Source organism: Euphorbia lathyris, chromosome 8 (genome assembly GCF_963576675.1).
Source record: "Euphorbia lathyris chromosome 8, ddEupLath1.1, whole genome shotgun sequence".
Classification (NCBI taxonomy): Eukaryota; Viridiplantae; Streptophyta; class Magnoliopsida; order Malpighiales; family Euphorbiaceae; genus Euphorbia; species Euphorbia lathyris.
In genome coordinates, this window is record NC_088917.1 from 8,014,623 (window position 1) to 8,086,711 (window position 72,089).

Below are 72,089 nucleotides of genomic sequence, written 5' to 3' on the forward strand. Positions count from 1 at the left end.
GAGCGGACGAAGTCCCGATTCAAAAAAAATTGTTCATCAAATGAGTGCAGCTCAAGCAAAGTCTTGTGCTATTTTTGCAACAATTAAAGAAAAATACCTTGAGGATTGCCAATCCAAAGAGATGTGTATAATTACAGGAAAAAAATAAGGACTGAGAGTTTTGAGGGTCGGGATGTAATCAATCATTTTTATCGGTTTGCCATAGATATGGAGTACATACATTGGACACAAGCGGTGCCGGGAAGCAATGTTGTGAATCACCTCTTTATGGCACATCCTACTTCGATCACTCTGTTCTGATCCTACTACTTATTTGTTGGTATGGATTCAACATATAAAACAAACAAGTATAAAATGCCATTTTTTGAGATCATTGGAATGACGCCTTCAAATAAGAACTTCTTGATTGCCTATGCAATTATGAAGGATGGGACTGAGGGTAGCTATATGTGGGTTTTAGGAAAATTGAGGCTTTTGCTTGGAGCTGATCTGCATCCGACAACCATTGCTACTGACCGGGAGTTAGGCTTGATGAGACCGGTTAGAGAGGTTTTTCCTGAAACTCATCATTTGTTCTATACATGGCATATTAATAAAGACGTGGAGGATAGAGTAGGCAAGTTGCGTGGATTCAAGGATTTTGGAGTTATTTTTAAGAATACCAAATGGAAAAATATAATTGAAGCCCCGACAGTAGTCAAATATGAGGAGGCAGTGATAAGCATGAAGAATACTTCTGCCAAATGGCCTCGTGTGATACAGTATGTGGAGACCACATGGCTAGTGTATAAGGAGAAGTTCTGTCGAGCGTGGATGAACAACATGTTGCATTTAGGAAACACAACAACTTGTCGAGTGGAGAGTTCACATGCACAGTTGAAGCACTGGTTGAATTCATGACTCATGGTATTCCTTGTGCATGTGAAATTAAAAAATATATTGAGTCGAATATGTTGGTTAGTGTGGAGAGCTCTTGCATTTGATGGTTTGAGTGACATACCAGTTACTGCTCCCGTATATGGTGACGGGTCCGAGGATCACCGGTTTTTCACTCTCTTGTGGAAAAGGTTGACAAATTAGATCCTGCAATGGTGCGTAGCATATCTGTCTACATCTATGATCAAATTAAACCGGATCAAAGTAGTTACAAAGAACCCGAGGTCAAAGACACAGTTAAAGGTCGACCAAAGGGGAATTCATCTACGAAGCGGAATCCGAGTGCATGGGAGTACAGTCAGGATGCACGTGGTCATGCTCGGTCTTCTACTTCGAGGAGTAGTCGTAGTCGAGGCCGAAGCTCATCTTTCTCTGTACATAACAGCGAGATGCCTGGTATATTTTATTTTCATAATAAATAAGTTCATATTAAAGTAAATATATTATCACTGACGAACTTCATATGTTTATATTTGCAGCCGGATTTGATGCGGATATCAGCGGATACCAACATTTACATAGGGTTCAAGGACTAATCATACCATATATTATTGGATACCTAGATGTTGTATCAGATGGTAACTACGGATTTCGTGTTTTAGCCGACGACATCACAAATAATCAAGAGGTGTGGAAGCTGTTGAGAGTGCTTATAGAAAATGAGGTGCCGGCCCACCGTGATCTATATGCGCCAGTGTTCTAGAACCGAGTAGATGATGCCCTCACGCGTATTAGATGGACATGAGCGGGGTGTGGTCAATCTCACTAGATGGTGAGTCCTGATGACTTATATACTGCTGCATCTGTGTTGAATGCAGTGATATTCCTTTTTACTACGCCACAGTTAGGATGTTGTACTATACTGCCGATGCGTTCAAACGATGGCAGACCACCGGAGCGAGAGATTGTCATTTGTCATTTGTGGAGTTATGAACACTACATACGTCTTTATTTAAGACCTGGATTTCTAGTGCCTCCCATTGCCACCCAATGGCATAGATTTCGTGATCCGAGTGTTCGTCATTTGGACAATATATATGACATGAGAGGGGCTTGGACTAGATTACATTGATTGATGTATATGAATTTATGTTTTTTCATTAATAATATTTATTCATGAACTGGTATTATGGTTACGAGTTTTAATTAAAATTGTATGGTATTTACAGGTTTTAAGTAAAATTATGCAGTGTTAACAGGTATTTACGGGTTTAATCGAATAACGGGCTAATTTTTTTTGCCATCCCCATGCCCCACCGTGCGGTCGGGCGTGATAGCCTCACGCCTCACCATATGGTCGAGCATGTGGCTATCACGTCCGACCACACGGTGAGGCGTGTGGCTATCACGTCCTACCGCAAGGTGGGGCGTGATAGCCACACGTCCGCGTGTCGGGAAGGCAAAAAAAGCCTTCTCCCACCCAAAACCCCTGAAAGGGTATTTTCATCTTTTCACGGAGCTAGGGGTGGGAATTCAGGACTGGGTATAACAACACCCGTCCCTTTTCATACCTTTAAAAAAACAAGTGTTAGAATAAATCCGGTATACAAGCAGTAGTTTTCATCTAGTCAGTGATAGTAAGATTTAGTTGGTGGATTTGGTGTTGGCAGTGTATGCGGGGTTTCGAACGTGAAGGGGAAATTTGCACGGATAAAACTGGTTTCCTACAAGTTCAGATCGACGGGTTCCACGCGACACTAAAGGCTGACCAGGCAATGGGATTAGTAAGGAGAGCCGAGGTAATGGTTGGTCCGCAACCCCTGGGAAACGGATGGTTGAAGGTTAATAGTGATGGAGCGAGCAAAGGGTAATCCCGACCCCACAACTGCTGGTGGTATTCTCCGGAATGGAACTGGAGGATGGGTTGGCGGTTATGCGGTTAATTTATGCATATGTACAACGTTTTTGGCAGAGTTATGGGGAGCGTATTTTGGTTTAATGACTGCTTGGGAGAAAGGGTATCAACGTGTTATTTTTGAGCCAGATTCTTTAAGTGTCATCAAGTTGCTACATAAAGAGGGTTTAGTCGTCACAGATTTTATTGGCTTATTGAGAAGTGTCGTGTGATGGTTAAACGAGATTAGGAGGTCAGACTGGTCCATATTTTTTGTAAAGGAAATAGGACAGCAGATTGGATGACAAACTACAGAGGACGATTGCCTTTGGATCTTCACGAGTGTAATGAGTCTCCTACATGCATCCAAAATATTTTATTTTCTAACATCAATGGCTTGTGTCTTCCCAAAATGACATGAAACCCGTTGTAAGGCTTTTTACCTCCTTGTTATAAAAAAAATACTTATCATTTAAAATCACCTTAAGATTCCATAAAAAAAAACTACCTTTAAATTAAAACTATATCATCATTTATTGACCGGCTAAAAATAACTGATATATGAGTTCCAAAACTTCTCTAAAGTGGAGTCATGAATCCATACATAATGATTTCAATCAATTGTCTAAAGTTCGGTTTATGAAAATAGATTAAAACTTCTTTCCTTTAATGTGTTGAATTAAAAGTGTATAATATAAAATTAGTAAATTTTTTATAAATTTAATCGTAAAAACCGAATTGAAATTAAGAATGGAAATCGAACTGTGCCGTGGCGGAGGCCACTGCCTTGAAAGCGATTTCGGCAGACGGAGGTGCAATCTGTAACTCCGGTCGCTCCCCAAAGTCAACACAGAAACCTTCGAACCTGTGCACTCAAAGTCGAAGATTGTAGAACAGCAAAAGAGTATTTTAATTGCCCAGAAAAACGATTGGAAGAAAAACTGTGTTTCCGAAGCTGGAAACTGGTTGTATTTATAGCCTTCAGAAATATGAACGTTAGAACGTTCATATACACGTTAGAACGTGGAGTAAGACCAGGAGAAAAATAAGGTTCGGTTTTTTGACTAAATAAAAGGTTGAAGAAAAATTAAAAGAAGTTAAAACGGATAAAAAGAAAAATAAAATTCAGGGCCAGTCGGGTCGGGTGTCGCGCGAACGAATGAGCGAGCGCACGCGTGTGGTATATTTGCTAAAAACCATTTAACACAATTTAAAGGCTTCTAAAGCCCAACTCTATATATACCCACTCAAACCTTTGTAAGTTTCCTATGTGGGATTGTGAAAGTGCTCTTGAAAGCAAAGTCCTTAAAGACAAATATACCCCCCACTTCAAATCCATTTTATTCAATCACCAAAGCTTAAAGCCATTTATTCTAACAATCCCCCACAAATGGCTTTATAAAAAACATTTTTTAAAACAGTATAAAGAAAATGATTTTCTGGGCAAATAAAAGTAGTAGGATAAGGTTATGAAGAACTTAAGTATCAATGTCTTTCGATTGAATTGATACGTAGTGAGATGAGGCAACAGGATGACGTTTTAGAAGTGAATTGCTCTTGAACTTCTAAAACTTCATCTGAGACCCCCACAACACGTAAATAACCTTAAAAACTTTTGCTGTTCCGCGATAGTACATTATAACGCTTTTGAAGGCCATGCGTACACCTTGGGTCTCATGAGTGCTCTAGAAAGACTGCCTGAGTCTTTCATAGAAGGCGGCCCACCTCCACACTCAAGTAGGTGATCTCAAAATGAGATCATTAAGAGTTTCTCGTAGCTCAACCTTTAAAACACATCCATCAAATCCATGATCATGAACCGCCACTTAATCGGGCTATGGATTGCACACGCACTATTATTTGCCATAGGAATAGGAGTAGTATAATGCATAACAAGGACAATATGGCTTTGTTTGACCACGAATGGTTTCCACCATATTTCCTTTATTCAACAGGCTTTAGTCCCATTCCCCTCGACGACTCAAGTACAACTCTTCTAGGTAACCCTTTGGTAAAAGGATCTGCTAGATTCTTTTCCGACCTCACATAGTCTAGGGTAATTACTCCATTCTTCAAGAGTTGTTTCAAAATTCCATGTCTAATGCGAATAGGTCTTCTCTTTCCATTGTAGACACTATTCTTTGCAGTACCGATAGCTGCCTGTGAATCACAATGCATTGAAATGGGTGCAGAAGAATTCCCCCATAACGGAACATCTGCTACTAGAGCCCTCAACCATTCTGCTTCTTGACTAGCCAGTTCAAGAGCTATAAATTCAGATTCCATGGTTGATCGAGCAATACAGGTTTGCTTGGATGATTTCCAAGACACTGCACCACCACCTAGAACAAAAACATAGCCACTGGTGGAACTCACCTTATCATTGTTAGATACCCAATTTGCATCAGTATATCCTTCTAAAACAGCAGAAAATTTAGCAAAGTGCAAACAATAATTCATGGTACCTCTTAAGTATTTCAATAAGCGATAAAGTGCACTCCAGTGTTCATTATTTGGACAGTGAGTATATCTACTCAATCTACTAACAACATATGCTATGTCCGGTCTAGTATGATTCATTAGGAACATTACACTACCTATGATCTTAGCATATTCCTCTTGGGAGACACTATTTCCTCCCTTATTACTTGTTAAATTTACACTAGGATCATAAGGAGTTCTGGCTGGAACTACATCAAAACTGTTAAACCTTTTCAACAATTTTTCAACATAATATGACTGTCCTAATGAGAACCCATTTTCTGTCTTAGTAATTTTGATGCCGAGAATTACATCCGCTTCTCCCATGTCTTTCATGTCAAAGTGAGAAGAGAGAAAGGATTTTGTGTCATTAACCATATCTAGGCTTGTCCCTAAGATAAGCATGTCATCCACATATAGGCATATCATCACATAATTCGAATCACAAGACTTAGAATAGACACATGTATCCGATCCATTAACCACATACCCATTGGAAAGTAAAACACTGTTAAATTTTTCATACCATTGCTTGGGTGCTTGTTTCAACCCATAGAGTGATTTTTTCAATTTGCACACTTTGTTCTCGTGTCCAGGTATGACATGTCCTTCTGGTTGCTGTACATAGATCTCCTCTTCTAAATCCCCATTTAGAAAAGCCGTCTTTACATCCATTTGATGTATCACCAAGTTATGAATTGCTGCAATTGCAATAAGAACTCTAATAGTAGAGATTTTAGTAACAGGAGAATAAGTATCAAAATAGTCAATTCCTTTCTTTTGACTATAACCCACTACAACTAATCTAGCCTTAAATTTTTCAATGGATCCATTAGGCCTCAATTTTCGTTTAAATATCCATTTACACCTTATAGGTCTAGAGCCTTTTGGCAGATCAACTAATTCCCATGTACGGTTGGCCATAATGGAATCTATTTCACTCTTAATAGCTTCTTTCCAAAAATCAGCATCTATAGAAGTAACATCTTCTTTATATGTTTTTGGGTCTTCTTCTATTAGATAGGCAGACATAATTTCATCAGTAATGTTATCTGGGTTTTCTAATAGAAAGGCTGAAATGAAGTCTGGTCCAAAGCTATTTTCTATTCTTCTTCTTTTTCTTCTCCTAGGTTCTAAAGCAACATCATTTTCATTCTCATCCTGAGGTAGAGATGAAGCAGGCACAGTTGGAGTAGAAATAGGTAATGAAGCAGAAGCACTAGTTGCATCACACTGTTTGTCTTTCCTTAGGGGAAAGGTGTTTTCAAAAAACACTACATCTCTAGATTCACATATGCTATAGTCATTCAGATTCATGAACCTATAAGCGGCACTATTTGAGGCATAACCAATGAAAGCACAATCAAAGGTCTTGGGTCCTATGTTTGTTTTTTTAAAGGATGGAAAAGCAACTTTAGCAAGACAACCCCAAACTCTTAAAAAATTCAAATTGGGTGCAAACCCCTTCCACAATTCATAAGGAGTTTTATCTAATTTTTTTATGAGGAACCCTATTCAGAATATAACATGCAGATAAGACAGCTTCCCCCCCACATGTTATCAGATAACCCAGAACTAATTAACATGACATTCATCATCTCTTTGAGAGTTCTATTTTTCCTTTCATCTATACCGTTTTGTTGAGGTGTATACGGTGCACTAGTCTCATGTATAATGCCATTATTCTCACAAAAGGACTTAAGGAAAAAAGTTCCATACTCTCCTCCCTTATCGGACCTAAGCCTCTTTATTTTCTTGTCTAATTGATTCTCTACCTCTGATTTAAATTTAATAAACATATGCTCAGCCTCATCTTTTGATTTTAATAAATATACTTTGGTATATCTAGAGAAGTCATCAACAAAAGTAATGTAATATCTTTTGCCACCTTTGCTAACAGAGTTTTTAAAATCAGCCAAATCAGAGTGAATCAAACCAAGCAGTTCTGTACTTCTACTCTCAACAGGTAAGAAAGGTTTCTTTGCAAATTTTGCTTCCACACATATAGAGCATTTGGAATTAATCTCAAAATTAGTGACATTTATAACATGCATATTTCCCATTTTTTTAATGGAAGCAAAATTTACATGTCCTAATCTACCATGCCACAAATTGATGGATTCACTCAAGTAAACAGAAGCAGATGTAGTTGCATTAATTCCAACAGAATTCACATGGACAGTGTTCAAAATAAAGAGGCCATCAACTAGGTACCCTTTTCCCACAAAAGTCCCATTCCTAGTGAGAATAACCTTATCAGCCTCAAAAATAATTTTTAAACCAGCCTTATTTAGCAAGCTACCAGAAATAAGATTCCTACGAAGAGCAGGCACATACAACACATTATTTAAAGACAAGCTTTTTCTAGAAGTTAACTTAATTAAAACTGTTCCTTTACCGACAACACCAGCAGTGGTGGTGTTTCCCATGTAGACGCATTCCCCATCGGTAGCGTCCTCAAAGTGATTAAATAGGTCCTTGTTTGAGCATAAGTGCCTTATAGCTCCAGTATCTAGAACCCAGTCCATTTTGTTTTCCACCAGATTAGCTTCAACCACAACAGCAGCAATAATTTCTTCATTTTCCACCAGATTGGATTGTGGAGCAGCTCTGTTGTTTGGATTATGATTGGTGTTCTGTTGGTTCTTCCTTTGGTAGCACTGAAATGCCTTGTGGCCAGGTTTACCACACACAAAGCATTCCACTACTTTCCTCTTCTGAATTCTTCCATTCTTCTTGAAAGGCTTGTTCTGGTTTGAGCCCTTTTGGAATTTGGTTGAAGGTCCTTTGTTCCTGTCTTTTGGCACCACAACAGATTCAACAATATTAGCATTAATTGAAACAGACTTAGAGGAAAGTTGCTTATCTTTCATTCGATTTGCTTCTTCGGTTCTCATGTGGCTGACTAGCTCCTGGAGACTGAAGTCTTTTTTCTTATGTTTCAGATGGTTTCTGAAATCACTCCAGGAGGGTGGGAATTTTTCCAAGAGGACATTTGCTTGCAGCAGATCAGACATTGTCATGCCTTCACCCAGAACTTCAGCAACTAGATTCTCATATTCATGAATCTGGTCAATGATTGGTTTTTCATCAACCATTTGATAATTGAGCCATCTTCCAACCACGTATTTACGTTTACCTGCATCATCAGACCCGTATTTTTCTTTGAGAGTATCCCAAATTTCTTTGGCAGACCTTTTATTGACAAAAATATCGAACAGTGGGTTCGACATATGATTTAGGAGATGACCCCTAACTGTTTTGTTGTCTTTTTCGTATTTGCAGAACGAGTGTCATACTGCTAAACAATCAGAGACATGGCAGGACCATTTGGGTCAGAGGGTGGATCCTGGACAATAACATAGTCCAGTTCGAGTTGTTCAAAGAAAATCAGAATTTTCTGCGACCATCTTTTGTAATTAAGACCGTCCAGAGGTTCAAGTTTGGAGAGGTCAGGAAGGGATTTCGCAATTAAAGCAGACATGATTGCGAAACAGAAAATCGCTTTCAAATTGTACGAAATAAACGAGGGTTACAGAAAAAACCGAATTGAAATTAAGAACGGAAATCGAACTGTGCCGTGGCGGAGGCCACTGCCTTGAAAGCGATTTCGGCAGACGGAGGTGCAATCTGTAACTCCGGTCGCTCCCCAAGGTTAACACAGAAACCTTCGAACCTGTGCACTCAAAGTCGAAGATTGTAGAACAGCAAAAGAGTATTTTAATTGTCTAGAAAAACGATTGGAAGAAAAACTGTGTTTCCAAAGCTGGAAACTGGTTGTATTTATAGCCTTCAGAAATATGAACGTTAGAACGTTCATATACACGTTAGAACGTGGAGTAAGACCAGGAGAAAAATAAGGTTCGGTTTTTTTGACTAAATAAAAGGTTGAAGAAAAATTAAAAGAAGTTAAAACGGATAAAAAGAAAAATAAAATTCGGGCCCAGTCCGGTCGGGCGGGCGTCGCGCGAACGAGCGAGCACGCGCGTGTGGTATATTTGCTAAAAACCACTTAACACAATTTAAAGGCTTCTAAAGCCCAACTCTATATATACCCACTCAAACCTTTGTAAGTTTCCTATGTGTGATTGTGAAAGTGCTCTTGAAAGCAAAGTCCTTAAAGACAAATATACCCCCCACTTCAAATCCATTTTATTCAATCACCAAAGCTTAAAGCCATTTATTCTAACAATTTTAATTTAAAAATTAAGTTTTTTTTAACTAAAAATTCAAATTGATTAAAAAAAATTCATTAAAAATAATTAATAATAGTAACATAATAAAAAGTCATTAAAAAATAATTAATGATATTAACATAGTTATTTAAAAAATAAAATTTAAATAATTAAAGTTTTATAAAAAGAGTTTTTATATTAAAATATACATATTATATCAATTAAATCAATTTACCATATTGAGATAATATTACAAATATATTAATATAAACCAATATAAAAAGATTATCACGGGACTACACCACTCCTATTTAAAGGTGGAGCCGGCAGCCGAGCCCCTTGAGCCTTGAATTGGTTACGCTTCTATTTATGGTTAACCGATACTGAGAGAATTTTTCTCCTATGAACATTCCGTCAATTCTTATTTTTGAGAGTATTGGCTGCACTTAAGCCAATAGCCATTATCTACTTCTGAACACCGTCTCGCAAGAATCTCTCCCTCAATCTTCCTAAGAGCGTGCACTCTGGATCTGATGGCGCATAATGTCCATAGGCTTCTTCATATAGAGATATCTTTCTCTTTTTTCTTAGGTCTGATATCGCCTTTGAATTCACGATGGATTAGAGTAGATCACTTAAATCTAGTGTCGGTTCACTAGCCTAAAGGTGGAGGGAGATCTTACGTGGAATAGTCCGTGTGGCGTGGACTTTAAGGTCCACGTGAAAGGTATGGAAGGTGGGACACAATTTTAAAAATTGGGTCACATACATGAATATCATAATTAAGTATAAAATTACAATTAAGGCCCTGTTCTTTTTTACTTAAATTCAGCATAAGTAAGTTCAGTTCAGTTCAGTACCATTCAATTCAGTTCAGTTCAGTTAATTTAATTTCAGTAATTCTCATTATTTATTATAATTATTTATATATAATTTATTATTATAATTATAATTATTATTTATATATAATTTATAATTAATATTATTTATATACAATTCATCATTATTTATTATAATTATAACTATTTATTATTATTTATTATAATTTATAATTTAGTATTATTTATATTCATCATTATTTGTTATAATTATAATTATTTATATATAATTTATAATTTAGTATTATTTTTATATAATTTATCATTATTTATTATAATTATAATTATTTATATATAAATTATTATAAATTATTATAAATTATATATAATTAATAATTTAGTATTATTTATATATAATTCATCATTATTTATTATTATTATAATTATTTATATATAATTTCTTATAATTTATATATAATTTATAATTTAGTATTATTTATATATAAATTTATCATGATTTTTTTTTTTGGTAGGAATAAATTTATCATTATTTATTATAATTATAATTACTTATATATAATTTACAATTTATTATATATATAATTTACAATTTTTATTATATTTTTTTATATATAATATATCATTTATCATTATATATATAATATATCATTATTTATTATAATTATTTATATATAAAATATATCATTATATATATAATTTATTATAATTATAATTATAATTATTTTGTACAATTCAATTAAGTTCAGTTCAATAGCATTCAGTTTAGTTCAGTTAATTTAATTTAATTTAATTTTGTCAAAAAGAACAGGGCCTAAGTCATATCACCAAACTTAATTTTTTAATATGTCATTATTTTCTATATAATTATGATTTTACATCCCAATTTAAAAATTCTAAATTTCAATTCATAAATCCTAAATCCTAAACAATATATTCTAGACTCTTAATATATAAACTTATTTTTAAAATAGATTAAAAATAGTGATTTTATTAGTTTGACATAATTCAAAATTATGTATAAATAGTTTTTAAAATATAAATTTGTGTGTAATTTTATCAAGAATAATGTTGGATTTTTAGCTTACTGATTTTGGGGTTAGAAAGTGTCTTTGGTTTGGGCTTTAGGTTTTATTAATGGGCTTTTATGGTATTAGTATGGACAAGTAAAATATTTGAAAATCTACCCTACAAAAGTAAAACATCAAACATATTACAAAAATAAATTAATTGAGTTTGATTAATTAATAAAATAAGGGAAAATACGTCAATTAAATTATGTGGTTTTACTTTTATCTTTTTTTCCCTTTCTCTTTTCTACATTATTAGTCATTGTACCCTTTTTTTGTTTACTAAAAGTTGTTAGTCATTACATCTTGTAGGTGTATAAGGGTATTTCCAACATCCTTTTAAGTTGGTTCTTAAATTAAAATTTGAGAAGAAAGAGTTCCAACAGCCTCTTAACGGTCCTCAAATCACTAAGAGTCTCTCAATCATATCTATTAATAGAGAGTCTTTTTCCACCTCTTAGAGCATCTCTCCAATAGAGGTTGCTCCAAAGAGTGCAAAAAATTAACACATTATACTAAAATATAATATTTTATTAATTTAGTAAACCATATCATTCTTGACAACTTTTATTTAAAAATGCTCTAATAGTAAATCAACTTTAAAAGTTGCCACAATGACTACACAAATCATTACTTAATATATAATTTATTTAATTATAAATAAGGTTAATTACAAATAACTACCATGTGGTTTCGCCGATTTGCGATGTGGTACCTGCGGTTTTTTTTTTTACAAACAGGTACCCGTGGTTGACACCATTACCAAAATCGCGGAAACGGTAGAATTGCCGTAAAGGGTGATGACGTGGCCGAGGGTACTTTTGTCATTAAAAAAAATCGTCCATATAAAAAGACACCGTTCGCTTTAAAACCCATTAAACACCCTGACCTTTGATATTCTAAATCTCCTTCATCTTCTCCACAAAACCAGCAAACATTACGAACTTAAGCCCTAGTACAGACATGAATCACAACTCGTTTCTCACTTAAAATACTATGAACGAGTAATAGAGCATCAAGTCGAAGGATTTACACCGTAATTTCATGTTAAAGGGCATGGTTGTTACTTCGTTTCTGCATCGCAAGTAGGGAAGTTGAGCGGGCAAACTTGGGTTGACGTGTCAGACAAGGTATGAAAATTCTCCCACCTTCAACTTATCGTTCTTGCTTTCATTGTTTGATTTAGGGTTTTTGTTTGTGTTGGATGATAAAGTTATCGTATTTGTTGATTTGTTGAGCAGCCTTTTGTTTTTTTTCCTCCCTTTTAGTTGTTTGCATGTCATGTATTGAATGTGTGTACATTATTAGTATGATTACTGAATGTGTGTACATGTTATTTGTATCAGATTATGACGGATTTTATAACCCTGGTACTTCATTATGGAGGGAAATGGTCATCGTATGACGATTCTATGGAGTATATTGGAGGGGATGTGTCAGAGGTTGATGTGGATAAAGATTTGTTGTCGTTTTTCAGCTTTTAGGGTATTATAGTGACTTGGGGTTTAGAGGTGGATGTCGCATATGGTATCATGTTATTGGTTTAACTGGTGAGGTCTCATATGAAGAGATAGTTGATGATAAGAACGTAACCTTCATGTGTATAGAAAACAAGGATTATCCAGAATGGGATATATATTTTGAAGCCCTTAGCCCACCACTTAATGTGGATATGACTGATGCGGCACCACATGTTGTGGAAAGGGCTAATGAGGAAGGGGCTGGTGAAGAAGTGGCTAGTGAGGAAGGGGCTGGTGAAAGGGATGATGAGGGATGGAATGAGATGATGCAGGGTAATGTAGGGGCTGATATAGGAGGGGCTGGTGAAGGGGATGATGAGGAATGGGCTGAGATGATGCAGGGTAATGTAGGGGCTGATATAGGAGTTGCTGGTGAAAGGGATGATGAGGAATGGGCTGAGATGATGCAGGGTAATGTATGTTGAAACACCTTTCCACAAGATTTTGATTTGACAAAATCATCCATGATTAAGAGACAATTAAATTTATGTGCTTTATTTTAATTGTACTAATCAGTTTGTTCAATGTTGAGTATAAGTATAAATAAAAGATAAATATAAAAAGTAAGACATGAAGAGGTCAACATAGAAGCCTAAAGTATCAAGCTGAGTGGAATCAAACTTAGCATCAAAAGACAAAGACATACACGCCCACAGCAACTGTCCCACGAAGCTGAGCTGACTAAACTTACACTCAGATTGGAAATTGAAAATGACAAAGTTTTACGAAGTAGAAGCTGAGTGATTCTTTAGGACAGCATGAAAGAGTCGTTTGTTAAAGGACAATGATTACCGCCCCTCTGTACCAATAATTGAAATCTTGGAAATATACAGAAGACAGATTCCGAGATGTATGGGTCAATGGATTATTGGTAAAAGACAACTGGCACAAAAAGACAAGTCTGACGCAAGAAGACAAAGCCTGACGCCTGAAGAAAACAGAGGAAGGGAATGGCCTGAACAGTCTGAAGCTGACCAGAAGATGTTCCCTAAAAGAGCCGTTATGGTGTTAACGGCTAAAACAATTCAAATGATCCGATCCCAGTTTTTCTCCTATATAAGGACAATCAAAATCCTTGGATCATTGGCGCATAACAAAAAGAAAAACACAAGAGAGAAAGAAACAATTTCAAAGCACTCAAATACAAGAAAGATCTTACACCAAACTTTCTATTCCCTGTGTAAATGCTAGAGTGATTCTTTGTAATCTTCTAAAGTGTTCTTTACTGAAAAGAGAACAAGTGTTTATCAATTATAATATTGAGAGTGTCGTGCTGAGTGCTTGGTTGTAAGCATTCAGTGGTAGAGAAATCTAGGTGCTGGGTTGTAGCACTTAGTAGGAGTTGAGTAGACGAATAGAGGAAGGTACTCTTGCATATTCAACTGCCTTGTAATCGGTTTGTGCTCTACCGTTAAAGAGCTCAGTATTGGATTCAAAAAGCCCGGAGGACTCTGGGGACTGGATGTAGGCAGAGAGGTCGAACTAGGATAAGTGATACTGAGTAATCTCTAAACTCTCTCTTAATATATATATAAATTGCATGTGTTGTTTGTTTTATTTACTCAGCATATAAATTGCCTAAGCTGACCCTGAGTAAATAAGTGGTGCTGAGTTAGAAGCTGACCTCCAAGAGTGTCAATTCCTAACTTACAAGAAAACAACCTTAGTCAACATCTGACTAAAGCTGTCTTGAAACATATCTCACAAAGCTGACCAAAAGCTGAGTTCACTAACTCATAAAAATTTATAAGTCAGCTTATCAAATTAAACACGAAAAAGTTATATTAGTTCCTAACCCCCCCTTGGAACTAATCACACGGGACCAACATTGTAGGGGCTGATATGATGCAGGACAATGGTTCTGTTAGTGATGCTTATGAAGATGAATACGTTAGTGGTGATATGTATATAGGGACAACAATGGATTTTGGAGAAGATGTTGAGGATGACAATGACAGTGATTATATGGAGGGTTCAGAGAATGATGTTGTTAGTCTAGGTGATGATGTTTCACTTGAATTTGAGGATTGCTCGTTGTTTGTTGATGAGCCACAATCTGTGCAACGAACTGATGAGTCACAACCTGCACCAATGAGTGAGCCACAACCTGCAAATGTGCCACAACCTCCACCTAGAACTGAGTCATAACCTGCACCAATGAATGAGCCACAACCTCCACCTAGCACCGAGTCACAACCTGCACCAATGAATGAGCCACAACCTCCACCTACAACTGAGTCACAACCTGCACCAACGAGTGAGCCACAATCTACAGCAGGAGAAGAGCTGGATGAAGAGCATCTAAGAGAATTTAATGAATCCTGATTTGGACGATGAATTGGAAAGTCTTCATGGCTCAGACAATGAGAGGCCTGAGCCAAATGCTCAATTCAGGGAGAACATGAATATTGAGTTAAGTCTTGGTATGAGGTTTGTTTCTGCTGACCAGTTCAGGAAAGCTTTAAGATCATGGGCTGTTATTAAAGGGTATTCATATTACTACAAGACGAATTGCAAGGAATTTATGGTAGTTGGATGTACGTTCCCAGCTTGTGAATTTCACATAAGGGCATCTAAGGTTGGTGATAGCCTTACCTTTAGGATAAAATCATTTAAACCAATTCACAGTTGTCCGAGGGAGTACGATAACCACTTGATCACAAGCAAATTCATTGCTGAGAAGTACCTAGAAGATTTTAGGGATGATGAAGAATGGAAAGTTCAGGTTGTTCAGAGGAAGATTAAAAGAGACCTGGGTTTCAATGTGACCATGGCCAAGTGTTACAGAGCAAAGAAGATTGCAAGTGATATTATCCAGGGTGAGGTCAAAGAACAATATCGTCGTCTATACGATTATGCACAGACAATCAAAACATCCAACCCAAACAACAAGGTGGTACTGAGGACAGACTTGACACTAGTTCAAGATGAGAATACAGACTCACATGATATCAGAAGCACGCCTAGAGAGGTAGTGGTGTTCAAGTACATATACTACAGGCTGACTGCACAAAAGCAAGGGTACTTCGCAGGCCTTAGACCATTGATTTGCTTGGATGGTTGCCACTTAAAGAGTTGTATGGGAGGCCACATACTATCTGCAATTGCAAGGGATGGGAATGAAAACATGTTCCCTCTTGCAATTGCTGTGGTTGACTCAGAATGCAAGGAATCATGGTCGTGGTTTTTACAAGCATTACAAGATGATTTTGGGACTGTGACAGAAACTGGATGGGTGTTTATGTCTGATCAGCAAAAGGTTAGTTCACTTGATTCTGTTATTTATGTTTGTGGTTGATGCATTTGTAGGTTTGTGGTTAATGCTAGTGGGTTTTTATAGTTGTTTGTGGTTAATGCATTTGTAGGGACTTGTTGAAGCATTCAAAGAGCTTATGCCAAATGTGGAGCATAGGTTCTGCCTCAAACATATGCATGAAAACAAGAAAATGCGCTTCAAAGGGGTAGAGTACAAAGATATGCTATGGGAGGCTGCTGGGGCTGGCACAGTTAAGCTGTGGGAATATCACATGAAGAAGCTGAAGGACTTTGATGAGAATGCGTATAACTGGGTGATGGGACATGATCCAAAAACGTGGGCTAGGTGCCATTTCAGCATAAGAACCAAGTCTGATATCCTTCAAAACAACATGGCTGAATCATTCAATGCATTTGTCAAAGAAGTTAGGTGTTTGCCAATAGTCTCATGTTTGGAAACCATTAGGAAAGAATGTATGAAGAGACATTACATCAAATTGTGTGGAATGCTGAAATATAAGGGGGACATTTGTCCAAAGTATCAAGAGCACTTGGAGAAACCGAAAGTTGCAAGTAGGAATTGCTTCTGCACTACTGCTGGGGATAAACTGTATGAGGTGACCACTTTTGATAGGACAGTTGCTGTTGATCTGAATCTTCGTACATGTACTTGTAGAAGATGGGAATTGTCTGGTGTTCGATGTCAGCATGCTATTGCTGCCATTTACATGCACATGGAGCAACCAGAAAAATATGTTGACAAATATTTCTTGAAGTCAACATATATAGCAGTGTATAGTCATCCATTCAGGCCAGTTCCATCATACGAAGAATGGGATAGGACCAATTACCCTGATATCCATCCATGGATAGTGCAAAACCCCCCTGGCAGGCCTAGAAAGAGAAGAATTAGAGGGGTTAATGAGACAAGAAATCCATTTAAGGTGTCTAGAGCTGGAGGTGTTGTTAAGTGTGGTAAATGTAACCAAGTTGGGCACAATGCTATAGGTTGTAAAGCGAGTGTAACTGTTGAGAGTCCATGGCAGAGAAGGATCCGAAGAGAGAATGCTAGAAGAACTGGAGCACATGTAATTGTTGTATTCTGATTTCTTATGTTTCCCAATTAATTTTGTTTACTTATATGCATTGCCTGTTACAGTTGAGTCCAGATAGGAGTGGCAGACAGAGGATGGCACAGGGTGGAAGTGCTAGTCAACCAACCCCACATCAGTAGGTGGATTCAAATGCAGGAGCAAGAACTGCACAAAGTCAACCGACATCAAGCAGAGGCAGGGGCAGGGGACGAGGTACAAGTAGGGGTCGTGGTAGAGGAAGGCCAAACCATGTCCAAGTTGGTACCCCATCAGTGCCTTCATATCAATTTAGACCACCAAGAAGTAATGATTCTGAACAGGCAGGGACAAGCAGGAGTATGCGCTCTAGGAGGACATCATGCCTAGAAGGAATGGCAACAAGATTGGGTGCGGGGGCACCCGTTAATGACAAGTGACATGTTTTTTGTGTCATGTTTTTGATCTTGTCAACTTTGGACATGTTTTTTGTGATTATCAAAGTTGGACATGTTTTTGTGTCATGTATATGGCTAATAGGTTTTTGTGTCCTTCAAACTTTGGACATGTTTTTTGTGATTATCAAAGTTGGACATGTTTTTGTGTCATGTATATGGCTAATAGGTTTTTGTGTCCTTCAAACTTTGGACATGTTTTTGTGTCATGTAAATGTCTACTAGGTTTATGTGTCCTTCAATGTTGGACATGTTTTTGTGTATTTTGGACAAGATCTTTGTGTATTTATCAGGTACATGAATGACAAAATGGTTTACACATATTATTGACTTTTGATAGGATCACATCTGTGGCAGTTTTTTATTATTACATCTATGGCAAATACAATCCACAAAATGCTTCACAATTACCACAAACTGATCAGTGGCAATTAACTCAAAATGACCATCTGGTAATGAACACAAAATGACCATCTGTTAATGAACACGAAACAATTACACATGACTTTATCATATTGAAACAACAATTACACAAGAATTATAACCTAAAATGATCAAAATCAAGTGACAATTAACACACGATGAACACAAAAAACACCATTTTCATTCATTCAATCAACAATTACATTAAGGCATCAAGCCAATTTTTGCTAACTCATCCTTTTCCCTAACATTTGTCAAACTAAACCACAACAAAGTAACAAAACACAATATCACAACTACTACCCAACCCTTTGTGAAGTGGTATTTTGAGTTCTTGTACTGGTCCAAAATGCTTTGCAGGTAGACCATTTCTGCATTTTTGCAAGCATTAAGCTCCTCTAACTCCCTATTCTTCTCTGATAATTTTCTAATTTCGTATTGCAGTTCAACCTCACGACCATGGCATTGCTCGATTTCATCTTCGTATTTTTTGATTGTCAGTTGCATATCTTTCACAACGTCTCTTCCTCTAGGACATACAGGTGGATCAATCTAGTCGAAAAAACGACACGCATCTTTACTGGGGTATCTAGAACAACCTATGTACCTCCGACCCATGTTAATCGAAGACAAAGCCGTTCTTGTCCGAGCTCTATGCCCGCAAAAACAGTGAACTCCATTCCAGTGCGTGTTTGGTGCGTTTAAGCTCGACGAAGAAGATGATGAGCTCATGGCGATGAAGAATTACCTTGTTTTCCTGAACTTCCGAGGGTCGCTTTTTCTTCTTGCGAACGAAAATGAAGAATTATATCTGCGATTGACGATTTAGGTTTTAGAATTTTGGGGATTTCCTGGATATGGGAGTTTTAAAGCGAACAGTGTCTTTTTATATGGACGATTTTTTTAATGACAAAAGTACCATCGGCCACGTCAGCACCCTTGACGGCAATTCTACCGTTTCCGCGATTTTGGTAACGGTGTCAACCACGGGTACCTGTTTGCAAAAAAAAAAAAAAACCACAGGTACCACATCGCAAATCGGCGAAACCACAAGATAGTTATTTGTAATTAACCCTTATAAATATTGTCAACCAACAGTGAAATGAGAGAGAAAGTCATAAAAAAAGGTGAACCAATAGTATTGAAGTAAATCAAATTCTTTATATTAAAAAATGTTTGGCAACCTTTTAGAAACTTTTTTGGCACCCATTATCACTACAATTAATTAGTATTTTTATCCAATAAAACAAATAGGGTTTTATTGGATAAAAATACTAATTAATTGTATTATAATAAATAAGAATATAGAACTAAATAAAAAGATAACATATCAAGTTAATAGGAAAAGAATATAATATGATTAATTGTGACGTTTAGTTTAAATTGGATATATTTTATAGGAAAAAGTACAAAAATAAACCTTGTGGTTACACTCATTTTCGAACAACACCCATGTGGTTTAAAAGTTTGCAAAGTGGTACCATGTACTTCATTCCGTTAGCAAACACATACCAAATTGACTAACGGTGTTAAAAGTCAAAGGGAAAAGAGTTAATTTGATCCTTCTATTTATTTATTTTTATAAATTGACCCTTTTATTATCTAATTATCACAAACAAACCCAAAAATAAAAAATAAAAATCAAATATACCATTATCTATCTCTCTTTAATTTCTTTTTTTTTTCTTGCTCTCTCCTCTTTGTTAATTTCTCTCTTTAAAATCAATTGAATTTTCATGTTTTCAATTTAATGACACTTATACTCTCTCTTATTCTGTCTCTAGCCTAACCATTTTGATGATGAAAGGAAGGATTTTTCTCAAGATTGGACTCTGCTGGTAGTCGAGAGAGCAGCAATCATCTAACAGTGACGTCAATGGTAGTGAAAGTAACCAAATCCAGTCAAATAATTTTCAACCAGTTGTAGATGAAATTCAAGAGCAAACTGAGTCAAATGTCCAGGAAAGTAATATCCATCGGCTATCTGATGGTAGAACTGATATAGGAAGTGACATTGTTGAGGATAGAAGTTTGTAGGAACCTGTTTCTAGATCAGAAGCAGATTCAGGCCAACTTTCACAGAATGAGATCAGAGGCACTCAACAGTCTGCAAATGTTGAATTTGTTCAAAGCAAAGATAGTACTGGAGAACATGTGAATGTTAACAGGAGCAGAAGCATCAATGCTAATGAAGCTGGAGAGGATATCCCTCTGCTATCTACTCAACTATCAGAGCCGACTGAGGATAGTTCTGCCTCTGTCTTATCCAATCATGTGGATGAGTTAGAAAGTGATGCCGTTGTAAATGTAGATCGGCATCAAACTGCTTCACAAGTAGAGGAATGGCAGAGTGAAGTTGTGGAAAGTGACGATATTGGCTTAGTTGAAGATGGTCTTCGAACTAGCAATTGGAGAGATGATAGTCAAGATAATGTAGTTGGGCGTGAACATGAAGCCATTGCTAAGAGGCACGTCAATTCACTTGGGCAAAGGGGTTTTCATCTGGGGGTAAAAGATTGAAGCCATTCTCGAAATTGACAGAACTTGATCCATGTCTTTGGAGACGTAGCGTGATCCAAATTAAGACCTGGATTCTTTTTCAATGTTATAATGCAATCTACAACATTTAAAATAAGACACAAAGAATCCAGATCTTGTTCATCTTCAAAACAGTTTGGCCCTGTTTTTTATTACTTAATTTCAGTAATAATCAGTTCAGTTTAGTTCAGTTCAGTTCAGTTTAGTAGTAATCAGTTCAGTTCAGTATTCAGTTTCAGTTTCAGTATTCAGTTTCAATATTTAATAATTTATCATTATTTATTATAATTATTATATATTATTATTATTTATATATAATTTATTATTATTATCATTATTTATTTATAATTTCAGCAATTTATTATAATTATTATAATTTATTATATATTAATTTATCTATTTTCATTATAATTATATTTATATATAATTTATGCTTTGTCATTATATATATATTATCATTATTTATTATAATTATAATTATTTGGTGTAACTTATTTGCAAATTTTACGAAAAGTAAATAAATATTATATTAATACGTTTACATTATAATGCTCTAAAAAATTAACTGGCTCAACTACCTTAATATCTCAAATAGTGCAATTTTATCCCTAATATTAAAAGCCAATAGCAATTTTACCCTTAACATTGATAAATTGAGTCAAGATTTTGTATTCATATGAAAATTCATATTTAGACGTTAGGAGTAAAATAACCCCGGACCCAAAACGTTAAAGGTATTTTTGTACCTTAATACTTAATTGTAATAAAAAGTTAAGAGTGCGCATTCATATAAAAATTTGTATTTAATTTCATAGACTTTAAATTATATATAAATTTGTGTTTGTATGTAATTTATATTTTTAATTTAAATTAGACTCATTTTTATTTAATGTCATATGATTTTATCGAGCCTAGATTTTATTTGATATTTAATTTAGTTTAATCTTTAATAATATGTTTATTTATTATTGATATTATTTTTTTGGTAGAAATATTATTATTATTATTATTATTATTATTATTATTATTATTATTATAAGCTTATTAATGTCCAATATTATCATTAAATTATTTTAAAGTCTAATATCATCATTATTGTTACGTTCGATTAAATTCGGTTAAGTTCGGTATCATTCAGTTAAGTTCAGTAGCATTCAGTTAAATTCAGTTCAGTTCAGTATTCAGTATCATTCAGTTCAGTTCAGTTCAGTAGCATTCAGTTCAGTTCAGTTCAGTTCAGTTCAGTTCAGTTCAGTTTTTTTCAGTAATAAAGAACAGAGCCTTAGGCTAGAGAGAGAAGGAGAGAGTATAAATGTCATTAAATTGAAAACATGGAAATTCAATTGATTTTAGAGAGAAAAATTAACAAAGATGAGAGAGAAAGGAGAGAGCAAGAAAAAAAAAAGAAATTAAAAAGAGATAGAGAAGATGGTATATTTGATTTTTATTTTTTGTTTTTGGGTTTGTTTGTGATAATTAGATAACAAATGGATCAATTGATAAAAATAAATAAATAGAAGGACCAAATTTATTCTTTTCCCTTTGACTTTTAACACCGTTAGTCAATTTGGTATGTGTTTGCTAACGGAATGAAGTGCATGGTACCACTTTGCAAACTTTTAAACCACATGGGTGTTGTTCGAAAATGAGTGTAACCACAAGGTTTATTTTTGTAATTTTCCCTATTTTATAAACGTTAAGCTTAAATTCATATTATTTTGTAAACGTTAAGCTTATATTGGTATTATTTTGTACGTAAGGTCTAAATTGATGCTTTCTACAAACTCTAAACCTATTTTGGAATGGAATCAAGGCAGTACCATAGAGTGATTGAAAAAAAATTTAATTATAAAGAAGATATTAGGTGTTGGGATATGATGTTTATTATAGTTATAATAAATGATGTTGTGAACCATTTTAACATTAATGTATAACTTTATACTTAAATTAGTTATTTGTACTTTGCCATTTAAAAAGGCTGGCTGGAAAATAAAATTATCTTCTGTCAAGTTCCAAGTAAGAGTTTTATTTCAAAATTGTTATACATCTCCTGTCAAATTCTAATGGAAATTTAAATGCCAAAATTAACAAAAATGTTATACAACTACTGTCAATTCTAATATGCAGAAAAAAGATAAGAAAAATCATGCAAGCAATGCTAAGAGATTATATGGTCTGGCCAACTTAGAGATGCATCTCCATACACTAAAAAACTTACAAGTCACAAGTTATCACAGTTGAAGAGATTAGGCCTGCATCACATATAGAATTGTTGGTTCTGCTACCATATTTCCTCTGACCAACTTAGAAATGCATCTCCATGCACTAAAAAACTTACAAGTCACAAGTTATCATGGTTGAAGAGATTATAAGGCCTACATCACAGATAGAACTGCTGCTCCTGCTACAATATTTCCTATGTTGGAATGCATAGAAGGATTTGCCAAATTTAATTAGTTTCTACTCTGGAATTGATTATGTGGAATGTCCTTGCTTGAAAGAGATCACTATAATTGCTAGCTGGCCACAACTAAATATCACCAATATAATCACTAAGTCAAATGCCAGTCATTATAAGATACACAATGCAAAATGTCAGATATTGAAGCTCATACCAGAAAAAAAACAGAAGTTAAATCTGAACAGAAGACTGAATGTGAACTCATTCAAACAGTTAATAACCATAAACATTTGTAACTTCTAGTATCCATTTCGTTTGAGCATAAACATTCAATAAACATTCAACAAAATAGTATCAGCATTTAAAATACTATCCAACAAACTTAACATTCAACTAACATAAAAAAAAAAACTATTTAGAGCTTAAACATTCAACAAAACAGAAACAACATTTAAAATACTATCCAAAAAACTTAACATTCAACTAACATCCAAAAAAACTAATTATCCAAGGCGGATTTCTTTGTCTTTCATCTTCTTGCCTATGCGGAGTTCTTTCTCTTCTTGAAGTTGTTTACTCGTCATTGCTTTCTTACATTTCCATTGCTGTTTGGGAGGCTAAATTGGCAAATCGGTTGGATGTGAAACTTCAGAATCATTTCCACTGAAACTAATGCTCCTTGTTCCAGTAGGTGGCTTAAAAGGTTTCATCTTTTTATGCTTCAAGTGTCTTTCATTTGGAATGGGAAAGGTGATCACTGGATCAGAATTGTGCAGACATTCTATATCCCCAACTCCATCAAACAATAAAACTTCACTAGTCTTTTCGGGCTACAAGTAAAATGACAATAATAGTCATATTTAATATATTTCTCAACACAAGATATCAAATATATTTCGAAAACGATTACAAAACCATCATATATAGACAAAAAATATTAAAATACTTGCATTAAACATAGCATTTCCTGAATTTTGATCATAATAGTATCCAAATTCAACTTCTTTAACTTGCACTCGAGGCTTTATCCCAGCGGGGTGGCCACTTGACATGCCTTGGTCTCTTTTTCTTTTGTGTTTTTGCTGGTCATTTGATGTCACGTTCCTTTCATTCTCTACATTCAAGTGAGCATACTTGATTCCTTTTGGAGTCTGAGTATAAACAATTGAATCATTATTGTATTTTCATGTAAATAACTAAGTGAACACAAATAAGTGAAGAAAGTACTAATTACCTTGCAATATGTTCTCTTATTTTGGAGGCATGATTTTTTTTCGTTTTGTTTTTCGGGGTTGAGAGAATTTCACTTTTTTGAATGAAAAATTAAAAGGGCAAAAATGTCAAACAGGAGGAGACGGTAAGTAAAATAGGGGCGACGTATAGCAAAACCCTTATAAATACTCAACCGACGTTATTATAATTAACCTAATAATTAAATCTTTATGCAGCTACCATTTTTCTGAATCTTCTTCAACCTTTGAGAAGATCTAAAGTTCCTTACCTAATAAGCACTTTGTTGTTTTTCAATTCAATTATTTTATAGCTCAAGGAAATCAATTTCTTAGTTGTCATTAGTAAATTATTTTCATTTTTATATTCATTGTGTTTAATATTTCATTATTTTATAAATTGGTATCCACACATGGTTAATTATGGGATATATTGTTAATTCTCTGACCAAATCCCATAATTAACAAGTGTTAAGAGTAAATCCGATATATGAACAGGAATTTTCATCTAATCAGTAACAGTAAGATTTGATTTTATTGGAATCTTATAAAGATTAAAATTATCATAAGATTTAAATCTAATAAAACTAGATCTAATGATGACTAATTAAATTCATTTGGTTATTACTTAACCAATTAAAAATCAATGGGTATCTGAGTCCCAAAACTTCTCTAAAGTGGAGTCAAGAATCCATACATGAAGGAGGGTCGATTTCAGTCATGCTATCGGTGTTGGAGGCTAGGAATGTAAATGGGATGGAGGCTAGGAATGTAAATGGGATATGGATCCCTGTTTCCATCGATGACCCCTCCTACGAAGACGGAAAATCCCTGATAAGGATCCTCATAGGATGGGAATGAGGATAATTTTATTCACCGTGATGGGGATAAAACGGGGACGGGAAAGGTATTCACGTCCCGTTAATACTTGATGGGAATCCCCGATTATTCCTGGTGATAATTGATTTTTTTCCGTTAATTTAAGTACATTTTAATTAGGTGTGTGGTTGTTTTCAATCTTTAGTTTTTTTGTGATTTAGAAAATTTGAGAATGATTGTTAATACTTGGTATTATTAGCTATTGTTTCTTAAACGTTTTTGTGTTTATTGATTTTTTTAACTTAAACGGCGATTCTTCATAGAGAATGGGGAATGAGGATAATATTTTTGGAACATTTGTAAACGGAGAATGGGGATCTCTGTGGGGACGGGAATGAGATAAGTTTGTTCCCGTTTAACTCACGAGGACAGGGATGGAGAATCCTGAACTAGTCGGGAAGGAGGATATGAAATGCATTCCCAATCTCGCCCTGTTTCATGTACAGCCCTAGGTGGAGCCAAGTGTACAATATAAAATTAGTAAACATCTTTAGTTTTTTATAAATTTAATCGTAAATTTCTTACAAATTATATTAAAACTATCTTTTTCATTTTGAGTTTGAATTTTTTTTATAATTTTCGCAAGTTAAATTTTAATTAAAAATTAAGTCTTTTTTAACTTAAATTCAAAATAATTAAAAAAATAAAAAATCATTAAAGATAATTAATAATATTAACATAATATTCCTTAAAAAATATTAACATAATAAAAAGTCATTAATAAAGTAATTGATGATAGTAATGTAGTTATTTAAAAAATAAAATTTAAATAAATTAAAGTTTTATAAAAAGAAAAGTTTCATTGGATTTGAACTTATGTATTCTTACACTAAAGCATATATGTTATACCAATTAAACCAATATGCCATTAAATCAACTTACATAATATTACAAATACATCAATATAAATCAATATAAGAAGATTGTTAGAGGGAGGACTGCTCCACTCCTACTTAAAGGTGGAGCCGACAGCTAAGCTCCTCGAACCCTGAATTTGTTACACCTCTATCTACCATTAACCGATACCGAGAGAATTTCTCTCCTATATTCCGTCAATTCTTATTTCCGAGAGTATTAGCTACACTTAAGCCAATACTCATTATCTACTACTGAACACCGTCTCACAAGAATCTCTCCAGCAACCTTCCTAAGAGCATGCATTTTGGGTGTGATGGCGCATAATGTCCATAGGCTTCTTCATATAGAGACATCTTCCTCTTTTTTCTAAGTTCTGGTGCTACCTTTTAATTCTCGATGAACTAGAGTGGATCATTCACTAGTCTAAGGGTCTGTGTGTTTTACCTACTATTTGTTATTACTGTTGTAAAAAGTTGCTAGTCTAAAAAACAGGGGTTCTCTGTTTTTGTAAATGCTACTTTTGAGATGTAAAATGCTTCACTAACCAAACACATAAAACTCCCACTTTTAAAAAAAAATAAAGGTAAACATTAGTATGAAAATGAGGGGTAAATTACACTCATGGCCACTGAACTTTACCCATTTTCACATTATGACCACTGAACTTCATTTCTTCCCGGTATGGCTACTGAACTTTACATTTTTTAACACCGGTGGCCACTCAATTTTAACTAATTTCTCAAAATGACCGTTAACGACCTCAAAATGAAAATATTCAAGAATTAAAGTTGTTCAGAACGACATTTACCATGAAACCACATTTTTTATTTTCAAAAATCACATTTTTTGGAGCTTTCTCTCTCTAAAAATTCACTTTCTCTCTCCTAACCAAACAACATCCAAATGACCTCAAAACGAAAATTTTCAAGAATTAAAGTTCCTTAGAATATCATTAACTCTTTGGATTTTTTATTTTTAACTGTCAACGGTCATTTTGAGACATTAAGTGGCCATCGGTGTTAAAAAGTGTAAAGTTCAGTGGTCATACCGGGAAGAAATGAAGTTCAATGACCATAATGTGAAAATGGGTAAAGTTCAGTGGCTATGGGTGTAATTTACCCTGAAATTGAGTAACCAAACACCTCTAAAAATAGAGGGAAATCTTACACGGAATAGTCCGTGTGTGAAACGTGGTCCACGTGAAAGGTATGGAAGGTGGGACACGATTTTAAAAATGGGCTATTTATATAAAAATTATATATAACAGCAATATTATTATTTTATCAATAGTGGTGATTTAATTTTTAATATGATAAAAGTATAAGTTTTTATCTTATAAATGTCAAAATAACTTTTTAATTGATTAAAATGGAGATAATACAAGGAATTTTCTTGGTAAATTTCAAATAAAATCCCTGTGGTTTCACTAATTTTCAGATAAAGGATAGTGGTTTACTTTTTATCAAAACGAGGATTGAGGTTTCGCACTTGGTTTAATGTTATTAAAACCATCTTTAACGACCTGAAAATGAAAATTTTCAAGAATTAAAGTTGTTCAATGTCATATTTTCTCTGGAACTACATTTTCGATTTTCGAAAATCATCTTTTTTGGAACTTTCACTCTCTAAACATTAACTTTCTCTCTCTTTACCAAACATCATCTAAATAATCTCAAAATAAAAAAGTTGAAGAATTAAAGTTGCTTAGAATATTAGTAGTTCTCAAAATATGTCATTTTTGAAGTCGTCAATGGTGATTTTAATAGTATCAATCGAAAAAGTCTTTATTTTGCTAAAGTTAAACCTCAATCCTGGTTTTGACAAAATGTAAATCACAGTCCTTTATCTAAAAATTAGTGAAACCACAGATGTTTTATTTTAAATTTACCAAATTTTCTTTACCTGCCATAAATACTTGATAAAAATTGCCTATTATCAAGAATAATGTTGGATTTTTAGCTTACTGATTTTGGGTTTAGAAAGTGTCTTTGGTTTGGGCTTTAGGTTTTATTAATGGGCTTTTATGGTATTAGTATGGACAGGTAAAATATTGGAAAATCTACCCTACAAAAGTAAAACATCAAACAAATTACAAAAATAAATTAATGGAGTTTGATTAATTAATAAAATAAGGGAAAATACATCAATTAAATTATGTGGTTTTACTTTTACCTTTTTACCCTTTCTATTTTCTACTCTATTAGTTATTGTACCCTTTTCTCTTTCCTAAAAGTTGTTAGTCATTACATCTTGTAGGTGTATAAGCGCATCTCCAACATCCCTCTTAAGTTGGTTCTTAAGTTAAAATTTGAAAAGAGAGAGTTAAAAATCAGCTCCAACAGTCTCTTAGTGATCCTTAAATCACTAAGAGTCTTTCCATCCTATCTATTAATAGAGAGTCTTTTTCCATCTCTTAGAGCATCTCTCCAACAGAGGTTGCTCCAAAGAGTGCAAAAAATTAACACATTATACTAAAATATAATATTTTATTAATTTAGTAATCCATATCATTCTTGACAACTTTTATTTAAAAATGCTCTAATAGTAAAGCAACTTTAAAAGTTGCCATAATGACTCCACAAATCATTACTTAAAAGTTGCCTATATTGGAGATGCTTTTAGTACCTCCTAGCTTCATTTTTATTAATAATTTATTATTGAGGAGTCTCTCCTCACACTATTGACAAATATAACAATAAATAATAATCTTAATAATAAAATAATAAATAAAAAGGGAATATAAGGAGTATTGTTGGAAATGATATATCTTAGTAACTCTTGAATTTATATTATTTTTAGAGAGTTCACTAAAAGTCTCTTGGAGATGCTCTAAGAGCATCTCCAATAGAGGGTGCCTAAAAGAGTGCCAAAACTTAACACATAATCCCAAAATATAATATTTTATTGTCTCTTTCATCCACATCACTTTTGTCAACCTTTACTTAAAAATTCTCCAATAGAAGTTGCTTGAAAAGTTACCATTATAATCCTACAAATTATTATTTTATTATCAATATTAAAAATAAAAGACTTCAGATTTTATTATTTCTAGGAGAGTGACCACAGATTTTCTATTAAAAAATAACAAAAAAAATTTGTCAAACATTGACAACTTTCCTTGGCATCCACAATCACTCCAATAGTGGGCACCCTTTAAAAGTTGCCAAACCTGATGTCATATCAGCTGATACTTTTTTAGGCACCCTCTATTGGAGATGCTCTAAGTAGCAAAGTTGTAAGAGTATCTCCAATGGAAGGTACTTAAAAGAGTGCTTGGTATGTGACGATGACTTTGACAACTTTTGAAGAGTGTCATCTATTGGAGTGATGGTGAGTGCCAAACAAAGTTGTCACTTTTTGGCAACCTTATAACAAAGGTGTTTAACTTTTTTTTTTCGGGATAAGGTACCAAAATAGGCCTAAGGTTTTTGGAAAAGTACCAATTTAGGCTCAACGTTCAAAATAGCACCAATAAAGGCTTAACGTTTACAATATAATATCAATTTAGGCTTAATGTTCACAACATAGCATCAATTTAGGAATTACTAACAGAACGTGACACATCATCCGTTAAATCTTCCAACTCAGCGCCACATCACATAAGGTTCCAAAATAGGTCTAAGGTTTGTAGAAAGCATCAATTTAGGCCTTACGTACAAAATAGCACAAATATAGGCTTAACGTTTACAAAATAATACGAACTTAAGCTTAACGTTTACAAAATATATCCAATTTAAGCTAAACTTCACAACTAATCATATTATATTTTTTCCCTACTAACTTGATATGTTATCTTTTTATTTAGTTCTATATTCTTATTTATTATAATACAATTAATTAGTATTTTTACCTTAAGACCTTATATTTGTTTTTCATAAAAGTTAATTTGGCCAGACCTGGAACTAAGATTAAAAAAAATGGCAGGAATATTGTTCAATAACCAACAATAGGGATGAAGTGATTTTGAGATTGAAACTGCCATGATCTTGCTGCGGAAAAATTAAGGACTAATTTTGTGTGAATTGACAAATATATTAGAACCAAAACTGACTTTTAATTGAAAAAGTAGAGGCGGGATGAAAAACAAATAAGGTTTTATTGGGTAAAAATACTAATTAATTGTATTATAATAAATAAGAATAGAACTAAATAAAAAGATAACATATCAAGTTAATAGGAAAAAAATATAATATGATTAATTGTGACGTTTAGCTTAAATTGGGTATAATTTGTAAACGTTAAGCTTAAATTCATATTATTTTGTAAACGTTAAGCCTATATTGGTATTATTTTGTACGTAAGGCCTAAATTGATGCTTTCTACAAACTGTAGACCTATTTTGGTACCTTATGTGATGTGGCGCCGAGTTGACAGATTTAACGGATGACGTGTCACGTTCTGCTAGTAATTCTTAAATTGATGATATGTTGTAAACGTTAAATGGATGATTACGAGTCGAAAACATTAAGATTTACATCTTTTTATCAAAGAACTCATGAAAATAATACATATTTTTTATGACGATTTTACATTTTTCGTCACAAAAAATAGGAGAATTTTTCATTTTTCGTCATAAAAAATTGAATGATTTAGTATTTTTCGTCACTAAATTTTTTACGATTTTACATATTTCAAAATTTGGTCTAAACGGATGCGGCATATCGTTTGACCCATGGTGGGAACGGATGCGGCATACCGTTCGATCTATGACGGGAAGGGATGCGGCGTACCGCTCGACCCATGATGGGAACGGATGCGGCATACCGTTCGACCCATGGCGGGAATAGATGCGGCATACCGCTCGACCCATGGTGGGAACGGATGCGGCATCCGTTCCCGCCATGGGTAGAACGTGCTGCATCCGTTTAGGGTAAATTTTGAATTTTCTCTCAATTTTTTTTTTTTAATTTCGAAATTTTTTTTTGTATCAAGGGCAAAATTGTCCAATGAGTGCGGTGATAATGAATTTGGTTGCGTTAAATTGCAATATACTTTTAGTATCACATCTCTAAAATAAATAAAGATGAGGATTGAATTTGACTTGGGCAAAGTAAACGGCAATGATGGAAGACATTTGAGATTTTTAAGAACCTGTCCCCCACTCCAATTACTCCGGAAAACTACTAATTGAATGACATCTACATTTCTACTAATTTTCTTAGATTTTTTTTAGATACCAACATGTAACTTAGGGAATTATTGTTAGAGAAAATTACAAAATTAAACCAATGTTAGCTTTAAAGTGGATAGTTAAGAGCAATTTTATATTCAATATTGTTAAATTGAATCAATTTGAAAAATAATTCATCAACATGTCTTTTCAGTCACGATTCTTGTCATTTACATTTCACATGCGAGTCATTTTATTACTCATTAGTAACAGATCATAAACATATGATTAGATGTGAAAAATAAAAAAATAAAAAAATAAAAAAATACACTGTCTTTTGTATAAGTTGGACAAAAAAAATTCAAAATATTTTCACCGAATTTATAAATATTAATCTTCAATTCTATTATTAAATACAGAAAATAAGATTTTTTTGTAAAACAAACTGATATGCAACTGCAAAATGAATTGCACAATTGCGGAGTCACAACACAATTATGTGAATTGTGAACCTTATTTTCATATACAGTAGGTTCACGGTTTACGATTCTGTGAAGCAAAATCGTAAACTGCGAAGTGATCGGGTAAGATAAACATTCCAACCCTAATTCTATAAAGGTACAAATTCACTTAAAATACACAAAATTAACCTATATAAGGGAATTTATGTATTTAAAATCAACAAACTACTTACATGAAGAGCTTGCATCTTGGATTGATGTATGAAATTGAAGGATTAGAAGAAGAAAAAAAGGGAAATGATTAAGTTGTTATACATATATTAACGGTATTTTGGGCAACGCCAATTTGAAAGTGTCTAATTTTAAAAAGAGTAGTGTAATGGGTCTAATTAGGTGTTTGGTTACTTTTTTTTTTTCTCCTCATGTTTGGTTTTTCACTTTAAAATATGGAGTTTTAGGTGTTTGGTATGAGTAAATTACATAGGCGGTATATAATATTTGTCATATTTCATACTTTGGTGTACAACCATTTAATTTTGCATTATGCTAAAGTGTACAACCGGTAATTGTGACGGGTCAACGCATCACGTCAGCAATTTGAACTCCATAAAAGTCAAAATTACTGAGGTGACGTATTGACCGGTCAATTTTTGACTTTTATGGAGGTTGGGCGTTGTTTTAAGAGACAAGGATGAAAGGTTTGTTACAGCAAGAACCACAACTGTGATTGGATTACCGTCGATGCAAGAGTGTGAGGCGTTGGCACTTTTTTCAGCATTGAAATGGGTGACGGAAGGAGGATTTAGCCAGGTGGTTTTTTTTTTTTTTTTGAGGAAAGCCAGGTGGTTTTTGAGTTGGATGCGAAATCTGTGGTCGATGCTATTAACTCCAAAGTTGACGATGTATCAGAGTTTGGTTCGTTGGTGTCCTGTTGTCGTTTTCTTCTTCTTAACAGCAATTATTCTGTTTGTTTTGTAAGGCGACAAGCGAACGGAGTGACTCACTCTTTAGCGAAGTCCTCTCGTTCTTATTTTTGTCCCATGTTTTTTGATGTTGTTCCGTCTTTTTTGCAATCTGTACTTAACTTTGATTGCCCGATAGAGGTTTATTAAATACATTCTTTTCGAAAAAAAAAACAAGAAATCCTTACTTTTTAGAAGCACAATATTTTTCAACCGCAAATAATAAACACCAAACAACAGACAAATCAAACGAGACCTAAATATACAAATGACCATCTCAATTGGACCAATTTTATAATTTACCCTCGTTTTTTAAACTATCAATAAATGCAACGACCCCCACTTTTGTTTCAACACGTTACAATTTTATTTTTTTTATAAAGAAAAATATTTTCCATTTGTGTTATTTTCTTCAACATATCAATAAATGTGAAGACCCCACATTTCGTGCATATATATGATATCACTAGATAGAAAGGACCTTTGGGTTTAAATTCCTCAATCTACTAAACCAAAACCAGAAGATGAGGAAGATGAACAACATAAACATCTCTTTAATCTCCCTGTGTTTGGTTATGTTTTTCTCATCGGAGAACACAACAGCAATCTCCGTCAACGTTGGAGTCATCGGTAATATGGAAGATTCCGTCGGAAAAATGATGTTGAGGTGTATGGAAATGGCGATTTCTGATTTTTATCAAACAAATTCTCATTTTCAGACAAGGATTCTTCTCCATACCAGAGATTCTATGGAAGATGTCATTGGTGCTGCTGCTGCAGGTTTTTCTTCTTCTTCTTTTGGAATTTTATGTTATTTTACTTTTGATATACCAGTACTCCTAAACTTCGTTTCGCTATATAAAGACTCCGTTTGGTAAAAAGTTTTTTAAAATAAAATTAGAGAAGACACTGTTTGGTAAAGAGTTTTTTAAAATAAAATTAGAGATTTGAACTAGTTAAAGTTCTAATGGTTTTGAACCATTGGTTACTAAACTTGCATGTTTGTCTCAAAATGTCGATAAATTACATACGCGGTAGACAATCTTTGTCATATTTTATACTTTGGTGTAAAATCTTCAATTTTGTACAAAAAAAAAAATATAAAGTGACATCTCACTAAAGTGTACATCCGATAATTGTGATAAGTGAACTCGAAGTCAACGCGTTACGTCAGCAATTTGACCTCTATAAAAGTCAAAATTGTTGACGTGACACGTTGACTTCGCATGGACCGGTCAAATTTTGACCTTTATGAATGTCAAATTGAATGTTTTGATTAATATTTAGAGAAAGAAAACTCCAAAAACGATAATTTTAAAAAATAAAAAATGTAGTTCCAAATTTGAAAACTCCGTAGTAAAGATGATACTAAATAATTTTAATTCTTTAAATTTTTATTTAAGATCGTTATCTGTCAAATTTGAAAAAAAGTAAAAAAAAATTGAATTTCTTTTGCATTTTTAACAAAAAATACTATAGATATTTATATGTAAATCCGTGAAACTAGAGGATTTCTATTTATAATTAACCTTTGAATAAAGAAAAGCCGCATTTTTTACTAACAAGTAGTAAGGAAGAGATAAGATTTGCTTAGTCTTCGTTTCTTCTCTCTTTTACAAGTCTTCTAAATCTGCAATTTCATTTATAAGAGGTTGACTTAAATTTTTTTCAATAAACGTACGACTTTTAAAAAGGAATAGCTAATAATAACGAGAATCAATAATCATTCTCAAATTTTTCTAAACACAAACAAAATTAAAGATTGAAAACAAACAATAATCTAATTAAAATATACTCAAATTATCTAAAAAAATCAACTATCATGAAGAATAATTAGGGATTCCCATCAGGGATTAACGGGATGGAGACGGGAATCTCTACAAGAGAACAAAATTATCTTCATCCCCGTCCCATAGGGATTCTTATCGGAGATTTCTTATATCCATCGGGGCAAGTCACCGACGGGGACGGGAAATCCCCACCCTATTTACATCCCTAGCGTTTAGAACCGTTTTATGAGGACTACTCGAAAAATTGAAAAGAAAATAATAATAAATAACACAAGGAATTTATGAGTTTTGACCAATTTGTGCCTATTTTTACGGAGGCAGAGAAACTTATGAAACCTCACAAGTTCAAGAATTTCCTAAAAATTCTATATCCTCCAAGTAGACGTGGCACATTGACTTTTAAGGATGTCAACTTGCTGACGTGTCACATTGACTTTGTGTTGACCGGTCACAATTATCCTTTGCACAGTTTAGTAGAAGGTCATCAGAAGTTTGTACATTTTTGTGTGCAAAATTGAAAATTGTGTACACCAAAGTGTGAAATGATAAAGATTTTACACCACGTATGTAATTTAGTCTGATTAACACGTTTATCAAGTATATTGACTAATTTAATAGAAAAATAGAAAATACTACTACATGTTTTAATTTAGGGTAAATTTCAAATAAAACCCTTGTAGTTTCACTAATTTTCGGGTAAATTTCATCAATGGTGTACAACCTTTACCTCATATCACACTTTGGTGTACAACCTTTATTTTGTCTCACTAATATGTACAACCTTATAGGTGACCTCCCACTTTGGTGTATAGCAGGTAAAAATGACCGGTCAACGCCTGGTCAACGCGCCACCTCAGCCCCACCACATTATAATGACTAAAATACCCTTATCACTAAAAAATAAAAATAAATAAAAAAAGTAAAAATAAATAGAAAAAGAGTAAAATATCTTCATCCATTTGAGCATCACCTTTATTTGAAATAAGTAATTTTGATAAAAAAAAAAAAAAAGTAGAAATAAGTACATAAATTTTATCCATGGCTCCAATTACCATCAATTTGTCAAATTATCTTAAATAATAACCTAACCATCCCTCACTTCATCTTCATCCTCTTTATCTTCTTCCTCTTTTTCTCTCAAAATTGAAACTTGGTCTTCCATGGCAGGTTTCTCGCTTGGTGATGGTGAATCCCACCTCCGGCCGTCTCTCTCGTTTCTTTGCCTCAAATATGAAACTCAGTCTCCTTCTTCCGTAATCTGTAGTCTCCTTCTTCCGTAATCTGTCGATTTCTTTTTTCCCTCGACCACCAATTTCTGGTTTTTTCTTTTTCTTCGTCTTCCCTTCAAGTGAGGCGGTGATTCCGATTCCGACTTCACTGGTCCTTTCCGATTCCAAGCCCCTCACTGCTTCTCTTATCTATTTTTGGATTTCTGATTCGCATAAGCCTAAAAACTTCTATGACGCTAAGAGATTTGAATCATAAGCATTTGAATCTACCAAGCATTTGAATCTACCATTACCATTTGAATCTGCCACTTTCATGTAAAGTTTCTCATATTAACTTTGAAAATGGTAAAGATATGAGTAAATCAGTTTATATAATAATTGATTAATAAAAATAATTTTTCAATTTTAAAATTTCCAGGAAAAATAAGAACTGTAGTCTATGGAAGCATAGAGAGAGAAGGGAAAGAAAGAGAGATAGGAGAGAGTGTATTTCTATTATTTTTATTTTTTTTAGGGATAAGGGTATTTTAGTCATTATACATATGGTAGGGCTGAGGTGGCACGTTGACCAGGAGTTGACCGGTCATTTTTACCTGCTATACACTAAAGTGGGAGGTCATCTATAAGGTTGTACATATTAGTGAGACAAAATGAAGGTTGTACACCAAAGTGTGAAATGAAGTAAATGTTGTACACCATTGATGAAATTTACCCCTAATTTTCAGATAAAGGACTGTGGTTTACTTTTTATCAAAACGAGGATTGAGGTTTCGCACTTTTAATAATGCTATTAAAACTATCTTTAACGACATGAAAATGAAAATTTTCAAGAATTAAAGTTGTTCAATGTCATATTTTCTATGGAACTACATTTTCGATTTTAGAAAATCATTTTTTTTTGGAACTTTCTCTCTAAACATTAACTTTCTCTCTCTTTACCAAACTTCATCTAAATAATCTCGAAATAAAAAAGTTGAAGAATTAAAGTTGCTTAGAATATTAGTAGTTCTTAAAATATGTCATTTTTGAAGTCGTAAAAGGTGATTTCAATAGTATCAATCGAAAAAGTCCTTATTTGCTAAAGTTGAAAACCTCGGTCCTCGTTTAACAAGAAGTTGACTATTTTTTCTTAATTACTGACTCGAGTCTCCGTAGATATTAGTACTCGTTTGGTTCGCGGAATAGAAGAGAATAGAATAACTATTTCTAAAGAATAGCTATTCCATAGAATCCTTATTTCTTAATTTCATGGAATAACTATTCTTCAATTTAGGAATTGCTATTCCTAACATTGTATTTTTGTAATTTATAAAATTATCCTCTATTAAATTCTAAATCTTTTCTCTAGCCAATTTTTCAAATCCTATAAATTTTGATGAATCCATAATTTATATCATAAAAAATGTGAAAAATTGAAAATGGAAAAACGTTAAAAACTGTAAAAATATGAAAAATATGAATCATGTGAAAACATTACAAAACACGAGAATATGAAAAAACCCGCAAAAATGAAAAGGTGAACAAACGCGCAAAAAATACGAAAACGCAAAAAAGAAGCAAAAACACGAAAAAACACAAAACATGAACATTGCGAAAAAGTGACAACACACAAAATATAAGAAAACGACAAAAGTACAAAAAACACTAAAACGTGAAAAAAATACATAAAAGACGAAAAATGCTAAAACACAAAAATGTGACAATACGTGAAAAACGCAATAAACATGAAAATGCAAACAAAACACGAAAACGTGAAAAAATCCGAAAAACATGAAAAACCACGAAAAAGTAACAAAATTCGAAATATACAAAAATGCACAAAAACGAAAAACGTGAAAAAGGGAAAAACCGAAAAACTAAAACGTGAAAAAACGAAAAAATGCAAAAGAACACAATAACATGAATATCACGAAAACTTGACAACGTGAAAAATACGAAAAATGTGAACAAACGCCAAAAACACGAAAAAAGTACAATAAGATGAAAAAATGAAAAAAAAACGTTATAAACGCATTTTTGTGTTTTTGAAATTATTTTTTTTCTTCACATTTTTGTGGTTTTACGTTTTTTCACGTTTTCATGTTTTTCGCCTTTTTTCACGTTTTTCACATTTTTCGTGTTTTTCCACTTTTTTTCATATTTTTCCGATTTTAATATTTTTTTTACTTTTCGTGATTTTGACATTTTTTCACTTTTTGTGTTGTTACGTCTTCACGTTTTTAACAAATTTTCACTTTTTTTTGTGTGTTTTTCATGTTTTTCTGTATTCCATATTTTTTAAGTTTTCGTGTTTTTAACGTTTTTTTTATATTTTCATGTTTTCCATATCTTTTCAAGTTTTTTGTTGTTGTGTTTTGTTACATTTTCTTGCTTTCATGGGTTTTTCTTTTTTTCTTTCTATTTTTGCATTTTCACAGCTCTCCACGTCTCTACATTTTTTTTAAGTTTTACCATTTGTACAGTTTTTTTGTGTTTTTTTTTATGTTTTGCGTGTTTTTTATGTTAACCCTTGTATAGGTTTTTCACGTTTTCACCATTTTCCACTTTTATTTCATTTTTCATGTTTTTTTTTGCGTTTTTACTGTTTTCCACCTCTCTGTTTTGGTACGTATTTTCAATTTTTCCGTTTTCCATGTTTTTATTGTTTTTTCATTTTTAATGTTTTTTTTTTCTATTTTTCGTATTTTTCCCGTCTTTCATGTTCCCATTTTTTTTATATTTTTTTAAAAATAATATATATTAAATATTTGAACAATTTATAGTAGTACATTTGAGGGTAATGTTATCTTTTGAATGAAAAAATTATTTATTCCATTTTATCTAATTCGACCAACCAAACATAGAAATAGCTATTCCTACGAAATTTCTATTCCATTCTTTTTTATTTTATTCCTTTGGAATACTCATTCTATTCTATTCCATTCCATTCCGCGAACCAAACAACACTTTAGTGTTACCTATGATGTAAACGGAGCGGGATGGGACGGAAAATGCATTTTTTTTATCCCTCCCTGACTAACTTGGAGTTCCCCGTCCCGTCTCCTCAACTTAGATGATGACAGATTTGTCTCCACCCCGTTCATTCAGGGATCTCTATTACCCGTTTGCAGATGTTCAAAAAAAACTTACCCACATTCTTCGTTCCTCACTAGGAATCACCCTTTATGTTTCAAAAATAAATCAATAAAATCTACAACTTTTAAGAAGCAATATCTAATAATAACAAGCATCAACAATCATTTTCAAATTTTCCAAAACACAAAAAATTAAAGATTGAAAACAAACAATCACCTAATTAAAATGTACTCAATTTATCCAAAAAAATCAACTATCATGGAGAATAATCGGGGATTTCCATCAGGAATTAACGGGGTGGGGACGGGGATCCCCGCAAGAGGACAAAATTATCTTCATCCCCGTCCCATAGGGATGATCTTATCGGAGATTTCTTGTATCCATCAGGGCAGGTCACCGACGGAGTCGGCGAATCCCCACCGTATTTACATCCCTAGTGTTCAGAACCATTTTATGAGAACTACTCGAAAAATTAAAAAGAAAATAATAATAAACAACACAAGAAATTTACGAGTTTTGACCAATTTGTGCATATTTTCACAGGAGAAGAAAAACTTTGATTATTAGAGCAATCAAGAACAACTTACAAAAAGAAATTTAGAGGAGTTTATTGATATATAAACCCAAAAAATAGTTTATGGTTGGTTGATCTAATTAATGCCTTCAAACCTAATTAATGCACTTAAACTACTCCCTCCATTCTCAAATAAGTGTCGTTTTCGTTTTTCAATAAAATTCAGTATAGTTTTTTGTTCTAAGCATTTAAATTTTGTCTTCATTTATGTGTTTTTTAAGCTATCAAAGTTTCTTCTCTAATCATTATAGGATAGAGAATTTTTATTTAGTTAATCCATATAAAATTTTTTTTTTTTTGAAGAAATCCATATAAATTTATTAATTTAAGTGCATATTAATTGTGTTTCTTAATTTATGTGAATTCTAAAACGACACTTATTTGATAATTGAGGGAGTAATAGTTAATTTACCAATTTCATCATTAATTATTCGGTTAATTATCCTGTGGTTTTTTTTTTGTTACAAATTAAAATTTGCAAACCACAGGATTCCAGCAGATATGGGAAACGAAAACTACGTTTCCGGATACGTTTCCGTAATTATCCAAAATATGAAACCCGTCTCTTAATTTTTAAATGATTTTCCTTGCCTATTTCGATCAAAATTCTGAAAATTCTATTTTATAATTCTTATTCAATTTGAGATTAGGAAAATTCAAACTTCCTATTTGAGCTATAATTCCTTCCTTGTATCCTTCAATTTAAATTTAAAGAACTTACCCATATTTCTTTCTCCTATAATCGTTGTCTCTTAAATCTCGATTGGGCTTGAACTTTCTTCCTCTTGTTCTTCAATCTTGTTTTTTTAAGGGTAAATAATTTATTAGTGACATCCTTTTTACTTAACACAATGTTTAGTCCTCTTATTTTGAAAAACACATTGTCAGGTCCCTATCTTTTGTTAATATTAACCATTTGGTCCTTCTATCTAGTTTTTTTTTTTAGATTTTTAACCGAACACATCTTAGCTTTCAAGTCAACCATAGTAAATAAGAAATTGTCATGTTACTTTGTTATTTTTTTTATCTGTCTATTATGCCAAATATAACGGTTAAAAATCTAGAAAAAAATAGCCAGAATGATCAAAGCGTTAATATTGACAAAACACAGGGATTGTATTTTTAAAAATAGGGGACTGAACATTATGTTAGGTAAAAAGAAGAGAACTAATAAATTATTTACCTTTTTTAATGTATTATTATATTTTAATATTTATAAATATGCCCCTATACTTTTAATATTTACACGATTCTATTTCCTATGTTTTTCAGAAATTACGTTTCCCAGTATCCATTTCCGTTTCCGTTTCGGTTTCCGTTTCCGTACAACATAACATTTAACTGATATCTAATTACATCAAATATATAAATCATACAATACGATTATGACACGAAAACCTGTTTTTACAGCATTGGACTTGATTAAAAATGTGGAAGTGCAAGCAATCATAGGGCCAACAACATCAATGGAAGCCAATATTGTAATGAAAATTGGAGAAAAAACTCAAGTACCTATAATTTCTTATTCTGCAACAAGCCCTTCTCTTACATACATCCCAAGTCCATACTTTTTCAGAGCTACACAAGATGATTCATCTCAAGTCAAACCCATAGCTTCCATAGTAGAAGCTTTTGGTTGGAGAGAAGTAGTTCCTATTTACATAAACAATGAGTATGGCCAAGGAATTATACCTCATTTGGCTGATGCATTACAAGCAATTGGCACTAATATCCCTTACCGGAGTCCGATTTCTCCGGCGGCTACCGAAGATGAAATTGAGAAAGAGCTTTATAAGTTAATGAGTATGCAAACTAGAGTGTTCATAGTTCACATGCCTTCTTCTCTTGCATCTATGTTTTTCACCAAAGTGAAAGAGGTTGAAATGATGAGTAAAGGATATGTTTGGATTGTAACAAATGGGATTACTAATTTTTTGAATGTTTTTGCTCCTAAAGTTATTGATTCAATGGAAGGTGTATTGGGTATTAGATCTTATATTCCAAACTCAAAACGGTTGCGAAGTTTTCGAAGGAAGTTCCAGCAAGAAAGAAAAGTACTAAACATTTATAGACTTTGGGCATATGATGATACAATTGCATTAGCTATGGCAGTTGAGAAATCCGGTACTAAAACAGTGTCGTATGTTGTAACGAAAAGTACATCCCAGAACTACTCAGTAGACATGTCACATCTTCCTGTCTCTGAGAACGGTCCAAAACTTATTAAAGAATTAGCAAACACCAATTTCAATGGCTTGTCAGGAGATTTTCTCTTTGTTAACGGGCAGTTACCCTCTTCGGATTTCGAGATAGTTAATGTAGTTGGTAAAGGAGGAAGAACAATTGGGTTTTGGACACCAAGAAATGGGCTTGTTAGAAATTTGGATAGTACTTCAACTTCAAGTTCCAAAAATTTTGGAAGTTCCAAGAATGTTGGAAGTGTGATATGGCCAGGGATTACAACAAGTGTTCCAAAGGGATGGGAGATTCCAACAAATAAGGGAAAGAAGATGGTGAGGATTGGAGTGCCAGTAAAGAGTGGATTTACTGAATTTTTGAAAGTGAGAAGAGAAGATTCAATTGGGTATTGTATAGATGTTTTTGATGCAGTTGTGGAAGCATTACCATATGCTTTGAGTTATGAATACATACCTTTTTCTAATCAAGATGGTGGGAGTGCTGGGACTTACAATGATTTGGTTTATCAAGTTTACTCTAAGGTAAATGATTCTACTCTTTCTTAATTTATATAACGGATAACGTATCAATTTAGGTTCCACATATAAAATACCACTAATGTAGGTTTAACGTTTAAAAAAGAGTACTAATTTAGGCTTCGATAATAGAACGTGACACATCATTCATATTAGGCTTAATAGGCACCCAATCCCCTAAACTTGTAACTTTTTTCACCTCGCCCCCTCAACTTAGGGGACAACCTCTCAACCCCCTCAACTCTCCAAAAACATCACATACAGCCCCTTACACCCCTATGTTCGGTCAAAATATTGACCCGTATAGAAAACACGCTTGACTATTGACCACACCAATGCCACGTGTCATTGGAAAAATTTAATAAAAAATGACACAGCAATACCACAGCAATTTTACCCTTAATGTTGACAGATTTAGTCAATTTCAAACAATATTATAAAATGCAGATATTGTGTTCCTTATTCTATACCAATTGCACGTAAATTGATTCTAATTTTTTTTAATATTTTTTTTATGATTTAATAATATAATTGGAGATTACTATTTTTAAATTTGACGAAATATTTGAATTTTTTTTTGTCAAACTCATACAAAATACAATATATTTTAAATTTTCACGTTTAATCATATGTAGATAACAAGATTCATGACCGAGAAAACAATTTGATGAATAATTTCTTCAACTGACCCAACTTGTCAACGTTAGGAATAAAATTGTTCTTGGCTGCCAACGTGGGTAAAACCGTACCATTTTAGACGTTAAGGGTAACATTGCTCCTAGGTGTAAACGTTAGTTGTACTTTTGCACTTTATCTCTATAAAAAACACGCATGCTTTCACGTTTAACTTTTTTTTTCACTTTTTGACTTTGAAAAGTCAAACTGGTTCGGAACTGTTCAGGTCATGCCACGTGAGTATATCATTGTTAAACGTGGTATGATCTGAATCGTCCTAGACCCATTTGATCCGAGATCACTATAGAAAGCTGCTATTTTGATATCTTATTATCCTCTATAAAATATATTACGTGATACAGTTATGACACGATAACCGATTTTGACAGAATTATGATGGTGTGGTGGGAGATACAACAATAACATTAGATAGATCAGTATATGTGGATTTCACATTGCCATACACAGAATCAGGAGTAACAATGGTAGTACCAATAAAGGATAACAATCATAAAAGTGCATGGATTTTCTTGAAGCCATTAACATGGGATCTTTGGATAGCTACTTTCTGTTTCTTTGTTTTCATTGGATTTTCAATGTGGGTTCTTGAACATAGAGTCAATCAAGATTTTAGAGGTCCTCCTTCCCATCAAGCTGCCACTTGCTTCTGGTTTTCTTTCTCTACTATGGTTTTTGCACAAAGTAAGTAACATCCTTCCTCAATTATTATTTTTGTGGTAATTACAAATAGATGGGATGTGGTTTCATGGATTTGCAGATGAGTATATGTGGTATTTTTCGTCACTGAAATTTTTTAACTGCCGTCTCAAATTGGTCACTCAATTTCAATTTGTCTCAATAAAATCATTCAATTTTGGAGTTTGTTTTAATAAAATCACTCTAGTGACTTCAAGAGCAAAAAGACATCGGAAATATGATGTGACCTCCACATCAACACTAATTAACTTTCACTACTGACTGAAATGACATGTGGCTACCACCTAGCTGACCGAAATGACATGTGGTTTTCACCTTTCTAACATGTGTCTTTTTGGTCCGCTAGGTCACAGCTACGTCATCTAGGTGACAGTTATACATGTCGTTTTGGCCACCGATGAAAGCTTATCACTGTTGATGTGGTAGCCATGCCACTTTTCTAGTGTCTTTTTACCCTTAAAGTTGCTGGAGTGACTTTATTGAAACAAAATTCAAAGTTGAATGGTTTTATTTAAACAAATTGAAGTCAAGTAATCATTTGAGATAACCATGAAAGTTTAGTGACCAAATTGGTATTGGTATTGGTCAGTGAACTTTCATTATTGTCTAAATCATTTGATTTTATTTTGATATCTAAATGCACTGTTGGTCACTCAAATTTCATTGTTATCTCAAATTAGTTACTCAATCTCAATTAAATCATTCAACTTTGAATTTTGTCTTAATAAAATCACTATGGCGACTTAAGAGCAAAAAGATATAGAAATATGATGTGGTTTCCACGTCAGCAGTAGTTAACTTTCACCACTGACTGAAAGGACATGTGACTGCCACCTAGTTGACCGTAATGACATGTGGTTTCCACCTTTCTGACACATGCCATTTTGGTCAGCTAGGTCACAACTACGTGTCATCTAGGTGCCAGTTACATGTCGTTTCAGTCAATGATGAAAGTTGACTAATGTTGATGTGGTAGTCACATCACTTTTCTAGTATCTTTTTGCCCGTTGCTGGAGTGACTTTATCGAGGCAAAATAAAATTGAATGATTTTATTGAGACAAATGGAAGTCGAGTGATCATTTGAGATAACCATGAAAGTTCAGCGACCAAATTAGTATTGGTCACTTAACTTTAATTGTTGTCTAAATCATTTGATTTTATTTTGATATATAAATGTACTATTGGTCACTGAACTTTTATTATTGTCTCAAATTGGTCACTCAAATTCAATTAAACTATTCAACTTTAAATTTTGTCTTAATAAAGTCACTCTAGCGACTTCAAGAGCAAAAAGACATCGGAAATATGACGTGGCTTACACGTCAGCACTATAGTTAACTTTCACCACTGACTGAAATGACACGTGGATGCCACCTAGCATGACCAAAATGACACGTGGTTTCCAAATTGCTGACAGGTGTCTTTTTGGTCAGCTAGGTCGCAGCTACGTGTCATCTAGGTGACGGTTACATGTCGTTTCGATCAACGGTGAAAGTTGACTACTGTGGATGTGATAGCCACGTCACTTTTCTCATGTGTTTTAGCTCTTGAAGTTGCTGAAGTGATTTTATCGATCGAGATAAAATTCAAAATTGAATGGTTTTATTGAGACAAATTGCACTGATCATTTGAGATAACCATAAATGTTCAGTGGCCAAATTGGTGTTGGTCACTGAACTTTCATTCTTGTCTCATATTGGTCACTCAATTTCAATTAAATCATTCAATTTTGAATTTTGTCTTAGTAAAGCAACTCTGACAACTTTAAGATCAAAAGTACATCGGAAATATGACGTGACTTCCACGTCAGCACTAATCAACTTTCACCATTGACTGGAATGATATGTGACTACCACCTAGCTGACCGAAATGACATGTGGTTTCCACCTTTCTGACACGTCGATCAGCTAGGTCGCAGCTACGTGTCATTTAGGTGGCAGTTACATATCATTTCGGTCAAAAGTGAAAGTTGACTACTATTGATGTGGTAGCCACATCACTTTTCTGGTGTCAATTTAGCCTTCAAGTTGCTGGAGTGACTTTATTGAGATGAAACGATGCATTTAGCCCCGGAATTAATCATACTTCTAACTCAATTTTATGTAATTTACAACAGGAGAAAGATTGGTCAGCAACCTAGCAAGAACACTAGCCATCATATGGTTTTTTGTTGTGTTGATTCTCACACAAAGCTACACTGCAAGTTTAACAAGTCTTTTAACAGTCCAACAGTTATTGCCTACTGTTACTGATGTGAATCAACTCATTAGGAATCATGAAAATGTGGGCTACTTAAAGGATTCTTTTGTACTGGGAATCTTGCAAAACTTAGGGTTTGAAGATTCCAATCTCAAGGTATATTCTTCAGCTCAAGAATTGCATGATCTTTTCTCAAAAGGAAGCAAAAATGGTGGAATCTCTGCTGCTTTTGATGAAGTTCCATATATAAAGCTATTTCTAGCAAAGTATTGCTCTAAGTATACTATGGTTGAACCTACATTCATGACCGCCGGCTTCGGATTTGTAAGTTTCTCTCTCTCTCTCTCGTTTTTTAGTTTTATCGTGATTGGGACGGGGATTCTCCAGCCCCGTCGGAGATGCGTCCCGCTAGGAACAGAAAATCCCCTATTAGAATCGCGGTGGTGTACATAGGGATTGTTTTGTCCCACGCAAGTGGGGACGGGAATGGGGATGTGAAAAAAATTTCCCCATTTAGGTTTTGGGGATAGGGACCGAGATTCCCTGATAGGTCGAGAAGCAGGGATGGGGAATATAATTCCGTCCCGTCCACTCCATTTACATCCCTAATTGTGCTCCACATTCTATTAGTTGTGATTGTGCGAGAATGTTAAAAAAAAACTCCAAGTTAGCAGCCCAAAATATCAAGTGGCTCGTCACTAATACTTCTATCGCGATTATACTCTACCATCTGTTGACAATAATTGGGATAAGGTCTCAAAATAATCTCAATGTTGTTTCACGAGAGCTAATTTATCATCCAGGTATAAAATAGTACAATTTCAGTCGCAACGTTTGTCATATGAGATAATTAATTGCTTCAGTAATAAAAATTGACAAATCAAATGAATATATCGTACACCTAAATGTCACGTCATGCTTCCACCCTATAGAGTTTGTTTGTGAGTTTGAGGGATTAAATTGTAGGGTTGATGATACATTCATTTGATGTGTCGATTTATATTAGTAAAACTTTACAAATGTTAATAGTGTTTTGTAAGTATGGACTAAATTAATTATTCCCAAAAACCTTGAGATTATTTTGATATCTTATCCCTTAATAATAATTCAAGTGAGCATCTCAAAATTTGTGTTGTCAGACCTGGATAGGTCCGACCCGTAGAACTAGGAAACAGCCAAGTCTCTAACCTGGGTCTTCATAGATTTATGGATCTTCAATGGTCCAAAATTGATAAGTTTAGATATGTGAGTGTCAAACGGAAAAAGATTATAAGATTTAGGCATGTAATTATATATTAAATGTTCGTTTAATTCTTCTTAAGTATATATTACACGCCTAAATTTGATAATTTTTGCTGTTTGACACTCACATACCTAAACTTACATTTTGCTAACATGTATGGGCAGATACAAGGGGACCGGACTCCTCGGGCCGCGGGAACCACCATAACCAAGGGTAGTTTCAGCTTCCTATTTTCACAAAATTTGAGGCTGTGGTGGTTCTGGCCCCCTCTACCTTGAAGAAAATTTGATGGGGTGCTAATTGGCCAACGTCTTGTTAGAGTCTCTCTAAATCTAAAATTTTAATTTTATTGCCTTGTTAGACTCTCTTATGATTTTTACATATTTTTTTACCAACAGACCAATCCTGTATTCGCCACTGCTAACATAGTTTTGTTTTGGATTATGATATTTCCAGGTATTTGCAAGAGGATCTCCCCTAGTAGCAGATATATCAAGAGCATTGTTGAAAGTGAAAGAAGAAGATAAAATGAAGAAAATAGAAGAAACATGGTTTGGCAAACAAAAAACATGTCCAGATCCAGACACTTCTGTTTCTTCAAACAGTCTTAGTCTCCAAAGTTTTTGGGGATTATTTTTACTGGCTGGAATAGCTTCTATTCTAGCTTTAATGGTGTTCTTAGCCATGTTCATCTATGAACATAGGCATGTCCTTATTTCTTCAGAATCTTCAACATGGACCAAGATTCTTTATTTACTCAAAATCTTTGATCAAAAAGACTTGAAATCTCACAATTTCAAGAATAATGAACAAAGTGAGAGTAATTCTTCTCCAACTCCATAATTCAATGGTTCCATTCCCAATAGGCAACCATATGTTCCGTTACGAAAAACAGGATTCACTGACTGCAGTGCTCTCTGATGACCTATAATTGATCTTTTATAGGCTAAATTTAAGCCCATGAAAGTTTTCGGTATTTTCGGTAACCAATGAATGTTCAAGAAAAATTGACCATTGAAAATATGACGACTGTTGATAAAGGTTTTAATCCTAAGCTTAAAATATTAACGGAGACAGTTGAAATTCCTTGAGATTGACAGTTGAAATTCCTTGAGATTGACAGTTGATATTTTTGGATATTTCTTGATGTATCTGTTACCGTATGGTAAGAGTGTTCTTTTTGATAAACATTCTCATACTAAAGTCAATAGATGTACTAATTGCGTTGCTTTTCTACAAAAATCCAACCATTGTTGAATTAAATGAAAAGTTATTTATATGCTAGTTACGATGACCGGATCAATGACTGTGGTATTCTATGATGATCTATAATTGATATATTTTTTTGTGCTTTTACAGACTAAATTCAAGCCCATGAATTTTTTCGGCATTTTCGATAATCAATGAATTCTCAAGTCTTTCTACTCTTATACTTTTAATCCTAAGATTAAAATCTTAATGGAGACGGTTGAAAGTTCCATGAGTGTGACAGTTGTAATTCCATGAGATTGATGGTTGATATTCTTGGATATTTCTTGATGCTGTTACAATAAGGGAAGAGGGTTCTTCTCACAAACACTCTCATACTAAAGTCAACGTAATAATTGCACTCCTTCAATAAAAGAGCATGAGCAAATGTTAGAAATATATTACTGATTTATTCTTTTATGAGAAGGAGTGGATGCCATAACCTTGAGAAGTGGATTGAAATTACAAACTGATAAGAAACGTTTATGGGAACGATTCCGTAATTACCCAAAATATGGACGCTGTCTCTAGGGATGCAACTGGGGCGGGGAATACCCGTACCCGACGGGGCGGGAATTCCCCGCCCCGTTTGTTAACAGGGACGGGACGGGGACCAATATGGTCCACGTAGGCGGGTACGGGGCGGGGCCGGGAAATGGTATCCGTACCACGTGAAGATTTTTGGATATGAAGATTTTTTAATTGAAATTTGTTGTAATATTAAAATTTTAAAATCATTTAAAATCTGTTAAAAAATTAATGGAATGATCTGGATAAATTTAATTATATTGTTGGGTAACCAGTCTTCCGCGTTCCATGTAAGAGTGAACGAAATGTATCTCCTCTTTACCCATTCGTATCTCCTGCTCAATAGTTTGAAGCTTGATCAATATTTTCACTTTTTTTTTTTAAAATATTTCTTTTTATTTCCAACTGTTATGCGTTGGATGAAAAAAGTAAAAGGTGGGTAGTGGAAATAAAGAGAATTATTGTCCATCCTATATTTTATGAGATGTAAGTGAGCAAAAATGAAAATAAAATGGAAATGATATGAATTTAGGCAGTGGTATTTCAATTTCAATATAATAGTAGGCAAGGCATATGAAGAAAAGTCCAAGCATAATTTTGTACTAAATGGGTAAACGGGGATTCCCCGTACCCGCGGGGATCTCCGTGGGGCGGGGACGGGGACAGTTTTTGTCCCCATTTAGCTGGCGGGGACGGGGAATCCCCGTTTAGGCGGGGACGGGGATGGGAAACCAAATCCCCACCCCGCCCCGCCCCGTTTACATCCCTAGCTGTCTCTCAGTATTTAAATGGTTTTCTTTATCTATTTTTATTAAAATTATGAAAATTCAAACTTTCTATTCTACGATTCCTATTCAGTCTAAGATTAGGAAAATTATAACTTCCTATTTGACTGATAACTTTTCCGTGCAACATAGAAATACACAAAAAGTGGAGAGATAGAGAGATAGAAACCATCGAAAACTCCAAAAAAGCCGACAATTTCCCCGGAGAGCTTGCATGCATATCCATAACTGAACTTTCCATTCTGACTGCAGCAAATACTACAGAGAATAAGAAAATAAAAAGGTAGTTTCAGGGATTTCAGTGCAGTGCTCTACACTACGAGTCCATCAGCCCTGAACATGGCCAAAAGTTTCAGCAATATGCATAGGGGACAAAGGTTTCATTGTAGTTATAGTCCGTAAACATGACAGGTAGAGATTAATATCATCTGAAAGTTTCAGTTAATAAGATTTAAATGCACTGTAGGTCACTGAAATTGCATGTTTGTCTCAAAATTACTATTCAACTTCAATTTGTCTCTTAGATTACTCTGGAAATTTCAGTGGTTAAAATGAATCAGAATGATATCATGACTGATACATCGATTCAAATTTCTGATCGAAGCGACATAGTCTCATAAAATTACAGGTTGTTGTTAGGTGATGTATACATGATGTCATGTGTGGCTTCGGTTAGAGATTTGAGTTCACTCGTGCTGATGTATCATCCATGTCACCATTCTAATACTTTTTAATCAGTGAAATCACCCGAGCCACCTAATTGAGACAAAACTCAAAATTCGGTGATTTTATTGAGAGACATTGAAGCTGAGCGATCATTTTGAGACGATCATGTAAGTTCAATCACCTACAGCGCATTTAACCTGATTTCAAATACAGTATTATATTAATCATCAAAAACAAAAACAGAACCATTCACATGAATCAGTTGCAATCTCATCTTCCATTTATCTCCATAATTATAAACCAACAATATGATCATTTGATCAATACAAAATAAAAAAATGAAAAATGAAACAAGATAAACTGTTGGAATTACAGTATACAGTAAATTTTCATATGGTTATTTTACTTTTTATCCTTTTACCCCTTTGTAAGTGGTTTTCCACATCAACACACTTCACACGTGTGTTATCTCTGTTTTTGCCTATATAAGAGGCTTTCTTTGTAAGTTTCAGTAGTGAGAAATATCAATCTATGAGAAATGCTTTCTAGCCCTAATTTGTTCATGGTATCAGAAGGTTTTCGATCTACGCAATTCATCTATGGTGAAATCATATCGCTAGATTGTACATTCCAGGGTTTCAACATAACTTGCTATCAATTGGCAAATTACTTGCAAGTAGCAGCTTGCGTGTTCAATTTTATGCTAAATATTGTGAAATGCAGGACCTGGATTCTAGTAGCATTGTAGCTAGAGGGATTCTGCAAGCTGGATTGTATCAATTGAAGCAGTATGGAGTGGAATATCAAAGCAGTTCAGAAGTTGCATTACATGCTGGCAATACTGTGTCAGAGTCTTTGTTATGGCATGTTAGGCTAGGGCACATTGCACCAAGCAAGTTAGTGCACATGACTGGTATAGATTGTGATGTATCAGCTTTAACTACTTTGTCTTGTGAAGTTTGTCATAGAGCCAAGCAAAGTAGGTTATCTTTTCCTAAGAGTGAAATAAAAACTAAGGCAATTTTTGATTTGTTACATGTGGATGTATGGGGGCCTTATAAACATGTCTCTTTAACTGGCGCTCGATAGATTTTAACAGTTGTTGATGATTTCTCCAGAGTTACTTGGAGTTTTCTGTTTCATTCTAAAGATCAAGTGCCAATGTTATTGTCCAATTTCTTTCAAATGATCAAGACACAATTTAAGGCTAATGTGAAAGTGATGAGAACAGACAACGGAACAGAATTCATTGGTATTAAAACTCAGCAGATTCTGCATTCTTTGGGCATTCAACATCAGAAAACTTGTATCCACACACCACAACAAAATGGTGTAGTGGAGAGAAAGCATAGATTTCTTGTTGAAACTGCTAGAGCTTTATTGTTTCAAGCAAATTTAAGTTCTCAATTTTGGGGTGAAGCTATGGTGCATGCTACATGGTTGATTAATGTCTTGCCTACTAAAATTCTTGATTGGAAGAGTCCATATTTTGTTTTTCATGGAAAAGAACCTGACTTATCTATGTTGAAATGTTTTGGTTGCTTATGCTACATTTCAGATACCTCTCAACACAAAGATAAGTTTGCATACAGGGCTTTTAAGGGCATTTATCTTGGATTGGCAGCAGGACAAAAGGGAAGCAAGGTATACAATCTAGACACACACAAGCTATTTGTTTCCAGGGACATTCGTTACTATGAACATGTGTTTCCTGGTTCTGGGTCTGATTCCTTTACACAGGATACAATTATTGGTGATAGTCCCATGTTCAATTTGGGAGAGAATTCACCAACTTACAATCAGCCGATACCTCAGCCAATGCCTCCTCAATTTACACTTCTAGAACCTCAAAATAGCCTTGATTCTACAACTAACAGCCCCTCATCTTCTTCCAATAATGCTCCTACACCACAAACAAACCAAAATGTTGCATCTACATCTGTTACTCCTTCTTTACCAAAACGAGTGTCCAAACCTCCTAGCTGGATGAATGATTTTATGGTAAATCAAGTTTCACACACTCTTATTGGCACACCTTCTTACACAGCTTTTTCAGCAAATATATTTGTAAAATCAAGGAGCCTAGTAGTTTCACCGAAGCAAATAAATATCCAGAGTGGCAACAAGCAATGAAGAAAGAGCTTTATGCTCTTGAGGCAAACAATACCTGGATTTTAACAATCCTACCACCTGGTAAAAGAACTATCACTTCTAAGTGGGGTTTTCGAGTAAAATATCATGCTGATGGAAGTGTGGAGCGGTATAAGGCCAGACTAGTGGCAAGGGGATATGATCAGAAGTTTGTGGTGGATTACACTGAAAGCTTTTCTCCTGTCACTAAAACAGTTACAGTAAGATTGTTTTTAGCTGTTGCATCAACTCATGGCTGGCCTATTCACCAAGTTGATGTGAATAACGCCTATCTTCACGGCTTTGTAGAAGAAGATATTTGCATGCTTCCTCCTGCAGGTTATTCCAAAGCTACAGAAGGGCAAGTTTGCAAATTGCAAAAATCATTGTATGGCAGGAAGACAATGGTATAAGGAGTTTACTAATGCTTTGCAATCGTTGGGGTTCCAAAAATCTATTCATGATTATTGCCTCTCTACAAGAGTGCTTGATGGTCATTTCATTGCAATTGTCATATATGTAGATGATATGTTACTTACAGGTTCCTCTGTAGAACAAATTGATGGGATAAAAGCTTATTTGCACAAAGCTTTTACCATTAAGGATTTGGGGTTTGCAAGATATTTTTATGGGTCATCATGAGCTGCTGCTTTAATTGAATCCCATAAATCAGTTTGGGATACAAACAAAGCATTGAGGATTGGGCTGCCTGACATTCGCGACAATGAATCAGCTGCATTATTTTCCCTTCCTGGTTTGTATGTAATTTCATAGTCGTAGCCAAGTAGTTTAGTGACCTATTTCTGTTGTTCCGGTGTAACTATTCGTTGTTCCAGCAGATACTTTAAGCTCTTTTGATCTGTTTGTATGTAGAATCTCCTGCCTAGCAAATAGGGTCTCCATGTTTGAATTGCTTGGATTATAGCTAGCATTTCTTTGGCGTATACAGACCAAGACTGTTTTGTGGATCCTAATGCACGACTCATGAACGCAATAGGCTTGCCTTGTTGAGTCAACACTGCTCCTATGCCATCTCCAGAAGCATCTGATTCAATGGTAAATGATTCATTGAAATTTGGCATGGCTAATGTTGGTGTAGTAGTCATAGCCTTCTTTAGCTCTTGGAAAGCCTGCTCAGCTTCGTCTGACCAACTGAACTTTCCTTTTTTGAGCAGGTTGGTAAGTGGTCGTGCAATGAGGCCGTAATGACGAACAAACTTCCGATAATAACCTGTAAGTCCTAAAAAACCACGCAATTCAGAGACATTAGTAGGCCTTGGCCATGATAACATAGCCTTAATTTTCTCCAGATCCACCTTAACCCCTGAGGAGTTATAATATGCCCCAAATACTCCAATTCTTGCGACCCAAAAGAACATTTGCTAATTTTGACACAAAATTGATGATGCCGCAAAATTTCAAAAGCTGTTTTAACATGTTCAAGATGCATGGTCCAATTGGGGCTATAAATAAGAATGTCATCGAAAAACACTAATATGAATTTGCGGAGGTACGGGCGGAATATTGAATTCATAAGAGCTTGAAAGGTGGACGGGGCATTACAAAGCCCAAAAGGCATAACTAAGTATTCATAATGGCCATTGTGTGTACGAAAAGCCGTTTTATGAACATCTGAAGGGTGAACCCGTACTTGGTGATAACCTGCCCGCAAATCAAGTTTAGTAAAATAATGGGCTCCATGGAGTTCATCAAGCATGTCATCAATAGTGGGAATAGGAAATCTGTCTTTAATTGTAACTAAATTAAGGGCTCTGTAATCAGTACAAAAGCGCCAAGAACCGTCTTTTTTCTTGACCAACAACACAGGAGATGAAAAAGGACTAGTGCTTGATCTTATAAGCCCCAATTTAAGCATGTCATGAACTTGTTTTTCAATTTCAGCTTTTTGAAAGTAAGCGTACCTGTATGGTCTCACATTCACTGGTTCTGTTCCTTCTTTCAGAATAATTTGGTGGTCTACTTCCCTTGTGGGGGGAAGCTGAGTTGGTTCCGCGAAGAGATCCTCAAATTGTTGTAGCAAATGCTTCATATCAGTTTCAATATCGTGTGGAAGCATCTCAATGGAAGGTTGGAAACAAACAGCAAAGATAGTACTTCCTTGTCTCACATCTTTGTAAAGAACTTTGAGTGATGCATCTTGGATGGATTGGTTATCCAGCCCTTGCAATTTGTGCATTTGATTTCGCCATTCGAACTCCATAGTAAGCTGCTTCCAATTACAAGACACTGTCCCCAATTGCTCCAACCAATGGATTCCTAGCACCATATCCAAACCATTTATGGGCAAGGCATATAAAGTAAGGGTAAAAGGGATACCTTGGAGGAGGACATGCACATTTTCAAACTGGCCTTGGCATTTCAATGTCCTTCCATTAGCTACTTTAACATAAAATGGCTTTGTAGGGATGACCGAAAGCTGTAGCAGGTTTGCCACTCTTTCACTAATGAAATTATGGGTTGATCCACTATCAATTAGAACCACTACTTCACAAGAGCCAATTTTGGCCTTGACTCGCATTGTTTTATAAGCGGTCCACCCTGTTATTGCATGAATTGAAATTTCAGGTGTAGATTCAGGATCCCATTCATCGTCACTGATAATGTTGTTGCTGCCCTCCAAGAGTAGTAGTTGAGGCCCTTTACACCTGTGACCGAGTGTGAACTTTTCATCACAATTAAAACACAGCCCTTTTGCACGTCTCTTCTGCATTTCATCCCACGTCAATCTCTTCATTGGTGAAGCTGATTTTAATTTTGGAGATGTGGCATCAACTCCTGTTCGGGTGAATGGGCGGAACACGGCCCGTTGCTTCATCAGTTGTTCATCTCTCATTCTTGCGAGACTAATGGCATCTTTTAGTGTCTTTGGTTTGAACATTCGAATTCCATCTGCAATATCTGGTTTGAGTCCTCCCATAAATGTTCCTACCAAGGCTTTTTGCGACCATCCATGAACACGGTTCCCGAGCCGCTCGAACTCCTTTTGATAGTCACGAAGGGAACCTTCCTGTTTCACTCTCGAAAGTGCTTCATCAAAGTCTTCTGCTTCTGTTGGCCCAAACCTTGCCCAAAGTTCTTCTTGGAATATCTCCCAAGTCACCTCCTTCTCTTCTTCCTTATAAGATTTCTTCAACCATTGCCACCATTGATTAACTTCGCCCTGTAGATGAAACGAAGCCAATGGTACTTTTTGTGAATCAATCGTACCTTGGTATTCAAAGAATTGATCCACCCGAGTGAACCATTCAGTGGGATCATCACCAACAAAGCGAGGAAATTCAATTTTAGCCAGTTTTGAAGTAAACAGTTGTCTACCCCCATCACTATGGTCTCGAAATTCATCACGCACGAACCCAGCACGGCTATTGTGAGGATGAGAATGAAACTCAGAATTGTTGCTTGAAGAGCCAGACTTGGTTCTGACTACAGTATCCGTGAGCGTTTTGATTGCCTCCTCCAGATGATGAAGTTTGCCATTAACACCATCCTCCATCTTACTAAAGCCAATTTGGAGAGTTGCCAAGCCTGTTTCCAGGTTTTCAATTCGCTCCTTGTTTGTTGCCATCTTGCGTAGCTCTGATACCAAATGATAGGTCCCAATCAGGTTACTCAATTGGCAAAGAAAATATTCTGCTTAGGGTGAGAATTAACCACAGATAATTGTTGAAAATATTTTTTTCTCCCTTTATTCAGTTCTAATTCAGAGTTTAAATACAAAGAAATTTCAACTACTATCCCTATTTTCTAGCAGCTATCTCTAAAAAATAGGAAAACAATAACAAATGCACCTTACATAAAGATATTCTACTTGACCTATTATTCAGCAAAACAAAATCAGTTGTTGCTGATTTAATTTATTCAAACCATAAACCCCACTTCTTTTAGAACTCTAAGTTTACTGACCCACTTCAATTCCTTGTAAACGTGGCAGTTCCTAATCAATAAATCGTGGGTTCCTCTTCGGCAATCGTTGAGATCTTCGTGGTCTATCACATAGGTTCAAAAATTATTTAGCATCTTGTCTTTTCTGTGATATAAAATTGCTATAGAAATGAATCATACTTAAAATGAGGAATGGTTCTTATCAGGCTGTTGTGACTGTGAGATGATATACATGTGATTTCAATTGCTTTACAACCCCGGGCTTTTGTCTCCTAACTAGCCTGAGCAACATTAAGAAAAGGCTAATTTGTTATTTCATGTAATGGTTTGAGAGTGTAATTAAATTAGTGGTAATGGAAGGTATTTATAGATAGGAATAGGGAGAAGAGAGACAAAGTGGGAGCAATGACATGTCAAATAAGGTTTACTGAGGCTTCTGTTTTTACAGATTTGAAGACAAGGAGGTCCAGAAGGACATGAAGCTTGTCCCATACAAGATTGTGAATAGGGATGGAAAGCCTTATATTCAGGTTAAGATCAAGGATGGGGAGACCAATGTCTTCAGTCCTGAAGAAATCAGTGCTATGATTCTGACTAAGATGAAGGAAACGGGTGAAGCATTCCTTGGGAAGAAAATCAAGGGTGTTGTTGTCACTGTTCCTGGTTAGTGGAACATCGTTTTATAAAAGCCTATTTAACACTTTATTTGTTAAAAGGGCATATCTTTAATTGTTATCAATCCATTCCTTCCACTAATATGCACTTCCTTTTAATTATGCAGCCTACTTTAATGATGCCCAGAGGCAAGCGACCAAGGAAGCTGGTGTCATTGCTGGACTTAATGTTGCAAGAATTATCAACGAGCCAACTGCTACTGCTATTGCCTATGGTCTTGACAAGAAAGGAGGCGAGAAGAACATCCTTGTCTTTGATCTTGGTGGTGGAACATTTGATGTCAGTATCTTGACAATTGACAATGGTGTTTTTTAGGTTCTCTCAACAAATGGAAACACACATTTGGGAGGTAAGGACTGGCGCTTCCATTTACAATCAGTTTGCTATTGTTTGTTAACATTATGAGTGTATGCCTATGGTCTAATTTTTTTCAGGTACCAACTTTCATGTACTTTGTTTTCAATTAACTCTGTAGTTTCCTATAGGTAGTTGGACTCAATTATTATGGCAAGAGACTCTCAGCAGTGTTCCAATATTTGGATTTTTAGCCAATTGGGTATCTTTTTCATAATATAATGTTTTGTTTACTCTACTTGTAATGGATTTTTTTTATTGGATAGTACATGAGTGTATAACTCCGCCTGTGAGGGTCACTTGGTGGCCTTTACAGCCGGTCCCAAGCCCGGACAAAGGAGGAGGGTTGCGGTAGGTTTGTGGCGGCCAGCGTAAAACTTAGCCACATCTTATGACATGAACCATAATATAAATATCGTTGGGGCGTTCCCTACTCAGCGACGCGCTGCACTTCCTAGACCCGGGTGTAGTGATAAATGTGCAAGGGTTGCTAGGTCGTCGCCCCGAAGCGGCGCGCCACCCCAGGACCCGGGGGTGGTGTCAAATATGCAAGGGTTGCGGGTAAATAAGCTAGTCCACGGTAATGGTAGGGGTAGGGGTAAGGGTAGTAGGTTACGCTTTGGGACATGGAACATAGGTTCTTTGACAGGAAGATTAGCTGAAATTGTAGATGTTATGAAGAGGAGGAGAATAAATATATTATGCCTACAAGAAACCAAGTGGGTTGGAGCCAAGGCTAGAGAGATAGCTCCTTGGGGTTATAAGCTTTGGTACTCAGGAAAGGATAAGGTTAGAAATGGAGTAGGCATTCTTATTGATAGGGAGTATATTGATGATGTAGTAGCGGTGTCTAGGAAGAGCGATAGAATTATGAGTGTTAAGCTAGTGATAGGGGATGAGGTTGTGAATGTCATTAGTGCATATGCGCCACAAATAGGATTAGATGTGTCTATAAGACAAGCTTTTTGGGATGACTTAGAGGAAGTGGTGCAACAGGTTCCTAGGGATGAAAAAATGGTACTAGGGGGTGATCTCAATGGACACGTGGGTTCTAGGCGAGATGGGTTTGAGAGTGTTCATGGAGGGTATGGTTTTGGAGATAAGAATGAAGCAGGAAATGATATTTTGGAATTCGCATCAGCCTATGACTTGAGTATCATGAACACATGGTTTATGAAGAGAACATCCCACTTAGTGACTTATCGGAGTGGCGGTAATGCGAGCCAAATTGACTTTTTCTTAGTAAGGAGTGCTTGGAGAAAGAGTTATATTGATTGTAAGGTGATCCCTGGTGAGAGTACGACAACCCAACATAGAGTAGTGGTGATAGATTTTCGAAGTAGGAAATGTATAAGAAAACAAACACCTCAAGTAGAGACTAAGATTAAGTGGTGGAAATTGCAAGGGGAGAATCAACAAAAATTTGTGGATGAGATGACCAAAAAAGATATTTGGACTTGCAATATGGATTCAGATATAGATTCGATATGGAATAAGATGGAGCAGAGTATAAGGGAAGTAGCGAAGGAAGTTCTAGGGGAATCTAAAGGTAGCATGCCACTGGGTAAGGACACATCTTGGTGGACAGAAGAAGTACGACAAGCAGTAAAGAGTAAGAGAGAATCCTATAAACTATTGGGGAAATGTAGGAGTGACGAGAACTACGAAAAATACAAAGAGGCTAAAAGGGAAGTAAAGAAGGTCATACGAGATGCTAGAGCAAAGGTGAATCGGGATCTGTATACAAGATTGGATACGAAAGAAGGGGAAAGAGACATATATAGAATTGCTCGGATGAGAGATAGGAAGACGCGAGATCTCGGAAAAGTTAAATGTGTGAAGGATGTGGACCAGAAAGTCCTAGTTGGAGATAAGGATATCAAGGAACGATGGAGGTCCTATTTTGATGACTTATTTAATGGAGATCGCCAACAAGATGTTGGAGATATAAGTATCCATCACGATATGATAAATCACGAATGCCTGCGGAGAATTCAAAAGGGTGAAGTCAAAATGGCATTAAGTAAGATGAAGTTGAAGAAAGCAGTAGGACCTGATGGCATCCCTATTGAGATTTGGAGATGTTTGGGAGAAAGAGGAATCGAATGGTTGACGACGTTCTTCAACAAAATTTGGAGAAATAATAAGATGCCATCAGAATGGAGGAAAAGTACCTTAATCCCTTTGTATAAGAGCAAAGGCGATGTCCAAGATTGTGCCAACTATCGGGGAATCAAATTAATGAGTCACACTATGAAACTTTGGGAGCGAGTGATCGAACAAAGGCTAAGGAGGACGGTGAAGATCTCGGAAAACCAGTTTGGCTTTATGCCGGGAAGATCAACTATGGAAGCCATCCATCTAATGAGACAATTAATGGAGCACTATCGAAATAAGAAGAAAGACTTGCATATGGTTTTCATTGACTTGGAGAAAGCATATGATAAGGTACCAAGGGAAGTACTTTGGTGGGCCTTGATAAGGAAAGGCATTTCGCGGAAATATATTGACATCATAAAGGACATGTATGAGGGAGTATGCACGAGTGTACGTACTAGTGTTGGGAAGACTGAAGAGTTTCCTATTACGATTGGAATGCATCAAGGTTCCGCACTAAGCCCATTTCTTTTTGCCATCGTTATGGATGAACTAACAAGTTCACTTCAAGATGGTATACCATGGTGCATGCTGTTTGCAGATGATATCGTGTTGGTTGATGAGACGAAAGAAGGAGTGGAGAGGAAGTTGGAACTATGGAGACAAACTCTAGAATCTAGAGGCTTTAAGTTGAGTCGAAGTAAGACAGAATATTTGGAGTGTAAGTTTAGCGGCCGTAGGAGTAGGGAAGCAGGGACAATCACCCTAGATGGGAGAGTTGTTCAGGCCTCGGATTGCTTCCGGTATTTAGGGTCTATTATCCAAACGGATGGAGAAGTAGATGGAGATGTTGCTCATAGGATTAAAGCTGGTTGGTCGAAGTGGAAGAGTGCTACGGGTTTCCTTTGTGATCCCGGCATGCCTAATAGATTGAAGGGAAAATTCTACCGGACGGCAATTAGACCAGCATTGTTATATGGTACGGAGTGTTGGGCAGTGAAACACTGCCACATCCATAAGATGTCGGTGGCGGAGATGCGTATGTTGAGATGGATGTGTGGTCATACGAGAAAGGACCGGGTGCGTAATGAAATAATTAGGACAAAAGTAGGGGTCACATCTATTGAGAATAAAATGAGAGAAAACCGACTAAGGTGGTTTGGCCATGTGAGACGTAGAGCGCTTGATGCGCCGGTTAGGAGAACCGAAGAGTGGCAAAGGGATGTAGTGGTGAGGGGTAGGGGAAGACCTAAGCAAACTTGGAGGAGGGTGATCGAGAGTGATATGAGTTTACTGGGAATTGAGGAAAATATGGTAGTGGATAGGACGGATTGGAGGGAGCGAATCTGTGTCGCTGACACGACTTGACTTTCACGGTTTTATATGATGGTTCATGTTAGCCGACCCCGAATCATTTCGGGACTAAGGCTTTGTTGTTGTTGTTGTTGTATAGTATATGAGTGTATTTCGTAGCCTAAAAATATGCCATGTCACTACATTTAATAGCAGCTAGTACCTAGACATAAATTACAGCAAGTACCTTCCAACTTATATTAATAAAAGGGGTCCAATTTTACAAGGCTTCCAGCAATATTTAATAATACTGAGAGCACAAGAGGAGTGACTAATATTTATTGGATTTTCACTTGTTTCCTTTCTTTTTTTTGGTTTGCCTAAATGGATTCCCTAATTTGGTTCTTTGAAGGACTTCTCATATGGTTTAAGAATTAATGCTGATGCAAATGCAACTGGAATTGCCGGACAATGAACTAGTTAGTAAGTTGCTATTTGGTGTAGTTTTATATGTGGTATTGAAAAATCATTATAGGTGAGGAAATTGAAAATTGGGCGACCAATGGTTCTAATTCGAATGTGTTCTGCTTGTATTTTGCTCTGTTTCTAACTACATGAGACAACACCTTTGTTTTGATCTCAGAGTGCTGATAGTATGATTTTCAAGAACTCAATTGAGCAGACATAAGATTTTAAATTTGCAAATGTTAGACTAAATATTTTAGAATTGCATCTAAGTTGTTTTCCTTTATTATTTAGTGGAATTGCTATTGAAGAATTAATTGGTTTTAGGGTCAAAGTTTGGTGGCCCTTGGATAAGAAGTGAGTATTCTCTTGACTCCTAATTGTTTTTTGGGCTCAAACTTGGAGGGGATGCTGATCTTGCTTTCTTTCTTTCTATTTTTATATTCCCACTATGTGCTTATGAGACCATTTAAAGTATTTCTTGCTCTCAATGTCAATTTATTGCTTTGCTACTATTTCTGATTTATTGGTTGACATGTATAGTCACTCTATACAAAATTTGAAGTTCATGTTTATGTTAACAGCACAATGATTTGCTTAAATCAATAGGTTTTATGAGGGCACACTTAAATCTTACTATCCTATTAAAAGGAAACATGTGGTATGATGCTCTTTCTGTCTGTCTTTTTTTATTTTTTAGTCTTTATTATTTATGGTTTAGACCATTGATGTGTTGAATTTATGATAAATTTTATCTACTGGTTTAAGTCGAATTGTGTATATATAGTTTATATGTGTACCTAATTGGACATTTTGGCTGCACTTGGTGATGTGAATGTCACGGTATTGTTGTTGTTACTTAGAGTTTTGTCTGACAATAAGTTAGAAGGTGTACCAAAGTTTTCATGTGTGCCAGTATGCTGCCATTTGAGAAAGAATATGCTTCTCTGGATAATTTTAAAATTTATCCCTAAACTGACATAGAGTTGCTTGTAACTCTACTTTAGCAGTCTAAATACATGTGTTTATTTGTTCTTAGGAAGCCCAAATGTTGAACAAATTCGACTTCCACTTCAACTGTTGATCATTTTCTGGAGAAGTTTGAGAAATTCAGATTAAAGAAGGAAGAGGAAGAGAAGTCCAAACCCATGAAATAAGCAGCGCAGAGGAAGCATTCACTGTGATTCTGGGAGCCTACAATGAGTTCTGTAGATCCTAAATGGTGAGACTGGGCATGTTTCCGACTATGAATAACTGCACTATCTTAACTAACTGACTAGATTTTGAGCATCTCCGTAACTTTTTATTTTGTTGTAGGAGATATTGCTAGTGAATAAAGCATGATCATTTTTATTGTTATTGAGTTGTTCTTAAGAGCCTTTTACCTATTTTTGAGAACAGTCTAGAGTTCAGTTGAGTCACTTTCAGTTGCAAATTACTCATCTTGCTCATTTGGTTTTTCAATCCTCCAATTGGCCTGATTACACATTTTAGCTTGTGGCAATACAGTCTCAAAATTTTTGGGCAAAAGATCAACTTGGGCGGCATGATCTTGCACGAGTTATGGAAGTCCACAGAGAATGGGCACAACAAGTAATGATATTGAAGGCAAGAGCGAGTTTTTGTTAGGATAAAGTTAAATGTTAGCTTAAGTTATGCACAATATGGTACATTGGTGATTTTGATGTTTTTAAGTCAAATTGCGTACATGTAAAGTTTTATATGTGCGATTTGTGCACATTTTTGTGTATGTACAAGTTTAATATTATATATAAAGGTTATTTATACATTATTTGGATTATGTTGGGATTGCAGTTTGGTTATATATATACAGGTTTATGAAAGAGGTAAAAAAATAGAAAAACAGTATATGACATAGAATTGGTACTAAAACTGTCATGTGACATTCCTTAACTTGACAGATATGTCTAGATATATTGTCATTTGAACATTAATATTTGACAGAATTTAATACAAATTATGTCATGTGAATTATGTTATGATGACAATCTGAAAACAAAAACTGTCATAACATTAACATAACAACTTCATTTTAACTTAATATTTTGACGCATTATTTAAAAATGGTGTCATAAAAATATATATTCGGTGACAGTTGTTATTAGATAATTCGTCTTATAATTAGTGGTCAGATGACAAGTCGCTATTTGGTCGCTGTCATGTGAGGCTATTACGGATGATAGAACGTGACCGTCATCTGAAGTATCAACAGACGGCAATGAGCCCTGTGACAGTGTTATATCTTGCGGGATGACGGTTTTTAACCGTCGTCTGAAGGGTTTTTTGGCATAGTGTAACAACAGTAAGCAGTAAACGGCTAACAATAATAACAAACAATCGATAGGAAAATTCTTTGCTGAACTAAACAAGTAGGCTTCACCACAGAGTTTTTAACATTCGCACTCCATTAGTAGGTGAGAAATGGCTTCAAGCACACTATTGCATTGGAGTAGATGCCCAAACACCCATGCTCTATAGATCTTTGCAGAAATTGCTTCATTGAGGCATTTCATATTTGTGAATGAAAAAATCTTATTATCCACTCAAAATAGTTGGAAAGCTACAATAAGACACAGAGAAACCATCCAGCAGGTACTATGCGCCCTCTGTCCCACGCATCGATCTAAGTATCTAACAAGTTTGCTTTGTTCACAGAAAACTCTCATTTGCAACAACCTTCTTACATAATATCTTGCCATACAGTATAACACCATGATAATCTTCGACAACAGGTAAATGACAAGCAATACAGTATAACCAATATCAATATTTGTAGCTTCATATAGCCAAGAAAGCAATTCAAGCTAAGAGAACTCTTACGGAATTGGTGGTATTTTCAACAGTTCTTGTGAAGTTCCTTACTTCTGACTGGACCTCGTGCTTTATGTGGCTTACTGTCCGCTTAACTTCTATTGCTTCATTCAGTTACCAAGCATGTTGTGCACCTGCCTCCACCAAAAGCTTCCTTGATTTCGAATGCTAATCTGACTCTCGGTATTGGAGTTTAGCGTTGATTATTGATGGCGTTGACATCTATAGGTATATAGCTCAGCAAAACGTTCACTATCTGTACAACATAGAATAAATAACATATAAGTACAAGACATGTCAAAAGGAATGCATCAACATAAGTTAATTATCTCGAAATCAACCCAAGTTGTTTATTCTTACATCTTATTATAGATAATTAAGTTCATCTATTATCTAATTTGTAGCATTGAATTGATGGCTAACCCGTGTGAGATGTTCTCATTTTTTAATCCAAAATCAATAATCCATATATGCACCTGTGTATATTGCCCTTCTTGTCATGTTTATTAAAAATTGAGGAATCAGCTCGACTTGTATAATTGAACAACATATTCATTTTCTAAAAACCATTTGGAATCGAAAATTGAACAACATATTCATTTGGAATTGAAAAATTGAACAACATATTCATTTCTATAAACTACAAATAAGCAATGATCATTTGGAATTCAAAATTGAACAACATATTCATTTTCTAAAAACCATTTCTTGCTTCACTTGTATAATTTTTAAAAGATTTTACACAGCTATAATCAAAATTCTCATTCATAAACAAATGAAAATAATGAATAAATGAAGGATATCAATTATTTTCATCAAATTTATTAACATATAGGTTGCTTTAATTTGAAAATCTATGGCTAGTTCTACATTTCTAGCAACTAAAATTGATTTTTCCAGTAAACACATATATAATCCTCTAATTCACAAATGCTCATCTATTAAATTCACTCTCTTTACTAGGAAAGAATGGAGCTAACATGAAATTTTGTTAGGGCAAATTGAAATTTTTTCATCCACAATGAAAGGAAAACATGAAATCTTTAAAACTAACAATCAAAACATCAATCAAAGCTTCAAAATTCAAATTATTAACAACAAACCTGTTCAAGTGAATGTTGGAGAGACAACAAATTTCAAAAAAGAATGCAGGCTACAAAGTATGGCTGAAACTCTTAGATTTGTCCGACTCTTTTTGGTTCTTAATTGTTTCTAGTGAAGATAATTTCGTATGGCTTCATGACTATCATTGAATTACAGTGTGAATTTTGTATCCAAATGGCAGTTAATAAAATATGTATTCATGTGTAATTATTTGTATTGTTTAATTACTTAATAAATATATATATTAGTCCAAAGATTATTTACAAAGAGATAATATTATTAAGAGTTAATAATAATGAGATATATTTCTTTGGTGAAATAATAATCTTAAATGTTCATAGTCGGTGGATAATGAATTGGACACTTATCTATCCTTAGACTATCACCTCTGTTTATTTTCTCGATTAGTATGAGATATTAATCGGAAACAGAAAATCTCATTCTGTTTGATATGATGATATCAGAATAAATATGTGGACATTCAAAGAGGTGAATGGTCGAACTGCGACGTTAGATAATAATTGCACAAAGGTTTACTCCTAGTCAACATAATTATTATCTAGGTCATAATAGTGCATATAGTCCTTTGACTTGAGGAAACTTAGTTGTTATTGCGTAGGTAATTATAGTTTGTTCCTGCCTTGTACTGGGATCTTAATTCTGGTAATCCGGCAGTGAATCGCTATAGTTAGTTGTGTAGTGTAACAAGAGTTTGCTAATAGAGGATTCATTACTCTAAGTAAATAGAGATAAATCCTAAGATAGTTATTGATTAGTTTTTTGATGGAATGAGTTCCTGGCCAGGACAATAAGACTCACCTTATGAGATAAGTATCAAAGAATGGTTCTTTGATGAGAGTCTTATTTTATCAAAGACTTAATCAATATTTCTTAGTATATTGACGATTAGAGCTTGACACTTTGTGACTCTAGTCAAGATCGGAATTTTTAATGAAAGGACTTTAGTGCATGGAAATTATGATCGATGGTTCACAATTAGTTTAATTATAAGTTTAAGTAACTTCATTCTTTAATTGGGACGTCATGGCGCAGTGTGTTAGCTGGAGATCATGACCTTTAGAGGACTATAAGTAAATATAAGTTAAGCTTATATAGGATACACTTATAGTACAAGGAATTGGATTCCTAACATACTTACTAAGAGTTAGTACTATGCCTCTAATGCCAGTTAAAGATAAACCTAGAAAGTAACACACATACAAGTTGTTTATATCTAGCTTTTGTTAAATTGATTAATTAAAAATGTTTTAATTAATTAATTGACACAATTGAATATGTCAATGAGATTGACAAAACATTCTAACACTGTTTGATATTCAATTGAAAGAAGGAATTTATAAATAAATATTCTTGCTCAATTTAAGTTGATGGCTTTTTCAGAATACAATAGTCAAGTGTTGACTGTTGGAATTTAGAGGTGTTTTAAATTATCTCCTCTAAGATTTTGTTAAAAGATATACTAATAATTAATTAAGTGGTTAATTAATTATTATTATTATATATATATTATAATAATAATTATATAATAAATTATTATATATAATTATAATAATATTTAATTTTATTATTATTATTATTTTTATTATTTATTATTATATTATTATTAAAAAAAATATAAGTTACATGCACTAGGACACGTATTGTCCTAGTGCATGTGTTGGTGTGTATGGATTGAATTCATACCTGGACTTAGTTTTTGTAATCAATATTACATATATTGATTTTCGGTGTTCATCAATGTTTGAGCAAGAGTCCTAATTCCTTCGAAGTTTGATCTAATCGACTTAGTGGACGGACTAGAGGTTTCACCACTAGAGAAGCTTTAATATCTGATTGGAATCTACAAGAGGTAAATATTCCGATCTCGTAGTATAAATATCAATTTGATTATTAAAGAACTTAATGATCCTGGTTAAGGATTTGATGTCAAACATCAGAAGTTTGACAGTTTAATCAGAGTGATTGGATCACACTAATTGTTTGTTTAGGAAAAAATTTTGAAATTCGTTTCCTAAATACCAACATGCTTCCGCTTCAAATCCTTCAAGTGGTATCAGAGACATCTAAGTTCTTTTATAGTTAATTGATTTTGTGTTCTCTAGATTGATATAATTATGGATTGTTGGGGTTTTTCGTTTATTATTTTACTCCTATAGTTATAATTTTAACTTTCAATTTTTATGAATTTGGGTTTGTAAATATTGAAGTCTTGGAATACCAAGAAAAATTATAATTTTGGAGCAAAATTGAAGAAAGGACCAAATTAGCAGATTGCAGAAATTATGGCGCGGGCACGCTTTAGGTAATTTTTAGTTGTCTAGTTTATATATTATCTGCTGTTATAAAATTGAAATGTCATTAAAATTATATATTGGCCTTAAATGTAAGTGTTACATTTAGGACAATTGAGGGTCAATTGTACGAAAAAGGTCAATTATGTAATAAAATCAATTTTGATTTTACTACATAAAGATATGTAATTTTATGAATTACATGTTCAATTTTATCCAATCCATAATTATACCAATAAGATTAGATGAATGCTAAAATTGATCACTACAAGGCATGTTATTAGATAATGTGCAAATATTAACTAATAAATTGAATTAAGTGTTAATTCAAGATAAATTTCTTTTTATGTAAAATTGCATGTTAGAAATTTAAATTGGTTAATATGCAAAGTGAGACCTTAAGTTCAATTTAATTTAACTGCAAGATCGGTAATCTTCCAAATAAATATTAAATCCGATAAAGATACAAGAATTGTATCGAGGCTCTCCACTCACTAGTGAAAAAATGACCATTTGCATCGGCCCTTATAAAATACGATGCAAAAGAGTCATGTGCATCGGCCTTTTATAAAGGACTCATGCAAATGTCATGACATTTAGTATTTACATCGGCCCCTTAACAGGACCAATGCAAATAACTATATTATTTACATCGGCCCTTTTAAAAAGGCCGATGCAAATATCAATTGAATTATTTGCATCGGCCCCTTAACAGGGACCGATGCAAATAACTGCATTATTTGCACCAGCCTTTTAAACGGGCCGATGTAAATATCAATTGCATTATTTGCATCGGTCCATTATAAGAGACCGATGCAAATAGTGTTAATATAAATTTAAAAATTGGTAAAATAGAAGAGGGTATTCAGTAATTATTTGGGGTCAATTTGTAAATATGAAAAAGTTAAATATAAATTTGGATTTTAGGGTTTATTTTTCTCTTGCAGCCGCCTCCCATCTCACTCTTCTCCTTGTCACAAGATCGAACCAGCTACCCTCCATGGGTGCATTTTCCATCTCCGACTATCTCATTCTCTTCTCCGTTCTCCTTCTCATCTTTCAGCATTGAGTCTCCTCCTATCGACGGTGTTGTTCTTCACGGTGACTCTCTTGACGGATCAGATGCGTCTGACGACTGAGTGATTGGTGGCTTCCGTTCTCGGTTAGTAATTGCTCATTGACCTAAGATATCTCTTTTCAATATGGATCTGTGTTATACTTTGGATTGCTGGATTATTTTGCTTACCACAGAACTCAGTATGGCCTTTATCTAGGACTATGCATTTGCACGTTCAAAGGCGCAATCATATATATCAGATGCCATTAATGCATTCTTGCTGCTATAATGCTTGCTTTGCTACTTGTCGATTAATCTATAGCTTAGCTTGCTTCAACTTCTTTTTCTCTATTCTCTTCATCTCTACTCTTTCGGAGGTGAGATAGCTTCTTCAATTCTTTATTTTCTCTTTCATCAATTTCTATTTATTTTCCCTCTTATTTCAAATAAATATTTTCATTCATTTTATTTTCAAAGCAAATAAAGTTTCTGTCAATCTCTAAAGTTTTTTGGATATACCTTTTGTTTAGTTTCACATTCAGATCTAACTCTTTTACCGTACTGATCAAATTCCATAGCTTCACTTCACAGGCTAATTCATTTGATGGGGGTTTGCTTGAGTGCTCAAATTAAAGCTGAGCCCTTGTAGAACAGGTAGCTACTCTATGAAATTTCAAATCCTTTCTTCATTTATGACCTTTATTTGCTCTTCTGTCTGCATATCTTGAGGTTATTGTGAAATCTTTGCTGTCTTGGATTTTGATCTGATTACGTTTTGCCCTTGTAGTACAGGTAGCCACTCTATGAAATTTCAAACCCTTTCTTCAAATGCTGGTAAATTTCCTCAAAATAATGCATCAAATGGTCCACTTTCTACTGACACCAGCATCTGTTTTTTGTTCACAAATTAACTTCAGTTAAAGGTTACAACTTAACAGGACCGTACTATTTTTATAAAATTCGAACTCGTCCTAAATATAGTATCCATTAATTAAACTCTTATACAATACTAATCACAGTTTTAGATATTATATCCCAATCTAAGGTGCATATATGTATATTTAAATGGGTAAGATATGAGTCAGCAGAAACTAAAAAGATTGTGAGGTTGTGCTTGTTTGAAGTAGTAGATAAATCTTTTTCTTCAATAATTAATCTAGTTTGGTATATGAGTAATGTGAAGAGTGTGCAATGTTGACTTTTAATCTAATGATGTAATCATTCCAAAACACAATATGTAGGTATGGAATTAATTATAAATCGTGCCCCATACTTTAAATGTTTATCCAAATGTGGATTGTGCATTTATAGTCGCTCTTGTTATGGTTCTTGACGAGATCACCGATTAATCTCGTTTTTCACTTTAAATAATGCACTTGTTCAACTGTTTTCTCTTGGTTTCCTAATTATGTTTTCTAGTCTGCTTCTTAGAAAAAAATCTATAGATGTGTTTGGTTTTATCCAAGATTAATATGTATCTTCAATAATACATACATATTCAATAATACATACATATTCAATAATACAACTTGTTTAACTTATGGTGAATAAGCTTTTAAGGCCAATATTATCTTCTAACACTTGTCATATTCAGTAGCTTATATATTACAATAAGTAGTTGATTTAGTTGAAACAAAGATTTATATGCAAAGAGAATGAAGAAAGTTGCAGAGACTAGACTATGGAAATTGAAGAATACTACAAGAGGAGATGAAGATTTGCAGGTGTTAGGAATAATTGAAATTACGATAAACGAAAAATAAGCAAACACACAAGAATTGTTTACCCAGTTCGCCACTCAATATGAATGACTACGTCTGGGGGCACTACCAAGCCAGGATATTTACTATAATGAATGAGATACCGATTACAGAGAAAGAGGTTACATTTATACTCCTGAAACCCTAACCGTCTGAAACCCTAATCGCCCAAAAAAAAAAATTTTCGTACCCCCGTCTAACTCAGCAGCGAGTTGGATCGCTGCAGTTGGACCCATCGCTTCAGTTGGGCCTATATATATTAGTCTCCATAAGCCCAACAACAGGCCCCTTATATGGTGTGGATCACGTCACATGAAAGGCCACTGTCAACACATCAATTTGTTGTGAAAGGTACGATTTTGTTAAGTTAGAGTGTGTGATAGGTCTAAGTGAAAGTTCGGGTTGCCAAGGGCAAAAATGAACAAGTTCAAAGGTGCATTTATGTATTAAGCCATTAAGATTAACTGTATGTTTCGTTAAATAGTGTAGCAAAGAAGACAAAATCAGCAGCGAGTTGGATCGCTGCAGTTGGGCCCATCGCTTCAGTTGGGCCTATATATATTAGTCTCCATAAGCCCAACAATCTCCCACCTGGAGACTAAATCTGTCATCTGATGGTAGTGCCATGCCTTTAACTTAATTACCAAGGCCAGCTGAAGCCATACATAGCTTCAACTTCTCTAAGGTTACAACCTTAGTCAACATGTCTGCAGGATTCTCTGTGCCTGGAATCTTCATCAACTGCAATATCTTCCTGTCCAAGAGATGTCATATGTAGTGATACTTCAACTCTATGTGCTTTGTTCTTGAGTGAAAGGCAGGATTCTTTGCCAAATGAATGGCACTCTGACTGTCGCTGTACAGAATAGGATCCTTCTGCTCCTTTCCCAACTCACGCAAGAAATTCTGCAACCATACCATCTCCTTACTAGACTCAGTCACTGCAACATACTCAGCTTCTGCAGTAGACAAAGCCACCACCTTCTGCAGCTTTGAAGCCCAAGAGACAGCAGTACCACCCAATGTGAAGACATATCCGGTTGTACTTCTTCTCTTGTCAAGGTCACTAGATGCCAAATCTGCATCCACATATCCTGTCAACATAACTTTCTTGCCCTCAAAACATAGGGCCTATTCAGTGGTTCCCTTCAGGTATCTCAAAATCCACTTTACTACTTCCCAATGCTTCTTACCAGGGTCTCCCATGAAACGACTAACAACTCCCACAACATGTGCAATATCCGGCCTTGTGCACACCATTGCATACATCAAGCTGCCAATTGCTGACGCATACGAAGTTCTCTCCATCTGGACTCGCTCTTCTCTGCTCTTGGGTGAGTCATGTTTAGATAGCTTGAAATGGCTACCCAAAAGAACCATATCTGGCTTGGCATCTTGCATGCCGAATCTAATCAAGACCTTCTTGATATACTCAGCTTGTGAGAGATACAAATTTCCAGCCTTCCTATCTCTTTCAATCCTCATGCCCAGAATCTGCTTAGCTTCTCCGAGATCTTTCATAGCAAACCGCTCAGATAACTGCTTCTTTAGTTTTCTCACTTCTCGAGCACTCGACCCTGCAATCAGCATATCATCAACATATAACAGTAAAATTATGTAGCCTTTATTCAATTTCCTGAAGTAACAACAATGATCAACTTCACTCCTCACGAACTCAATTTCGTGCATGAATCCGTCAAATTTCTTGTACCACTGTCTTGGAGCTTGTTTCAGACCATATAAGCTCTTGTTCAACTTGCACACAAGTTTAGCATTATCAGACTCATAGCCCTGAGGTTGCTTCATATAGATGTCTTCATCTAAATCCCCATGAAGAAATGTCGTTTTTACATCCATTTGCTGCAGCTCCAAATCTTCTGCAGCCACCATACTCAACACTAAACGAATAGTAGTCAGCTTCACCACTGGAGTAAAAACGTCAATATAATCTATATCGTACCTCTGCTGAAAGCCTTTCACGACCAGCCTTGCCTTGTAGCGTTTGCTACCATCAGCCTCTTCTTTGATTCTGAAAATCCACCTATTTTGTAGAGCCTTCTTACCCTTTGGAAGCTCAACAAGTTCCCAGGTGCCATTGGTCATCAAGGAATCCATCTCATCATCTATTGCAAGCCTCCACTTGCTCGCATCCTCTCCACGAGATGCTTCC

General features: G+C 34.8%; 2 protein-coding genes across 13 annotated transcripts in view; both read left to right on the forward strand.

Moving 5' to 3' along the window:
* The first annotated feature begins 32,986 nt into the window (after positions 1–32,986).
* On the forward strand, positions 32,987–47,994 carry LOC136203253 (glutamate receptor 2.7-like). Of its 3 annotated transcripts, none has more exons than XM_065994366.1 (6): positions 32,987–33,273; positions 40,572–41,881; positions 42,940–43,252; positions 45,385–45,791; positions 46,875–46,923; positions 47,167–47,376. In XM_065994366.1, exons 1-6 carry the CDS (start codon positions 33,018–33,020, stop codon positions 47,235–47,237), a joined length of 2,406 nt encoding a protein of 801 aa, XP_065850438.1. In that variant the 5' UTR covers positions 32,987–33,017; the 3' UTR covers positions 47,238–47,376. The 3 variants fall into 3 exon arrangements, with proteins under 3 accessions (XP_065850438.1, XP_065850439.1, XP_065850437.1); XM_065994367.1 differs by having other exon boundaries at positions 46,875–47,024; positions 47,167–47,306; XM_065994365.1 differs by lacking the exon at positions 46,875–46,923 and having other exon boundaries at positions 47,167–47,994.
* Positions 47,995–66,552: 18,558 nt separating this feature from the next.
* The window catches only part of LOC136202801 (lysine histidine transporter-like 8), a 9,294-nt gene continuing 3,757 nt past the window's right edge, over positions 66,553–72,089 (forward strand). Inside the window, exons 1-5 of one of the 10 annotated variants that reach the window (XM_065993692.1) lie at positions 66,553–66,660; positions 67,019–67,113; positions 68,050–68,264; positions 68,738–68,813; positions 68,947–68,993. In XM_065993692.1, coding sequence (XP_065849764.1) covers positions 68,963–68,993 — 31 coding nt within the window. In that variant the 5' untranslated portion in view covers positions 66,553–66,660; positions 67,019–67,113; positions 68,050–68,264; positions 68,738–68,813; positions 68,947–68,962. The other 9 variants (XM_065993690.1, XM_065993691.1, XR_010674604.1 and 6 more) reach the window with 9 other exon arrangements.

Excerpts from the sequence above, each read along its gene's own strand:
- LOC136203253 (XM_065994365.1), top strand. The coding sequence starts at position 33,018 with ATGAGGAAGATGAACAACATAAACATCTCTTTAATCTCCCTGTGTTTG. Across the intron at positions 41,882-42,939 it reads TTTATCAAGTTTACTCTAAG|AATTATGATGGTGTGGTGGG; the intron begins GTAAATGATTCT and ends CGATTTTGACAG. Across the intron at positions 43,253-45,384 it reads TACTATGGTTTTTGCACAAA|GAGAAAGATTGGTCAGCAAC; the intron begins GTAAGTAACATC and ends AATTTACAACAG.